Source organism: Callospermophilus lateralis, chromosome 9, assembly GCF_048772815.1.
Source record: "Callospermophilus lateralis isolate mCalLat2 chromosome 9, mCalLat2.hap1, whole genome shotgun sequence".
NCBI classification, from domain to species: Eukaryota; Metazoa; Chordata; class Mammalia; order Rodentia; family Sciuridae; genus Callospermophilus; species Callospermophilus lateralis.
In genome coordinates this window covers 123,167,139-123,239,227 of record NC_135313.1, presented here as the reverse complement: position 1 = coordinate 123,239,227, position 72,089 = coordinate 123,167,139, and positions in this window count along the sequence as shown.

The following is a 72,089-nucleotide window of genomic DNA, read 5'->3' as shown; positions in this document are numbered from 1 at the left end:
GCTTTAGCTTCCTTTGTGGTGAGACCATCAAAGCTGGGTCTGCATCTATGTGACCTGGAAGACATGGTTTCTTATATTCCAATGACCATGAGGCAGAAGTGCTGAATTCTCTCTTTGTAGTTAAATTGTGGCCACTGTAGGCTAAGTGTCTCCCGGTGGGGACTGTGAAGAAATTTGGTCGTCCTCCAATTTTCATGGTGTTTCTTGCTGCTGCACTGGGAATTTGGTATTTGCTTCAACAAATACAAGAAGTTCAACTGGGATACAGTGCTGGCGGGAGTTCTGTCACGTGTGGTGGGTCAGAGTCTGCAGGAGAATGCACCAACCAGGCTTCTATCCCACATAGCTTGCCCCAACAACCATAGCAACCTGATTCTGAACATTGCCCTGAAACCTCTCCTTATAACAAGATGCCTTTACATATAAGGGTCTGATGTCTGTACTATGTCAGACACAAACCATTTGGAAGCCAATGGCAGATTCACATTGCCCCACCATGATGTTTTATCACACACCTGCCCACCACTGCTCTAGGCCCACTACTCAGCAGGCTCCAAATTACTGGCATCTCTGTTCTACACCATTTTCATGAAACCCAGTCAAACAAGGCACTGTCTGGTATACACATGATCAGCAACAGGATATCCAAAGTTTCTCCAGTGCCACCTGGTAATGAGAATTTCAAAACTTTCATGGTATTTATCTAGCAATTTTTCAAGGATGAAGTTGGAGGCACTGTGGGTTTCAATTCAAAACACTCCCACAGTGTCCTCATCTTCTTTCATATAGACACTCATCATAACTCTGGCTGGAGGTTTCTGTGAGTGGTGCAGCACAAGAAAGTGTCCAAAATAAGTTCACTTCCCGCTCATTTGCCTAAAAACATGGTGGCCTGGAAACTCTTCCTGTGAACCAGGAGTGATCAAATATTCCTGCTGTAAAAGTGTTCCGCTTCTCCAATTTGAGGCCTACTGGCTGTCAAGTATAGATTCTTTATGTGAGTTGGAGTCATGAGAAAACCCAAGGATATATGGGCTAGCCTCTGCAGGAATTTGAAGAACTCATTTGACCCAATGGATCCCAATTCTCACTTGATGGAAGTCAGGAACCTCAAACAAGAAGGAAAAAAATTAATCCAAAATGAATGTTCTATGGACATTTTGGTTTTGGAAGCACATGGGATCTTTCTTTAGATCCATCATGTGCTGAGAATCTAAGCCACAAACTTACAAAAGGACAAGAGGCTGATTCAGACACATCCCATTCCAAAGCAATTTAGCAAAGAGCCACAGGTGAAACCCATTAATTTCCATATGAAAACAGTTTTCTTCAGGCTTCACAAAGGGGTGTCCTGAGGCAAAGACCTTCCTGACATTCAGGGTAATAGAAATCTAAGTAAGCAAATGGCCCAAAGCAGGGTTTCTCCACTGAGACATTATTGGTCACACTGATATCTGAGTTTTCTGAGATGCTCCCATTCCCTTCAGCTATCCAGTACATGGGCATGTCACAGAGCCTTGTGGTGTTACATATCTGGGACACAAAACTATGAGCCTATTGTGGAGAGTGGCCAGTATTCACGAAGAAAACAGGAACTTAAGAAGATAGTAGGTGTTGCCCATCCAAAAGGCAAACTGCAGTCCATTCATCAATTGGGCAGTATGATTGTGGGGAAGCTTTATACTAGAGACAACACATCTATTGATGCATTCTCTTTTCTAAAATCTACAACCACTGATACAGTGGAATACACAGACATAGAATCACTCACCATGTCAAACGACTTACTAAAAACAGTCCACTCCAAACCAAACAAACCGCCTTTCCTACCTATTCTCAGAACATGAGAAAAAACCACAAACTCACACCCACAACGGCAAACGCACCTCCTTCCCCCAAGTAGGTCTGTGACTATCCGGAGTGTCTTCTGACTGGTGGGCCATATTATGTTCCCCCAAAATGGCCTGTCCTCTCTCAGTTCTGGTCTCCTTGGCCAACTCTGTGAAATTGTCAGGAGCCAGCACTGAGCCACTACCTGCTTTCTCAGGAAAGGCCCTTCTTCAAAGCTCTGCTGGCATTTGACCAACCTCAAATCAGTAGGTGCCAAAAAGACTGACTCTGTCTTTGGGAAAAGCAAACAAGTTTGACCACTTGGACTTGGACACTGGAACTGGCTCTGGATGCCTGGCTTACTGGACGCCACGTTCAGAGAGTTCCATCACCAAGGAAGTGAGTCGAGTTCACTTCCTTCAGGAACTGAATGAGGTCACTACCTTTGAAACCACTTAGTCCTAACAGTTTCTTCCAAGGGTCCCATGAGATGGAGGCTGCACCTACTTGCTCTGACATTTTCACAAGTTAGAATGGTGTATCAACCATAGGAACCCGGGAACAGCTCTCCACACAGGCCTGGTTTGGTCCATCTTCTCTTCATTAAGAAGAGAGAGGCTTATTCCGACATAACCCTTCATCATGACCAGTTTGTTTACCATGGGAGATAACTTTTGCTCAATCAGGTCCTTCATATCTGCCTACATCTTCTCCAGGGATCATTTCTGCATGGACCTTTGAGGTTCTCAGCAAGTGGAAGATCCTCTACATTCCTGTATTGTAAGACCAACTCCATCTCTTCTCTTCTGTAAAGTTACATAGAGGGAAGAGTGTATGGTTAGGGTTAATAACATGTTCGACTTGTGTTTCGAATCATTCGGCTGGATGAATTATGGTATTGGGAACCTGCGATATTTATAAGATTATATAGGTGAAATATATGTATGAAAACAGAAATCTAGGATTTTAAGCCCAGAAGGGCATTGGGCCCTTGAATAGGATAATTAGTGTTGAATTACTTACTGCACAGATTTCTCAGATAAATCCATACACAATGGCATAGGACCTTGTACATTGGATGATTGAATGAGGAAGAGAACATCCAGTCAAAAGGGATACTCGGTAGGATTAAGAAGATATTTGGTAGGATTAGGAAGAAGAGTGAGTATAGGATTTGGACCAAAAGATCTTTAGCAATAGGGTTTCAGTTAGAGAGTGAATGTAAATGTCAGCACATATGAAGATTCAGTCACAATGATGAACTTTGAAAAATATGTAGGAAAGCAGATAATAATAGAGACATTGCAAAATCAGGCAAAGTATAAAGTGACTGATAGGATTAGACATTTTGAACAGGGTTGAGTTTGAATATACACTCTTAGGAAGAAACAAATATGTAGTCACCAAAAGGACTGACATTTGAGAGCATTAGGCAACCTGGACATGGATGCTTTACTAATCCATGTTCACTTTCCTTTTAGGCTTTGGGACAATCCAAAGCCTATTTGTCCAGAATATTACTGTGATAGAATGTATGCATAGATCAGGTGACATGAGTATTTTTTCCAGCATTTCTGGGAGCAATGTTTTGAAGTCCTATAAATTCGTATTGGGGGTATAAAGAGGTGTACCCTGTGAGTATGAATATAGAGATAATGAATGAATAGATTACATTTTGAATAAATAATATAACTGGTCCCAATTTAAATAATGGATTGAATTGATATCTCAAATCTTATGAGAAATCTTATATTGATATACCATCATTAATTCCAACCAGCAATACATCTAAAGGTAATATTAGGGTTACGGTATATCATGAAAGCTGTGTGAGTTTTAATTCAAAAGTGATCATGGAAATTGAAAATAAAGTGTGTGGAATGAAGTCTCCTGAAAAAAGCAGTCAAAAACATGGAGGAATACATGTGTTGTGAAGAAGAAAGTAATTGAAAGTGAAACAAATGCCTATAAATTTGCTAACATGTGGATGAAATATATATCCTATGATGTGCATAAACTGAAGAAATAGTAATGTTCCAGTGTTGGAAAAAAATGAACGTCAAAATACACATCATGTCCCATAGGAATCTACTTGCATTGCTGTTAAGCTGGGTTAGTTACTCTAGAAATATTAGGATTTGTATGCACCATTCACTGAAGTTAGTTTTCAGTACTAGGAAACAAATATAATTTTAAGGTGAATGAATATTTTTGAGAATAATCTTGTGAAAATTTGATTATAAATCCACATACTTGAATATGAAAGAGTTTAGGGAGAGTATAATAAGACAAATATTTCATATTTTGAAGAATCTGGAGAGTATATATATATACACACTCTCAAACAAACACACACACAGATATTAAAAATAGCATAATATATGCCTATTAAAATTCACCATGAAATGTATATCATCCACAGATCCAAAAGTATTTATTTAATTGAACATGGATTTATGTATAATGTTGTTCAACTAGGAAGTTCACTCAGAGGTTGAATTTTCAGTTTCAACAGCGTTTAGGAGGAGTGATCTCTTACAATTTGTATCTGCCGAGTCAGCCAACTCACAAGAATGTACGTGTGGTATCAGGTAAGATTCTAAAATTGCATATAAAAATACATGTGCTGAATAGGCTACAGAGAAAGGGAGACAGGAATTCACATATTTGTTAACTTTAATACACATGGAGAACTATTTCAACAAATTATTGACTAGATTCATAACTCCTACCCTATATAATGCAAAAGGCAATTCCAACTATACACCATGCCTCCTCTGAACTGCTTGTATTTCTATTCTTTTGACTTATTTTACTCCATCTTATTAGGATTAGTAGTCAGAGTCTAGTAGGGTAGGTGTTAGATTCAGGTATTCAGTATTTTGAATAAAAAATTGGAAAATAAATCCAATGTGTATATAAATACGTGGTACAAAATAATCTTTCCACTCTCATCCAGAACAATGCCTTGACATTACAATCACCCAGAGTAAGACAAAATTAGAGGAGAAGAGTTAGAAAATTTGTGAATAAATATCTGGAAAGGAAAATGCTCAGGAGTTCACAACATTGGAGGTGGTAGAGGAAATTCCAAAAGTAAGGGACAGGTTAAACACTCCAGAAACATGGAGCTCTGCTGGCCTAAAGACTTCTTGAGAATCTGCCTCTGACGTTGGGCACTTGAAATATATGTTGTTGTCAGGAATTTTAGCTTTCATTGTAGTGAGACCATCAAATCTGGGTCTGCATCTATGTGACTTGGAGGTCATGGTTTCTTATTTTCCAATGAACATGAGGCAGCAATGTTGAATTTTCTCTTTTAGGGTAAACTGTGGCCATGGGGGGCTAAGTGTATCCACATGTGGACTGTGTAGCCATTTGGGCATCCTTCACTTTTTGTGGTGTTTCTTGCTGCTGAAATGGAATTTTTGTATTTGCTGCACGAAATACAAAGAATTCAACTGTTACCCAGTGCGTGAGGGAGATCTGTCACCTGTGGTAGGTCAGGGTCTGCAGGAGAATGCATCAACCAGGCTTATATTCCACATAGCTTGCCCCCATGACCATAGCAACCTGATTCTAAACATTGCCCTGAAACCTCTCCATATAACAAGATGCCTTTACATAGAAGGGATTGCTGGCTGCACCATGTCAGTCACAAGCCATTTGAAAGCCAATGGGAGATCCACATGGCCCCACCACAGATGTTTTATCACACACCTGCCCACCACTGCTCTATGCCCACTCCTCAGCAGGCTTCAACTTCCTGGCATCTCTGTTCGGCACCATCTTCATGAAAACCAGTCAATCAAGGCACTGACTGGTATACTCATGATGATCCTCAAGATATCCAAACATTCTCCAGTGCCACCTGGTCATGAGAATTTTAAAAATTTCATGGTATTTATCTAGCCATTTTTCAAGGAGGAAGTTGGAGGCACTGTGGGTTTCAATTTATTCTGAAACCATTAAATGGTGAGGAAGCTCATTTCAATGAAATCTCTGGAGAACCCTCACAGGAAGGTTCCCAAACAGTGGCAAAAAGGTCACATGAATCCAGGCCTATTGAGGTCTACAATGTGATGTCCATGTGTGTTTTGACTCTCAACTATGGCTGCCAAGTTTTTCAGAATAAAATCATGTGATATCCTGGCTGAGATTCCAAGTGCTCTGGGAAAAGCCACCCTGGGCCTAGATCTCAGTTTCCAAGGGCGACTCTCATGCATGGCCTCGTAAAATCCCAAGACAATTTATGGCAATACTTCTCTGAGGTCAGTTCCAGAACTCATTCTCTAAGGGGAATCACACCAGAGTTCAAGTCCAGGTGGACCCAGGCATCTGTTCCAACCGCCACACAAATGACCACAATTTAAACCAAAACACTCCCACATGGCCCTCATCTTCGTCCATACAGACACTCATCATAACCTCTGGCTGGAGTTTTCCATGAGGGGTGCAGCCCAAGACAGTGTCCAAAATAACCTCCCTTGCCCCTCATTTGCATAAAGACATGGTGGCCTGGACACCCGTCTTGGGAACCAGGAATGATCAAATAGGCCTGCTGTTAATACTGCTCTGCTTCTCCAATATGAGGCCTACTGACTGTCAGGTATAGATTCTTTTTTTTTTTTTTTTTTAGAAAGAGTGAGAGAGAGTGAGAAAGACAGAGAGAGAGAGAGAGAATTTTAATACATTTCTTTTTTTAGTATTTGGCGGACACAACATCTTTGTCTGTATGTGGTGCTGAGGATCGAACCCGGGCTGCACGCATGCCAGGCGAGCGCGCTACGGCGTGAGCCACATCCCCAGCACCAGGTATAGATTCTTCATGTGATTTGGATTCAGTTGAAAACCCAAGCACCTATGGGCTAGCTTCTGCAGGGCTTTGAAGATCTTATTTGAACCAAAGGTTCGTATTCTTACTTAATGGAGGTCAGGAACCTTACAGAGAAAAGCGAGAGAATTCTTCCACAGTGAATGCTCTTTTAGCCAATGTAGTTTATGATGCACACATGGGATCTTTCTTTAAATCCATCAGGTGCTGAGAATCTAAGCCACAGCCTCACAGAGGACCTATAGCCTGATTCAGACACATTTTTTTCCGAAGCAATTAAGCAAAGAGCCACATGTGATGCCCATTCATTTTCTTTTGAAAACTGTTTTCTTTATGCTTCCCAATGGGTGGCCTGAGGCAAAAATCATCCTGACATTCAGCGCAACAGAAAAATAGGTAAGCAAAAGGCCCAAAGCAGTGTTTCTCCACTGAGACTTTCCTGATCACACAGATATCTGAGTTTTCTGGGATGCTCGCCATTCCCTTCAGCTATCAAGTACATAGCCATGTCACTGAGTTTGGAGGTGGTACATATCTTGGACACAATACCATGAGCCAATTCTGGAGAGTGGCCAGAATTCAGAAAAAAAAAAAAACAGAACCTTAGTAAGATATCAGGGGTTGCTCATTGATAAGGCAAGCCACAGTCCATTCATAAATTGGGAAGTATGAATGCTGGGAAGCTTTCTACTAGACAGGACACATCAATTGAAGCTTTCTGTTTTCTAATGTCTACAACCACGGACACGGTGGGATACACAGACCTAGAAACACATGCCGTGTCAAACAACTTACTAGAATCAGTTCACTCCAAAGCAAACAAACCGCCTTTCTTACCTATTCTCGGAACATGAGACAAAACCACAAACCCACACCCACACCCACAAAGGCACCTCCTTCCCCCAGGTAGGTCTGTGACTATCCGGAGTGTCCTCTGACTTTTGGGCCATACTATGTTCCCCAAAATGGCCTGTCCTTTCTCAGATCTGGTCTCCTTGGCCAACTCTGTGAAGTTGTCAGGAGCCAGCGGGGAGCCACTTCTTGCTTTCCCAGGAATAGCCCCGCTTCAGAGCTTTCTTGCATTTGGCCTTCCTCACATCTGTAGGTACCAAGAAAGATTGACTCATACAGGAACATGAATGAATTTAGGGAATGTATAGTAAGACACACTTATTTCATATTTTGGAAAATCTGGAGAGTATATATATATATATATATATATATATATATATACACACACACACACACACACACACACACACACACACAGACATTAATATTTAGCAATATATATGCCAATCGAAATTCATCACGAAATATAATTCATCCACATATCCAAAAATATGCATTTTACTGAACATGGATTTATGTATAATGTTTTTCACTAGGAAGCTCATCCATAGGTTGAATTTTCAGTTCCATCAGTATTTAGGGGAAGTAATCTCTTCTCACAATTTTTATATTCAAAGTCATTGAGCTCACAAAATATACGTGTGTTACCAGGTAGGATACTATATATGCGTAAAAAAATATATGTACTCAATAGGCTACAGAGAAAGAGAGACAGAAATTTACATATGTGTTAACTTTAAAAGCTCATGGAGAAATACTACAATGAAAATTGACTAGATTTATAACACATACTCTTGATAAAGCAGAAGGCAAATACAAGCATAGACCATGCTTCCTATGAAAGGCCTGTATTTCTATTTAGTTAGGTTTCTTTTTCTCCATTATATTAGGATTAGTAGTCAGAGTCTAGTAGGATATGGGTTAGTGTCAGGGATTCAGTATTTCAAACGGAAAATAGGAAAATGAATCTAATGTGTATGCAAACATGTGCTACACAAAAATCTTCCCACTCTCATCCAGAACGAAGCCTTGACATAACCATTGCTCCAAGTAAGACACAATTAGTTGAGAGGAATTAGAAAATATGTGAATACATATGTGGAATGGAAAATGCTCAGGAGTTCACAACACTGGAGGTGGTAGAACAGTTTCCAAAAGTAAGGGAAAGAGTAAACACTCCACAAACATGGAGCTGTGCTGGCCTAATGACTTCTTGAGAAACTTCCTCTGAGGTTGGGCACATGAAATATATGTAATTGTTACGAGAATTAGCTTCGTTTGTAGTGACCCCATCAAATCTGGGTCTGAATTTATGTGACCTGGATGACATGGTTCCTTATTTTCTAATGAACATGAGACAGCAGTTCTGAATTCTCTCTTTGTCGGTAAACTGTGGCCACTGGGAGCTAAGTGTCTCCCCGTGTTGTCTGTGATGTCAGTTAGTCATCCACCACTTTTCGTGGTGTTTCTTACTGCTGCACTGGGAGTTTGGTATTGGCTTCACGAAATACAAGGAGTTGAACTGGGACAAAATGCTGGAGGGAGTTCTGTCACGTGTGGTTTGTCAAGGTCTCCAAGAGAATGTACAAACCATGCTTCTATTCCAAATAGTTTTCCCCTTGACTATAGCAACCTGATTCTGAAAATTGCCCTGAAACCTCTCCATATAACAAGATGCCTTTACATATAAGGATCTGCTGCCTGAACCATGTAAGTCACATGTCTTTGGAAGCCAATGGCAGATCCAGGTGGTCCTACCAAAAATATTTATTCACACACCTACAGTCCACTACCCTACACTCACTACTCAGCAGGCTCCAACTTATTGGTATCTCTATTCTACAACATTATCACGAAACCCAGTCAATCAGGGCCCTGTCTGGTACACTCATGATCAGCAACCGGACATCCACAGGTTCTCCAGTGCCACCTGGTCATGGGAATTTCAAAAGTTTCATGGTATTTATATCGCCATTTTTCAAGGATGAAGTTCGAGGCACTGTGGGTTTCAATTCATTCAGGAAACATTAAATGGTGAGGAAGCTCATTTTAATGAAAGCTCTGGAGAACTCTCACAGGCAAGCCTTTCCAAAGAGTGGCCAAAAGGTCACATGAATCCAGGACCATTGAGGTCAAAATGTGAGGTCCATGAGTGTTTGGAATCTCAACTATGGCTGCAAAGTCTTTAAGAATAAAATATTGGGATATCGTGGCTTAGATTTCCCAAGCTCTGTGGAAAGCCATCCTGGGAATAAATCTCATTTTCCAAGGGCGATTCTCATGCATGGCCTCCTAAAATCGCAACACTATTTATTGCAATACTTCTCTGAGGTCAGTTCTAAAACTCAGTCTCTAAGTTGAATCATACCAGAGTTCAAGCCCAGGTGGACCCAGTCATCTCTTCCAACCACCACACAAATGACCACAATTAAAACCAAAACACTCCCATATGGCCCTCATCTTCTTTTATATAGACACTCATCATAACCTCTCGCTGGAGGTTTCCATGAGGGGTGCAGACCAAGACAGTGTCCAAAATATGCTCCCTTTCCTCTCATTTGCCTAAAGTCAGGGTGGCCTGGACACTTGCTGTGAACCTGGAGTAATCAAATACTCCTGTCATTAATTCAGGTCCACTTCTCCAATTTGAGGCCGACTGACCATGGCGTTTAGAATCTTTATTTGAATTGGAGTAATGAGAAAACCCAAGCACCTATAGCCTAGCCTCTGTAAGTTTGAAGAACTCATTTCACCCAAAGAATCCCTATTCTCACTTGATGGAGGTCAGGAACTTTACAGAGGAAGGCGAGAGACTTCATCCCAAAGACTGCTCTTTTGGCCATTTTGATTTGGGATGCACACATGGAAATTTCTTTAAATCCATCAGGTGTTGAGAATCTAAGCCACAGCCTCACACAGGGCCAAGGTGCTGATTCAGACAATCCCTTTCCAAAGCAATTAAGCAAAGAGCCACAGGTATACCCATTCATTTCCATTTGAAAACTGTTTTCTTCAGGCTTCACAAAGGGGTGTCCTGAGGCAAAGACCTTCCTGACATTCAGGTCAACAGAACAATAGGTAAGCAAAAGGCCCAAAGCAGGGTTTCTCCACTGAGACTTTCCTGGTCACACTGATATCTGAGTTTTCTGAGATGCTCGCCATTCACTTCAGCTATCCAGTTCATGGCCATGTTACAGAGTTTGGAGGGGGTACATATCTTGGACACAAAACCATGGGCTTATTCTAGAGAGTGGCCAGAATTCAGGAAGAAAACAGGAACTTAGAAAGATAGTAGGTGTTGCCCATCCATAAGGCAAGCTACAGTTCATTCATCAATTTGGGTGGATAAATGCTGTGAAGCTTTCTACTAGATAGGACACATCCATTGATGCATTTTTTTAATGTCTACAAACACGGACACAATGGGATACACAGACATAGAAACACTCGCCTTGTCAAACGACTTACTAGAAACAGTCCACTCCAAACCAAACAAACCGACTTTTCTACCTATTCTAAGAACATGACACAAGACCACAAACCCATAACCACAAACAAAAACGCACCTCCTTCGCCCAGGTAGGTCTGTGACTATCCGGAGTGTCCTCTGACTTGTGGGCCAATAATGTTCCCCCGAAATGGCCTGTCCTGTCTTAGATTTGGTCTCCTTGGCCAACTCTGTGAAGTTGTCAGGAGCCAGCGATGAGCCTCTACTTGCTTTCTCAGGAAAAGCTCCGCTTCAGAGCTTTCTTGCATTTGGCCTTCGTCACATCTGTAGGTACCAAGAAAAACTGACTCTGTCCTTGGTAAATCCAAACAAGTGAGACCACTGGGACTGGGACTGGGACGGGCTATTGGTGCCTGGCATCCTGGATCCCAAGTTCAGAGAGTTCCATCATCAAGGAAGTGAGGTGAAGTCACTTCCTTCAGGAACTGAATGAGGTCACTGTCTTGGCAACCACTTTGTCCAAACTGTTGCTTCCAAGGTTCCCATGAGATGGAGGCTGGCCCTACTTCCTGTGACACTTTAACAAGTTTGAATCTTATATCAACCATAATCTCCCAGGAACAGATCTACACACAGGCCTGGTTTGGCTCATCATCTCTGCTTTAAGAATACAAGCTGATTCAGACACAACCCTTTATCCTGACCAAGTTGTTTGCCATGGAAGATGACTTTTGCTCTCTCAGGTCCTTCATAGCTGCCTACATATTCTCCAGGGATCATTTCGCCATGGACATTTGAGGTTATCACCATGTGGAAGATCCATTACATTCCAGTATTATAAGACCAACTCTTTCCCTGCTCTTCTGTAAAGTAAGATTGAGGGAACACTGTATGGTTAGGGTTAATAACAGGTTCGATTTGGGTTACGAATCATTTTGCTGGATGAATAATGGTATTGGGAACCTGCGATATTTATAAGAATATAGAGGTGAAATGTATGCATGAAAACAGAAATCTAAGAATGATTTGAAGCCCAGAAGGGCATTGGGCCCTTGATTGGGATACTTAGCATTGAATTAACTTCTGAACAGATGTCTCAGATAAATTGATATACAATGGCATATGACCTTGTACCTTGGATGATTGAATGTAGAAAAGAACATCCAGTCAAAAAGGGATAGTCGGTAGGATTAGAAAGATAGTAGTTAGGTTTAGGAAGAAGAGTGCGTGTAGAATTTGCAACAAAAGTTCTTTAGCAATAGGTTTTCAGTTAGAGAATGAATTTAAATGTCAGCACATGTGAAGAGTCAGTCACAATGATGAAATTGGGAAAAAATGTAGGAAAGCAGATATAAATAGAGACATTAGGTAATCAGGCAAAGTATATAGTGAGTGATAGGATTAGACATTTTCAACAGGGTTGAGGTTGAATATATTATCTTAGGAAGAAACAAATATGTAGTAACCAATAGGATTGACATTTGAGAGCATTAGGCAACCTGGACATGATATTTTTAGTAATCCATGTTCACTTTCCATTTAGGCTTTGGTACAATCATAAATGTGAACTTTGAATTTTGTGTCCAGAATATTTCTGTGATTAAATATATATATGTAGATCAGGTGACATGAGTATTTCTCCACCATTTTGGGGAGCAATATTGACTGACTACTACTGACTGATAGGTATAGATTCTTTATGTGATTTGGCGTCATGAGAAAACCCAAGCAACTCTTCATGGCTTGAAGAACTCATTTGAAGCAAAGAGCCACAAGTGATGCTCATTCATTTCCGTTTGAAAACAGTTTTCTTCCGGCTTCACAAAGGGGTGACCTGAGGCAAAGAACTTCCTGACATTCTGGGCAACAGAAAAATAGGTAAGCAAATGGCCCAAAGCAGGGTTTCTCCACTGAGACTTTCCTTATCACACTCTCCCTGCTCACGTGTAAAGTTAGATTGAGGGAAAAGTCTATGGTTAGGGTTAATAACATATTCGATTTCGGTTAGGAATCATTCTGAAGATTGAATAAAGGCATTGGGAGACTGGGATATTTACAAGAATATATAGGTGAAATACAAGTATGAAAACAGAAATCTAGGTACAATTTGAAGCCCAGAAGGGCATTGGGCCCTTGAGAGGGTTACTTAGCTTTGAGTTATGTTCTGCCCAGATGTCTCAGATAAATCGATATTCAATGGCATATGACCTTGTACCTTGGATGATTGAATGTTGAAGAGAACATCCAATTAAAAAAAGAAAGTCCGTAGGATTAGGAAGATAGTTGCTAGGTTTAGAAACAAGAGTGAGTATAGGATTTGGACCAAAAGATCTCTAGCAATAGGTTTTCAAGTAAAGAGTGAATGTAAATATCAGCACATTGAAGAGTCAGTCACAATGAGAACTGGGGAAAATATGTAGGAAAGCAGATGTCAATAGAGACTTTAAGAAATCAGGCAAAGTTTAAAGTGAGGGATAGGATGAGATATTTTCAACAGGCTTGAGATTGAATATATAATCTTAGGAAGAAACAAATATATAGTCAACAATAGGATTTACATTTGAGAGCATTAGGCAACCTGGACATGGATGTTTTTAGTAATGCATGCTCACTTTCCTATTAGGCTTTGGTACAATCATAAGAGTGACCTTTGTTTTCTGTGTCCAGAATGTTACTGTGATAAGATGTATATGTAGATCAGGTGACATGAGTATTTCTTCCACCATTACTGGGAGCAGTATTTTGAAGATGTATAAATTCGTATTGGGAGAACAAAGAGGTGTACCATGTGTCTATTAATATAGAAATAATGCATGAATAGACCAATCTGTGAACAAATAATATAACTGGTTGCAACTTTAAATAATTGATTTAATTAATATCTGAAAATGTAAAGGAAATCTTAAATTGATATACATACATTCATTATAACCAGTCATAAATCTAATGGTAATATTAGGGTTATGGTTTATCAAGAAGAGTGTGTGAGTTTTGCTTCAAAAGTGATTATGGAAATCGAAAATAATGTGTTTGAAAAGAAGTCTCATGAAAAGACCAGTGAAGAAACCTGGTGGAATACATGTGTTCTGAAGCAGGAAGTGATTGAAATTGAAACAAATGCCTATAAATTTGTGAAATTGTGGATGAAATATATATCCTATGATGTGCATAAACTGAGGAAATAGTAATGTACCACTGTTGAATAAAAATGAACCGGAAAATACACATCATGTCCCATAGGAAACTACTTGCATTGATATTAAACTGGGTATTACTGTAGAAATATTAGGATTTGTATGCACCATCCACTGAAGTTAGCTTTCAGTACTAGGTAACAAATATGAATTTCAGGTTGATGAATATTTCTGAGAATTATCTTGTGAAAAGTTGATCATAAATCCACATACATGAATATGAATGATTTTAAGGAGTGTATAATAAGACTCATATATTTCATATTTTGAAAAATTTGTAGAGTGTGTGTATATATATATATATATATATATATATATATATATATATATAGACATTAAAAACTAGCAATATGTATGCCAATCAAAATTCATCAAGAAATATATATGTCATCCACAGATGCAAAAATATTTATTTCACTGAAAATGGATTTATGTATAATGTTGTTCTACTAGGAAGCTCATCCATATTTTGAATTTTCAGTTCCAACAACGTTTAGGAGGAGTGATCTCTTCTCATAATTTGTATCTGCCAAGTCAGCCACCTCACAAAAATGTACATTTGATAACAGATAGGATACTATATGTGCATATAAAAATACATGTGCTGAATAGGCTACAGAGAAAGGAGACAGGAATTTGTTGAGAGCCACAGCTGAAGGGGCCCCAGCAAACTTCCAGCTGCCGGCTGATTATTGGCTCACAGAGACCCCAGCATCATCTAGCTGATTGGGTCCTCTGTGGTGATGCTCATTGGGCTGTTTCCCTGCCCTTTCAGACCATGGAGCTGCTCCTTGGGGGACTTTTTTGGCTCCACCCACATGACCCAGCCAATCGGCCTCAAGAGCAGTAGGATTGTGACAGGTGGAGAGGCTTGTGTGTATGAGAGAGACTTTATAAGGAAGTCAGTAGTGGCAGTTGGGCTCTGAGGGTTTTTCCTGAGGAGTTGTTTTGTTTGCCGTGTGTGGTTCTAAAAATAAAGTTCGTTTTTTTTTTTTCTTTTTTTGACAAGTGGCTCTTGAATCATGCCCAGCCAGACTGCAGCATTTGGTGGCTCGCATGGGGAACGACTGAGGGTAAGTGATAAGGTAAACTGCTTGCCCCTGTGGGCAAGGTAAAAAGGATGGGTAGCCATTTTAAGATTACTCCTTTGTTTTGCTTCACTTTTGTTTTAAGTTACCTGTCCCTTGAGATGAGTGGGATGGAAGAAAAACCACTCACATCTGAGAAAAAACTATTTACGTCTGAGGAACAGATAGATATAAAGGACGGATGCACATGTCAGGAGGATAGAAAGGCTATAATGACTTTTTGTTGTTCCCTTTTTAATTCATTCTGTCTCAGTTTTGTTTGGCGTGCTCTTGTTGGGTTGTATTATAATAAAAATACGGGATCAGAAATTAGTAAAAAACAAACTGAAAGAGTGTTAAATAAATTGTTAGAGAAAGGAGGCATCTCAGAAATATCAAGGACAGTCAGGGCATTTGTTGATACAATACAAAAATGTAGCCCATGGCTTTTGAAGGAGGAGTCATTAAATATATCACAATGGAACCATCATGGTGAAGATTTAAAAAGATTAGAAAAGAGCAGCCCAGGGACTATGCCAGTTGGAACATTGCCATTGTGGACGTTCATATCTGGTTTGCTTAGTCCAAAACCTTCAGTTCAGACAAAGATAGAGGAACCAAGTTTAGAGCAGAAAAAGCCATCAGGGGCAAAGTTAAAAAAGGAGACTGCTACTAACACCTTTCTGTCAGCAGAGGATGTAAATGTCCAACTAACAAGGCCACCTCCATGTGCTGAGAGGCCCCCAACCCCCACAGTTGATAGTTCTGATCCTGAGACAGGATCTCAAGTGTTAACATGCCCTGTATTTGAGGTAGGAGGTCAGCGAATTCACCATGCTTTAAATTTCAAAATAGTGAAGCAGCTAAAAGAGGCTGTAACAACCAATGGTCCTCAAGCACACTTCATTGTAAGCTTGGTCGAATCCATTAACACCTTGAACATGATGCCAGCAGATTGGGCTAATATGTGTAAAGCTGTGCTAAATGGAGTTCAGTACCTATTATGGAAGGTTGCCAATGAGGAATTTTGCAAAGAGACGGCTAGGCGAAATGCAGCAGCTGGTTATCCTCCGAGAAATCTAGATTTGTTGTTAGAAAAGAGACCTTACAAGGATCAGCAGCAACAAATTGCATATGATCCTGGCGTATACGCACAAATTGCTGTAGAGGCAGTTAGGGCATGGAAGACTTTACAAGGACATGGAGGTTTATAAGGTCAATTATCTAAGGTAATACAAGGAGCTAATGAATCTTATGCTGGATTTGTAAATAGGCTTATTGAAACAGCTACAGAATTTTTGGGAATACAGAACAAGCAATGCCATTATTAAAACAACTGGTTTATGACCAAGCGAATCATTGCTGCAGAGGTATCATTAGACCATGGAAACATGAAGATTTAAACACATTTATTAAATTTTGTAGAGACATTAATGAACAAGAGCAAGTCGTGGCAGCTGCAGTAAAACAGGCTTTAGATGCCAGAGACATTAATGAAAAAGCGCAAATTATGGCACCTTTAGTAAAACAGGCTTTAGATGCCAGGCCAAGAACATGCTCCAATTGTGAACAAACAGGACTTTTTAAAAGGAATTGTCCCATAGGAGGAGGGTTTAACAAAACTAGGTATCAAAGGACTAGAATACCGGGTATTTGGCCACAATGCCGTAGAGGGAGACATTGGGCTAATGAATACCGTTCTCAAACCACCATAGATGGTACTTCATTATCAAAAAACATACAAGCACCAGGTGTTTATCCACGATATCATGGAGAAAGGCATCCGGCTCCATTGACAAAAAATGGACAGGGGGGCCCAATGGTCTGGGGCCCGAAACCGCAAATATATCGAGCACTGGAGGAAACCAGCAACCCCATCAGTGTAGTGCGCACGACACATTGTTCATCAGATCCTTCATCAGACAAACCAGAGGGAGCGCAGGGGTTGGACATCTGTGCCTCCTCCAGATCAATACTAACTCCAGAGATGGGAGTTCAAATCATTCCCACAGGGGTGAAAGGACCTCTTCCCAAAAGAACAGTAGGCTTATTATTGGGATGCAGCTCTTCTACTCTAAAAGGACTTATGATGAGTCCTGGGGTTATTGATCCCGATTATGAAGGTGAAATAAAAATTATAGCCAGTTCTCCAAAGGGTATATCAGTAATTTCTCCAGGAGATAGAATAGCACATTACTAATAATTCCCAGCCCACATGATAAATTTTACAGTCATGCTGTAGAAAGAGGTTCCAAGGGATTAGGCTTCACAGGTGTAGATTGGGCTATGCTTTCTTTAATTTAGATTCTCGCCCCTGCTAAAACTAAATATTCAAGGACATGAATTTAATGGCCTACTGGATACAGGTGCAGACCTTAGCATCATCTGTCGTCAAGAATGGCCAAAACATTGGCCATTACAACAAGCCACTCAAACGCTTTGAGGCCTAGGAGTGGCGACTAATCCCCATAAAAGTGCAATGGTATTAGATTGGAAGGATCCTGAGGGATGTGAAGGAACTATACAGCCATATGTATTGGAACATGTTCCCTTAAATTTATGGGGATGAGATGTCCTAGATCAATTAGGTTTGACATTAACAAATAACATCAATCAAAATTCACCCACTATTATGCCTAGACAAGATTTTAGGAAAGGAAAAAGATTAGAAAAATAAGAACAAGGTATAGCAGCACCAATACAAAAAGATCAAGGAACAGATAGACATGGGTTGGATTTTCATAAAGGGCCACTGAGACAATTAAAATTACTTGGAAATCAGAAAGACCAGTATGGGTTCCTCAGTGGCCCCTGACTAAAGAAAAGATACAAGTAGCCCATGACCTGGTAAAACAACAATTAGCAGAAGGACATATACAACCTTCTGTGTCTCCCCATAATACTCTCATTTTTGTCCTTAAAAAGAAATCTGGTAAATGGAGATTATTTCAAGATTTAAGAGCCATTAATAATGAGATGGTTATTATGGGACCTGCTCAATCAGAGATTCCTCAATTGTGTGCTTTGCCAAAAACTTGGTATGTATTTGTTGTAGATATTAAAGATCGTTTTATTTTCAATTCCAATTTATCCTGAGGATAGTCCAAGTTTTGCATTTACTATATCTGCACTGAATCATGAAGGTCCTGACAAGAGATATGAGTGGAAAGTACTCCCTCAAGGGATGGCAAACAGCCCAACTATGTGTCAAATTCATGTTAACAAAGTAATCCAGCCACTTAGAAATCAAATTCCTGAAATACAAATTTTTCACTATATGGATGATGTATTATTAGCACACAAAGCTAAAAACCCATTGCTAGAATTGTATGCCACACTTACAAACGTATTAAAAAATTATATCCTAGAGATAGCAATAGGTAAAGTACAATTAAATTTTCCAATTAATTATTTAGTAGCTCTATTATCCTCAACCATGGTCAGTCAACCAAAAATTCAAATACGAGTAGATCAACTCAAATCAATTAATGACTTTCAAGAGTTATTAGGAGACATAAATTGGATAAGGCCTCATCTAGGTATACCAACAGGAGAGTTGGGACCTTTATTTAATATCCTAAAATGTCCATGAGATCCAAATTCACTCAGAATGTTAACGCCTGAAGCAAGAAAAGCAATAAAAATAATTGAAACATATATGGGAAATATGCATTTGGATAGAGTTGATATAATTTTGCTTTTATTATTTATTTTACTAACAACAACAAAAAAATATTCCTACAGGAGTATTTTGGGAAGAAGGTCCATTATTATGGATACATTTATCTTATTCTTCTAACACTATTATTACTAGCTATCCTGAGGCTGAGGGAGAATTAATACTCATAGGAATAAAAGCAGCAAAAAGAGTGTGTGTGCAATTTCACCCAATAAAATTATTACTCCATATACTATGAATCAAATTGATGAATTAGCTAATGAGTTAAATACTTGGGCAATAATCGTGTGTAAATCTAATGTTTCATTTGATAACCACTTACCATCTTATCTTTTATTGTCTTTTTGGTCATCGCATCCTGTAATTTTTCCAAAAATGACAAGAAAACACCTATCATGAATGCTCCAAATATATTCACCGATGGGTTAAATAATGGTACAACAGCAATAGTTACACCTGATGCAACTTTTATATTTTTAGTACCAAAACAATCAGCTCACAAGGTAGAGCTTAATACAGTATTACAAGCTTTTGTGATTTTTAAAGATTCTGTATTTAATTTATTTTCCGATAGTCAGTATATAGTTAATGCTATAGTATCCCTTGAAGATGCTGGTAGGATTTCCCCTTTCTCTACTGTTTTCTCTTTGCTTTCCACTATACAAAGTCTAATCTGGGACAGAAAAGATCCATTCTTTATAGGACATATCAGGGCACATACAGGATTGCCTAAAGCCCTTAGTTTGGGCAATGATTTAGCAGATAAAACTACACTTGACATACATACATATTTTCTCTACATTAGAAGAAGCAATAAATTCTCATAAAAAGTTCCATGTCAATGCTTATACTTTACAAAAGCATTTCAAAATAACTAAGGAACAAACTAGACAAATTATAAAACAATGTCAAAATTGTGTGAACTTTTTACCACAAGTTAATCTTGGAGTCAATTCTAGACCATTGATACCTAACAATATTTGGCAGAGGGACGTCACACACTTGCCAGAATTTGGAAAATTAAAATATTTGCATGTTACAGTTGATACTTCTTCTGGATTTTTGATGGGCTCCCTTCATGCTGGAGAAAAAACTAAAGATGTTATAGCTCATTGCTTACAAAATTTTGCCACTGTGGGCGTTCCAAAACAGTTAAAAACAGATAATGCCCCCGGTTACACTTCTAACTCTTTTAAACAATTTTGCTCATCATTTGGCATTACTCATATAACAGGAATCCCATACAATCCACAGGGACAAGGCATAGTTGAAAGAGCACATCAAACAATAAAAATGTACTTATTAAAGCAAAAAGACGGAATTGAGAAGGGGTATATATTCCCCAAAGATAAACTTAAATTAACGCTTTTTACTCTAAACTATTTAAACTTGGATTCATCAGGACTTAGTGCTATGGAAAGGCATATGTGTCCAAAAAATGTGCATAAGCCCAAGGTACTTTGGAAGGATATTCTAATACGACAATGGAAAAGTCTTGACCCAGTAATTGTCTGGAGTCTGGGGTCTGTTTGTGTGTTTCCACAGGAAGAACAGCAGCTGATTTGGATTTTGGAGAGATTAACTAAAGTCCTGACCCAGTGATTGTCTTTAGTCAGGGGTCTGTTTGTGTGTTTCCACAGGAAGAACAGCAGCCGATATGGATTCCAGAGAAATTAACTAAAGTGATTTCTATAGACCAAAAAGAAGATGATTTGGCTCAAATACATAACAGCTGATATCCAAAACTCCAGTTTGGCTATCCTTACATCTGCGACAGAACCAGGATGCTTTTTTCAATATCTATTTTATTATTGCCCTTTCCCACATCATGAAGTTCTATTTTGTATTTTTTTTGAGCTCATACAGACCTAGGTTAATGTTTTGCTGATCAGTTCTATTTTTTGACGATAGAGTTTTTAAACATTCCAATGGTGATTTCACCTGTAAAAAGTTATAAGGCCTTTACTATTATGTTATGTGTTGTATATATTATATTATTTGTGCACACTTGTGTTTTGTGTTGTATGTTTGAATGTACATATATCCATGTATCATATATGATGAGCGCTCATGAAAAAAAGGATCCAATTTTTTTTATTCACGTGATTTAAATAGTTTAATTTAAATTGGGTAAACCACTGTTGAGGATTGTTTTAATATGTGTACAAAAAAAGGAGTTTAGCAGAACTGTTTGTTTACTTTCACCTTTCCTTTTTATTATATTTAATAATTCTCTTCAAGATAATGTAAATTGTTAAGATAATTGGTTTTTTTAGTGCCTTCTGAAATGATAAGTAATTTTTTCATTAGCCATTATTGCCAGAATTCCAATCTTCATCCCAGTGCTGGTGAAGACAAAGATAAAACCAATCTACAGCTTCTGCAATAGCCATCACTGAACTGCTTGCAGAACTTGCCTGGAATATGTATCACTCGTATGCATTGTGAACTCACATATATGCATTGTGAACTATCTGTTGGTGCAGCGACTTGTGGTAGTGTTGGGGTATTTTTGCTGATGCTGTCATTGGTGGTACAATTTTTCCAAAAGGAGACATCAATTGGCTTGGTGTATCTTCCCTATTCTCACTTTATAGAGGTCAGGAACCTTACAGAGGAAGGCAAAAGACTTCATCTGCAATGACTGTACTTTCGGCCATTTTGGTTTTGGATGCACACATGGGATCTTTCTTTAGATCCATAAGAGGCTGAGAATTTAATCAACAGCCTCACACAGAGCTAAGAGGCTGATTCAGACACATCCCTTTCCAAAGCAATTAAGCAAAGAGCAGCAGGTGATGTCCATTCATTTCCATTTGAAAACTGTTTTATTCAGGTTTCACAAAGGGGTGGCCTAAGGCAAAGAACTTCCTGACATTCAGGGCAACAGAACAATATGTAAGCAAAAGTCCCAAAGCAGGGTTTATCCACTGAGACTTTTCTGGTCACAGTGATCTGAGTTTTCTGAGATGCTCGCCATTCACTTCAGCTATCCAGAACACAGCCATGTCACAGAGCTTGGAAGTGATTCATATCTTGGACACAAAACCATGAGCCTCTTCTTGAGAGTGGCCAGAATTCATGAAGAAAACAGCAAGTTAGGAAATTAGCAGGTGTTGCCCATCGATAAGGCAAGCCAAAGTCCATACATAAATTGGGCAGGATGAATGCTGGGAAGCTTTCTACCACACATCCATTGAATCATTCTCTTTTCTAATGTCTACAACCACGGACACAGTGTGATACACAGACATAGAAACAGTCGCCTTGTCAAATGACTTATTAAAAACAGTTCACTCCAAACCAAACAAACCACCTTTCCAACATATTCTCAGAATATGAGACAAACCAAAAAACCACACCCACACAACAAAGGCACCTCCTTCCCCCAAATGGGTCTGTGACTATCCGGAGTGTTCTCTGACTGGTGAGCCAAACTATGTTCCCCTGAGATCGCCTATCCTGTATGAGATTAGGTCTTCTTGGTCAACTCTCTGAACTTGTCAGAAGCCAGCGGTGAGCCCCTACCTGCTTGCTCAGAAAAGACCCCTCTTCAGAGCTTTCCTGTTATTTGGCCATTCCCACATCAGTAGGTATCAAGAAAGATTGACTCTATTTTTGGAAAATCAAAACAAGTGAGACCACTGCGACTGGGACTTGGACTGGCTCTGGGTGCCTGGCTTACTGGATCTAAGTTCAGAGAGTTTGATCACCACGGAAGTGATGTAAGTCACTTCCTTCAGGAACTGAATGAGTTCACTGCCTTGGCAACCACTTTGTCCTAAGAGTTGATTCCGAGGGTCCCATGCGATGGAGGCGGCCCCTGCTTCCTGTGACAGTTTCACAAGTTAGAATGGTATATCAACCATAGACACACAGGAACAGCTCTCCACACAGGCCTGGTTTGGTCCATCTTCTCTACATTAAGATTAGAGAGGCTGATTCATACATATCCCTACATCCTGACCAGGGTGTTTGCCATGGAAGCTGACTTTTGCTCTCTCAGGTCTTTCAAAGCTGCCTACAACTTATCCAGGTATCATTTATGTATGGACATTTGAGGTTCTCAACAGGTGGAAGATCGCCCACATTCCTGTATTGAAATACCAACTCCTTCCCTGCTCTTCTGTAAAGTTAGATTGAGGGAAGAGTGTATGATTAGGGTGAATAACAGGTTCGATTTGGGTGAGGAATCATTCTGAGGGTTGAATAATAGTATTGGGAACCTGCGATATTTACAAGAATATATAGGTGAAATATAAGTATGAAAACAGAAATCTAGGGAAGATTTGAAGCCGAGAAGGGCATGGGAACTTGATTGGGATACTTAGCATTGAGTTACGTTCTGAACAGATGTCTCAGATAAATCGATATACAATGGCATAGGACCATGTACCTTGAATGATTGAATGTAGAAGAGAACATCAAGTCAAAAAGGAATACTCGGTAGGAACAGGAGATAGTAGTTTTAGGAAGAAGAGTGAGTATAGGATCTGGACCAAAAGTTCTTTAGCAATATGGTTTCGGTTGAGAGTGAATGTAAATGTTAGCACATGTGAAGAGTCAATCACGATGATGAACTGGGGAAAATATGGAGGAAAGCATATATGAATAGAGACATTAGGAAATCAGGCAAAGTATAAACTGAGTCATAGGATTAGACATTTTCAACAGGGTTGAGTTTGGATATATAATGTTAGAAAGAAACAAATATGTAGTCACCAATATTATTGACATTTGAGAGCATTAGGCAACCTGGACATGGATGCATTTAGTAATCCATGCTCATTTTCCATTTAGGCTTTGGTACAATCATAAGAGTGACCTTTGTTTTATGTGTCCAGAATATTACTTTGATGAAATGTATATGTAGATCAGGTGACATGAGTATTTCTTCCACCGTTTCTGGGAGCAATATTTTGAAGAAATATAAATTAGTATTGGGGGTACAAAGGAGTATACCCTGTGTCATAGAATATATTGATAATGCATCAATTGACCATCATGTGAATAAATAATATAACTGTTTCCACTTTACATAATAGATTGAATTGATATCTGAAAATATATAAGAAATCTAATATTGATATACAGTCATTCATTCCAACGAGTTATACATCTAATGGTAATATTAGGGTTATGGTTTATCATGAAAGGTGTGTGAGTTTTGCTTCAAAAGTGATTATCGAAATAGAAAATAATGTGTTTGGAAAGAAGTCTCATGAAAATATCAGTCAAGAAACATAGAGAAATACATGTGTTCTGAAGCAGGAAGTGACTGAAAGTGAAACAAATGCCATCAATTTGCTAACTTGTGGATGAAATATGTATCCTATGATGTGCATAAACTGAAGAAATAGCAATGTACCAGTGTTCAATAAAAATTAACTTCAAAATACACATCATGTCCCATAGTAATCTACTTGAATTGATGTTAAACAGGGTCAGTTACTGTAGAAATGTTAGGATATGTATGCACCATTCAACGAAGTTAGTTTTCAGTACTAGGCGACAAGTATGTATTTCAGGTGGATAAGTATTTCTGAGAATAATCTTGTGAAAAGTTGATTATAAATCCACATACATGAATATTAATGAATTTAGGGAGTCTACAATAAGACACATGTTTCATATTTTGAAAAATCTAGAGAGAGTGTATATATATATACACACACACACACACACACACACACACACACAGACATTAAAAATAGCAATATATATGCCAATCGAAATTTATTGTGAAATATATATCATCATCAGATCCAAAAATATTATTTTCACTGAACATGGATTTTTGTATAAGGTTCTTCAAATAGGAAGCTCACCCATGGCTTGTAATTTTAGTTCCAACAGCGTTTACGAGGAGTGATCACTTCTCACAATTTGTATCTGCCAATCAGCCACCTCATGAGACTGTATGTGTGATAACCAGGTAGGATTCTATATGTGCATATAAAAACACATGTTCTGAATAAGCTAGAGAGAATGGGAGTCAGTAATTCACATATTTGTTAACTTTAAAAACACATGGAGAACTATTTCAATTAAAAATTGACTAGATTTATTACTCCTACCCTATATAAGACAAAAGGCAAGTCCAACTATACACCATGCCTCCTATGAAATGCTTGTATTTCTATTTTGTTTGGGTTATTTTTCTCCATCATATTAAAATTAGTAGTCTGAGTCTATTAGGATATGGGTTAATGTCAGGGATTCAGTATTTCATATAAATGCTGCACAAAAATTTTCGCACTCTCATCCAGAAAAATGCCTTGACATTACCCTCGCTGAAGTAATACACAATTAAAAGAGAAGAGTTAAAAATTCTGTGAATACATATCTGGAATGGAATACGCTCAGGGGTTCACAACCTTGGAGGTGGTAGAGGAGTTTCCAAAAGTAAGGGACAGGGTAAACACTCAACAAACATGGAGCTCTGCTGGCCTAAAGACTTCTTGAGAAACTGCCTCTGAGGTTGTGCACTTGAAATATAAGTATTTGTCAGGAGCTTCCTTTGTAGTGAGACCATCAAAGCTGGGTGTGCATCTATGTGACCTGGAGGACATAATTTCTTATTTTCCACTGAACATGAGGCAGCAGTGCTGATTTCTCTCTATGTAGTTTAACTGTGTCCACAGGGGGCTAAGTGTCTCTCTCTGTGGACTGTGAAGCCATTTGGTCATCCTCGACTTTTCGTGGTGTTTCTTACTGCTGCACTGGGAGTTTGTTATTTGCTTCACGAAATACAAGGAGTTCACCTGGTACAGTGCTGGAGGGAGTTCTGTCACCTGTGGTGGGTCAGGGTCTGCACGAGAATGCACCAACCATGCTTCTATCCCACATAGCTTTCCCCTTGACCATAGCATCCTGATTCTGAACATTACCCTGAAACCTCTCCAAATAACAAGATGCCTTTATATATAAGGGTCTGCTGGCTGCACCATGTCAGTCACATGCCATTTGGAAGACAATGGAAGATCCCCATGGCCCCACCACCGATGTTTTATCACACACCTGCCCTCCACTGCTCTAGGCCCACTACTCAGAAGGCTTCAACTTACTGGCATCTCTGTTCTACACCATTTGCATGAAACCCAGTCAATCAAGGCACTGTCTGTTATAATCATGATCAGAAACCGGACATCCAAACTTTCTCCAGTGGCACCTGGTCCTGGGAATTTCAAAAATTTCATGGTATTTATCTAGCCATTTTTCAAGGATGAATTTGGAGGCATTGTGGGTTTCAATTCATTCAGGAACCATTAAATTTTGAGAAAGCTGATTTCAATGAAATCTCTATAGAACTCTCACAGACAAGGCTTCTCAAAGAGTGGCCAAAAGGTCACATTAAACAAGGCCCATTGAGGTCTACAATGTGAGGTTCATGTGTGTTTTGACTCTCAACTATGGCTGCCAAGTCTTTCAAATAAAATCATATGATATCCTGGCTGAAATTTTCAATGCTCTGTGGAAAGCCACCTTGGGCCTAGATCTCAGTTTCCAAGGGCAAGTCTCATGTGTGGCCTCTTATAATCCCAACACAATTCATGACACCTCTTCTCTGAGTTCAGTTCCAGAACTCAGTGTCTAAGGGGAATCACACCAGAGTTCACGCCCAGGTGGACCCAGTCTGTTAGGGTAAAAGAAATTGAAGATAAAGTGTAAAATACCGGGTGTTGTAAAGTTTCTAAGCTGCAAAGCCTGAGTTAAAATGTAAAGGACCAGGTATTGTTAAGTTCCTATGCTAAACCTAAAACCTGAAATTCCTGTAGCTGTTAGGACAATTCCTGGGACTGCCCATTAAATATTCCCCCTGACCATTCAGTTGTTTAATAATCTAGGACCCTGTGCAGCTTGGCACCTAAGCATATCAGGGCCCAAACCAATAAGTTTGAATGTACCCCCCTCCTTAGGATCGACCTATCACCCCCGCCCGACCTGATGCCACCAATGAATGTGCTAATCAAGTCTGATAGTTGTTGTTCGATATTCCGGCTGATCAAGATGATTTCCTCTGATAGATATAAAGCCTCTGTCTACCCAAAAAGTGTACTGAAGCACTGCTTAACCTCTTCTCGGGGCTCTGGGCCGCTGTTGCTTGATGAGTGAGCACAGAGCCCCAGCGAACTGGATTGGATCCTCAATAAATCCCCATTGCTGATGCATGAGCCAATCTCTTGGTAGTCTCTTCGTCTGACGTCTGCTGGAATCTTACAAGTCATCTCTTCCAACTGCCACACAAATGACCACAATTAAAACCAAAACACTCCCACATGGCCCTCATATTCTTCCATATAGACACTCATCATATCCTCTGGCTAGAAGTTTCTATGAGGGGCGCAGCCGAAGACAGTGTCCAAAATAAGCTCCCTTGCCTCTGGTTTGCCTAAAGTCAGGGTGGCCTGGACAACCTTCCTGTGAACCAGGAGTGGTCAAATAGGCCTGCTGTTAATACTGCTCCGCTTCACCAATTTGAGGACTACTGAATGTGGGGTTTAGATTCTTTATGTAAATTGGAGTAATCAGAAAACCCAAGCACCTATGGGCTAGCCTCTGCAGGGCTTTTAAGAACTCATTGACACATGGGATCCCTATTCTCACTTGATGGAGGCCAGGAACCTTACAGAGGAAGGTGAGAGACTTCATCCACAATGACTGCTCTTTTGGCCACTTTGGTTTGAATGCAAACATGGGATCATTCTTTAGATCCATCAGGTGGTGATAATCTAAGCCACAGACTCACAAAGGGCAAAAAGGCTGAATCAGTCATATCTCCTTCCAAAGAAATTAAGAAAAGAGCCACAGGGGATGTCCATTCATTTCCATTTAAAACTGTTTTCTTCAGGCTTCACAAAGAGGTGGCCTGAGGCAAAGACCTTCCTGACATTCAGGTCAACAGAACAATAGGTAAGCAAAAGGCCCAAAGCAGGGTTTCTCCAATGAGACTTTAATGGTCACTCTGATATCTGAGATTTCTGAGATGCTCTCCATTCCCTTCAGCTATCCAGTACATGGCCATGTCACAGAGCTTGGAGGTGGTACATATCTTGGAGAGAAAACCATGAGCCTATTCCTGATATTGGCCAGAATTCAGGAAGAAAACAGGAACTTAGAAAGATAGCAGGTGTTGCCCATCGATAAGGAAAGCCTCAGTCCATTCATAAATTGGGCAGGATACATGCTGGGATGCGTTCTACTAGACAACACAAATCCATTGATCCATTCTCTTTTCAACTGTCTACAACCACGGACACAGTGGGATACACAGACATAGAAACACTCGCCTTGTCAAATGACTTACTAGAAACAGTTCACTCAAAACCAAACAAACCGCCACTACTACCTATTCTCAGAACATGAGACAAAACCAAAAACACACACACACATACAAAGGCACCTCCTTCCCCCAAGTAGGACTGTGACTATCCAGAGTGTCCTATGACTGGTGGGCCTTACTATGTTCCACTGAAATGGCCTGTCCTTTCTCAGATCTGGTCTCCTTGTCCAACTCTGTGAAGTTGTCAGGAGCCAGTGGTGAGCCACTACCTGCTTTCTCAGAAAAGGCCCCTCTTCAGAGCTTTCCGGCATTTGGCCATCCACACATCAGTAGTTACCAAGAAACTCTGACTCTCTCCTTGGTAAATCAAAACAAATGAGACCCCTGGAACTGGGACTGTGACTGGCTCTGAGTGCCTGGCTTCCTGGATCCCAAGTTCAGACAGTTCCATCACCAAAGAAGTGTGATGAGGTAACTTCCTTCAGGAACTGAATTAGGTCACTACCTTGGCAACCACTTTGTCCTCACAGTTGCTTTCAAAGGTCCCATGATATGGAGGCTGCCCGTACTTCCTGTGATACTTTCACAGGTTAGAATGGTATATCAACCATAGGCACCTAGGAACAGCTCTACACATAGGCCTGGTTTGGTCCATCTTATCTATATGAAAAAAAGAGAGGCTGATTCAGACACAACCCTTCATCCTGACCAGGTTGTTCACCATGGAAGATGTCTTTTGCTCTCTCAGTTCCTTCATAGCTGCCTACATCTTCTCCATGGATCATTTCTGCATGGGCCTTTTAGGTTCTCAGCAGGTGGAAAATCCCCTACATGCCTGTATTTTGAGACCAACTCTGTCCCTGCTCTTCTGAAAAGTTAGATTGAGGGATCAATGTATGGTTAAGGTTAATAACATGTTTGATTAGGGTTAGGAATCATTCTGCTCAATTAATAATGGTATTGGGAACCTGTGACATTTTTAAGAATATATAGGTGAAATATAAGTATGAAAACAGAAATCTAGGTAAGATTTGAAGCCCAGAAGGGCATTGGGCCCTTGATTGGAATACTTAGCATTGAATTACGTTATGCACAGATGTCTCAGATAAATCGATATACAATGAAATAGGACCTTGTACCTTGGATGATTGAATGTAGAAGAGAACATCCAATCAAACAGGGATAGTCTGTAGGATCAGGAAGATAGTCGGTAGGTGTTGAAATAAGAGCGAGTATAGACTTTGGACCAAAAGTTCTTTAAAAATAGGGTTTCGGTTAGAGAGTGAATGTCAATATCAGCACATGTGTATGGTCACTCACAATGATGAACTGGGGAAAATATGTAGCAAAGCAGATATCAATAGAGACATTAGGAAATCAGGTATAGTACAAAGTGAGTGATAGTATTAGACATTTTCAACAGGATTGAACTTGACTGTATAATCTTAGAAAAAAATAAATATGGAGTCACAAATAGATTGACATTTGAGAGCATTAGGCAATTTGGACATTGATGTTTTAGTAATCCATGGTCAATTTCCATTTAGGCTTTGGTACAATCATAAAGGTGAACTTTGCATTTTGTGTCCAGATTATTACAGTGATAAAATGTAAATGTAGATCAGGTGGAGTATTTCTTCCACTGTTTCTGGGAGCAATATTTTGAAGATGCATAAATAACTATTGGGGGTACAAATGGGTGTACCATGTGTTTATGAATATTGAGATAATGCATGAAGAGACCATACTGAGAATTAATAATATAACTGGTTCCAACTTTAAATAATAGAATGAATTGATATCTGAAAATATACATGAAATCTTATATTGATATACATACATTCATTACAACCATTTATACATCTAATGGAAATATTAGGGTTATGGATAATCATGAAAATTGTGTGTATTTTGCTTCAAAAGTCATTATGAAAATCAAAAATAATGTGTTTGGAAAGAGGTTTCATGAAAAGAGCAGTAAAGAAACCTGCAGGAATATGTGTGTTCTGAAGCAGGAAGTGATTGAAAATGAAACAAATGCCTGTAAATTTGTTAACTTTTGGATTAAATATATATCCTATGATGTGCAAAAACAGAAGAAATAGTAATTTACCAGTGTTGAATAGAAATAAACGTCAAAATACATAACATGTCCCATAGGAATCAACTTACTTTGATATTAAACTGGGTCAGTTACTATAGAAATATTAGGATTTGTGTGCACTGTTCACTGAAGTTAGCTTTCAGTACTAGGTAACAAATATGAATTTCAGGTGGATGAATATTTCTGGAATAATCTTGTGAAAACTTGATAATAAATCCAAGTACATGAAAATGAATAAATTTATGGAGTGTATAAAAGACACATATATTTCATGTTTTAAAGAATCTGGAGAATATATATATATATATATATATACACACACACACAAAACACACATAGAGACATTAAAAACTGGCAATATATATGCCAATAGAAATTCATCATGAAATATATATCATCCATTGAAGCAAAAACATTTATTTTATTAAACATGGATTTAAGTAAAATGTTGTTCAAATAGGAAGCTCACACATAGGTTGAATTTTCAGTTCCAACAGGGTTTAGGAGGAGTGATCTCTTCTCACAATTTGTATCTGCCATGTCATCCACCTCACAAAAATATAAGTGTGATACCAGGTAGAATTCAATATGTGCATGTAAAAATACATGTTCTGAATAGGCTTCAGAGAAATGGAGACAGGAATTCACATATTTGTTAACTTTAAAAACAAATGGAGAACTTTTTCATTTAAAAATTGACTAGATTTGTAACACCTACCCTTTATCTTGCAAAAGGCAAGTCCAACTATACAACAGGCCTCCTCTGAACTGGTTGTATTTCTATTTTGTTTGGGTTATTTTTCTCCATCATATTAGGATTAGTAGTGAGAGTCTAGTAGGGTATGGGTAAGTGTCAGGGATTCAGAATTTCGAATGGAAAAAAGGAAAATTAATCTCATGTGTATTCAAATATGTGCTACACAAAAATCTCCCCACTCTGATCCAGAACAATGCCTTGACATTTCCTTCACCACAAGTAAGACACAATTAGAGGAGAAGAGATAGAAAATTTGTGAATACATATCCGGAATGGAAAATGCTCAGGAGTTCACAACCTTGGAGTTGGGAGAGGAGTATCCAAAAGTAAGGGACAGGGTAAACACTCCACAAACATGAAGTTCTGTCGGCCTAAAGACTTCTTGACAAACTGCCTCTGAGTTTGGGCACTTAAAGTATATGTTGTTGTCAGGAGATTTAGCCTCCTTTGTAGTGAGACCATCAAATCTGGAATGGCATCTATGTGACCTGGAGGACATGGTTTCTTGTTTTCCAATGAACATTAGGCAGCAGTGATGAATTCTATCTTTGTCGGCAAACTTTGGCCACCTGGGTCTAAGTGTCTGCCCGCGTGGACTGTGAAGTCATTTGGTCATCCTCCACTTTTCGTGGTGTTTCTGGCTGCTGCACTCGTAGTTTGGTGTTGCTTCAAAAAATATAAGGAGTTCATCAGGGACACAGTGCTGGAGGGAGTTCTATCAGGTGTGGTTGGTCAGGGTATACAGGAGAGTGCACCAACCAGGCTTCTATCCCACATAGCTTGCCCACTTGACAAGAGCAACCTGATTCTGAACATTGCCCTGAAACCCCTCCATATAATAAGATGCCTTTACATATAAGGGTCTGCTGGCAGCAGCATGTCAGTCACAAGCCATTTGGAAGCCAAAGACAGATCCACATAGCCCAACCACAGATGTTTATCACACACCTTTACACCACTGCTCTAGGCCCACTACTCAGCAGGCTCCAACTTACTGGCATCTCTGTTCTACTCCATTTTCATGAAACCCAGTCAATCAAGGCATTGTCTGGTACACTCATGATCAGGTACCAGATATCCAAAGGTTCTCCAGTGCCACCTGGTCATGGGAATTTCAAAACTTGCATGGTATTTATCTAGTCGTTTTTCAAAAATGAATTTGAGACACTGTGGGTTTCAATTAATTCAGGAACCATTAAGTGGTGAGGAAGCTCATTTCAATGAAAGCTCTTGCGAACTCTCATAGGCAAGGCTACCAAAACAGAGGCCAAATGGTAACATTAAGCCAGGCCCATTGAGGTCTACAATGTGAGGTCCATGTGTGTTTTGACTCTCAACTATGGCTGCCAAGTCTTTCAGAATTAAATCATGTGATATCATTGCTGAGATTCCCAGTTTTCTGTGCAAAGCCACCCTGGGCCTAGATCACAGATACCAAGAGCGAATCTCATGTGTGGCCTCCTAAAATCCCAAAACAATTCATGGCAATACTTCACTGAGGTCAGTTCCAGAAAGCAGTCTCTAAGTGGAATCACACCAGAGTTCAAGCCCAGGTGAACACACTTATCTCTTCCAACTGACACACAAATGATCACAATTAAAACCAAAACACTTCGACATGGCCCTCATTTTCTTCCATATAGACACTCATCATAACCTCTGGCTGGAGGTTTTCATGAGGAGCGCAGTCCAAGACAGTGTCCAAAATAAGCTCCCTTGCCACTCATTTGCTAAAGTCAGGGTGGCCTGGACATACTTTCTGTGAACCAGGCGTGATGAAATAGGCATGCTGTGAAGACTGCACCGCTTCTCTAATTTGAGGCCAACTGACTCAGAGGTTAACATTCTTTATGTGAATTGGAGTCATGAGAAAACCCAAGCACCTCTGCAGGGCTTTGGAGAACTCCTTTGACCCAAAGGATCCCTATTGATGGAAGTCAGGAACCTCACAGAGGAAGGCAAGACGTCATTCACAAGAATGGCTCTTTTGGCCATTTTGGATTTGGATGCACACATGGAATCTTTCTTTAGATCAATCAGGTGCTGAGAATCTAAGCCACAGCCTCACACAGGGCCAAGAGGCTGAATCACACACATCCCTTTCCAAAGCAATAAAGCAAAGGGCCACAGGTGATGCCCATTCATTTCCATTTGAAAACTGTTTTCCTCAGGCTTCACAAAGGGGTGGCCTGAGGCAAAGAACTTCTTGAAATTAAGGGCAACAGAAAATTATGTAAGTAAAAGGCCCAAAGCAGGATTTCTCCACTGAGACTTTCCTGGTCACACTGATATCTGAGTTTTCTGAGATAGTTTTCAGCTATCCAGTACATGGCCATGTCACAGAGCTTGGAGGTGGTACATATCTTGGACAAAAAACCATGAGCCAGTTCTGGAGATTGAAAAGAATTCAGGAAGAAAATTGGAAATTAGGAAGATAGTAGGTGTTGCCCATCCTTAAGGAAAGCCGCAACCCATTCATAAATTGGGCAGGATGAATGCTGGGAAGCTTTCTACTAGACAGGACAAATACATTGATCCATTCTCTTTTCTAATGTATACAACCACGGACACAGTGGAATACACAGACATAGAAACACTCGCCTTGTCAAACGACTTACTAGAAACAGTACACTCCAAAAAAAAAAAAAAAAAAAAACTAACTGTCTTTTCTATCTATTCTCAGAAGATGAGACAAAATCATAAACCCACAACCACACTCACAAAGGCACCTCCTTCCCCCAAGTAGGTCTGTGACTCTACGGAGTGTCCTCTGACTGGTGGGCCATACAATGTTCCCCTGAAATGTCCTGTCCTGTCTTAGATCTGGTCTCCTTGGCCAACTCTTTTAAGTTGTCAGAAGCCAGTTTTGAGCCACTACCTGCTTTCTCAGGAAAGGCCCCTCTTCAGAGCTCTCCTTGCTTTTGGCATCATAATATCAGTAGGAATAAAGAAAGACTGACTCTGTCTTTGGTAAATCCAAGCAAGTAAGCCCACTGGGACTGGGACTGGGACTGTCTGTGTGTGCCTGGCTTCCAGGATCCCAAGTTCAGAGAGATCCGTCATCAAGGAAGTGAGGTGAGGTCACTTCCTTCAGGAACTGAATGAATTCACTGTCTGATAAACCATTTTGTCCTAATAGTTGCTTCCAAGGGTCCCATTAGATGGAGGTTTCCCCTACTTCCTCTGAAATGTTCACAAGTTAGAATGGTATTTCAACCTTAGGAACCCGGGAATAGCTATCCACACAGGCCTGGTTTGGTCCTTCTCCTCTACATTAAGAAGAGAGAGGCTGATTCAGACACATCCCTTCATCCTGACCAGGGTGTTTGCCATGGAAGATGACTTTTTCTCTCTCAGGTCCTTCATTGCTGACTATATCTTCTCCAGGGTACATTTCTACATGGACCTTTGAAGTTCTCAGCAGGTGGAAGATCCCCTACATTCCTGTATTGTAAGACCAACTCTGTCCCTGCTTTTCATTAAATTTAGATTGAGGGAACAGTGTATTCTTAGGGTTAATAAAATGTTTGAATTGGGTTAGAAATCATTCTGCGGGATGAATAATGGTATTGGGAACCTGCGATATTTATAAAAATATAGAGGTTAAATATATGAATAAAAACAGAAATCTAGATAATTTTGAAGCCTAGAGGGCATTGGGCCCTTGATTGGGATACTTAACTTTGATTTACGTTGTGCACAGATGTCTCAGAAAAATAGATATATAATGGCATAAGACCTTGTACCTTGGATGATTGAATGTTGAAGAGAACATCCAGTCAAAAACGGATAGTTGGTAGGATTAGGTAGATAGTAGGTTTAGGAAGAAGTGTTAGTATAGGATTTGGAATATATGTTCTATTGCAATAGTGTTTTGGTTAGAGAGTTAAAGTAAACATAACTTCATGTGAAGGGTCAGTCACAATGATGAACTGGGAAAAATATGTAGGAAACCACATAACAATAGAGACATAATGAAATCAGGCAAAGTATAAAGTGAATGATATGATTAGGCATTTTCAACAGGGTAGAGTTTGAATATATAATCTTTGGAAGAAACAAATATGTAGTAACCAATAGGATTGATAATTGAGAGGATTAGGCAACATGGACAGTAATGTTTTTAGTAATCCATGTTCACTTTCCATTCAGACTTCGGTACAATCATAAGTGTGACATTTACTTTTTGTTTCCCGAATATTACTGTGATAAAATGTGTATGTAGATCTGGTGACATGAGAATTTCTTAGACCATTTCTGGCAGTAATATTTAGAAGACATATACATAAGTATTGGTTGTACAAAGAGGTTTGCCCTGTGTCTATGAATATAGAGATAATGCATGAATTGACCACACTGTGAATAAATAATATAGCTGGTTCCACTTTAAATAATAGATGGATTTGATATCTGAAAATATTTAACATATCTTATATTGATATAAAATCATTCATTCCAACCAGTTATACATCTATTGTTAATATTAGTGTTATTGTTTATCATGAACGGTGTCTGAGTTTCGCTTCAAAAATGATTATGAAAATTGAAAATAATGTGTTTTGTATAGAAGTCTCATGAAAAGACCAGTCAAGAAACATGGATGAATACATGTGTTCTGAAGAAGAAATTGATTGAAAGTGAAACAAATGCGTATAAATTTGTGAAACTGTGGATGAAAAATATATCCTATGATGTGTATAAACTGAAGAAATCGTAATGTACCAGTGTTGAATATAAGTGAACGTCAAAACACACAGCATGTCCCATTGGAATCTACTCGCATTGATTTTAAACTGGGTCAGTTACTTTAGAAATATTAGGATTTGTATGCACCATTCACTGAAGTTAGTTTTCACTAGTAGGAAAAAAATATGTATTTCAGGTGGATGAATATTTCTGAGAATAATCATGTGAAAATTTGATAATAAATCCACATACATGAATATGAATGAATTTAGGGAGTGTGTAATAAGACACATATATTTCATATTTTAAAAAATCTGGAGACTATATATATATATATATATATATATATATATATATATATATATATATACACAGACATTAAAAAGTAGCAATATATATGCCAATCGAAATTCACCATGAAATATAAATCATCCACAGATGCAAAAATATTCATTTTACTGAACATGGATTTATGTATAATGTTGTTCATTTGGAAGCTCACCCATAGGTTTAATTTTCTGTTCCAACAGTGTTTAGGAGCTGTGATGTCTTCTCACAATTTGTATCTGCCAAGTAAGCCACCTCACAAGAATGTACGAGTGGTACCAGGTAGGATTCTGTATGTGCATATAAAAATACATGTGCTAAATATGCTACAGAGAAAGGTAGACACGAATTCATACATTTGTTTACTTTAAAAACACATGGAGAACTCTTTCAATAAAAAAATTAACTAGATTTATACCTTCTACCCAATATAATGCAAAAGACAATTCCAACTACACACCATGCCTTCTCTGAACTGCTTGTATTTCTATTCCGTTTGGGTTATTTTACTCCACCATATTAGGATTGGTAGTCAGAGTCTAATAGGGTATATGTTAGTCTCAGGGATTTAGTATTCTGAATGGAAAATTGGAAAATGAATCCAATGTGTATGCAAATATGTGCTACACAAAATTTATCCCACTCTCATCCAGAACAATGCCTTGACAATACTTTCACCCCAAGTAAGACACAACTAGGGAAAAAGAGTTAGGAATTCTGAGAATACAAATCTGGAATGGAATATGATCAGGAGTTCACAAACTTGGAGGTGGTAGAGGAGTTTCCAAAAGTAAGGGACAGGGTCAAAACTCTCCATATAACAAGATGCCTTTACATATAAGTGTCTGCTGGCTGCATCCCGTCAGTCACAAGGCATTTGGAAGCCAATGGCAGATCTAAATGGCCCCAGCGCATATTTTGTGTCACACACCTGCCCACCACTGCTCTAGGCCCGCTGCTCAGCAGGCTCCAACTTCCTGGCATATCTGTTCTACACCATTTTCATGAAACCCAGTCAATCAAGGCACCGTCTGGTATACTCATGATCAGCAACAGGACATCCAAAGTTTCTCCAGTGCCACCTGGTCATGGGAATTTCAAAAATGTCATGGTATTTATCTAGCCACTTTTCAAGGATGAAGTTGGAGGCACTATGGGTTTCAATTCATTCAGGAACCATTAAATGGTGAGGGAGCTCATTTCAATGAATGCTCTGGAGATCTCTCACAGGTAAGTCTTCCCAAAGAGTGGCCAAAATGTCACATGAAGCCAAACCCATTGAGGTCTACAATGTAAGTTCCATGTGTGTTTTGACTCTCAACTAGGGGTTCCAAGTGTTTCAGAATAAAATCATGTTATATCCTGGCTGAGATTCCCAGTGCTCTGTGGAAAGCCACACTGGCCTTAAATCTCAGTTTCCAAGGGTGACTCTCATGCGTGGCCTAATAAATTCGCAACAAAATTCATGGCAATACTGCTCTGAAGTTAGTTCCAGAACTCAGTCTATAAGGGGAGTCACACCAGAGTTCAAGCCCAGGTGGACCCAGTCATCTCTTCCAACCACGATACAAATATCCACAATTAAAACCAAAACACTCCCACATGGCCCTTATCACACTCATCATTACCTCTGGCAGGAGGTTTTCATGAGGGGCACAGCACACAACAGTGTCCAAAATAAGCTGCCTTTTCCTTCATTTGCCTAAAGTTTGTGTGGCCTAGACACCCTTCCTGTTAACCAGGAGTGATCACACAGGCATCCCGTTAATGCTGCTTTGCTTCTCCAATTTGAGGCCTAATTACTGTGCGGTTTAGATTCTTTATGTGAATTGGAATCATGAGAAAACCCATGCACCTATAGGCTAGCCTCTGCAGGGCTTTAAATATCTCATTTGACCCAAAGTATCACTATTCTCACTTAATGGAGGTCAGGAACTTTACATAAGAAGGCGAGAGACTTCATCTACAATATCTGCTCTCTTAGCCATTTTGGTATTGGATGCACACATGAGATGTTTCTTTGGATCCATCTAGTGCTGAGAATCTAAGCCACAGCCTCACACAGTGCCAAGAGGCTAATTCAGACACATCCCATTCCAAAGCAATTAAGCAAAGAGCCACAGGTGATGCCCATTCATTTCAATTTGAGAACTCTTTTCTTCAGGCTTCACAAAGGGGAGGCCTGAGGCAGAGACCTTCCTGACATTCAGGGCAATAAAACAATAGGTAAGCAAAAGGCACAAAGCAGGCTTTCTCCACTGAGACTTTACTGGTCATACTGATATCTGAGTTTTCTAAGAAGCTCGTCATTCCCTTCAGGTATCCAGTACATGTCCATGTCACAGAGCTTAGAGGTGGTACATATCTTGGACACAAAAGCATGAGCCTATTCTTTAGAGAGGCCAGAATTCAGGAAGAAAACGGGAACTTTGGAGGATAGCAGATGTTGCCCATCCATAAGTCAAGCAGCAGTCCATTCATAAATTGGGCAGGATGAAGGCTGGCAAGCTTTCTACTAGACAGGACACATCCATTGATGCATTCTCTCTTCTTATGTCTACAACCATGAACACCGTTTTATATACAGATATAAAAACACTTGCCTTGTCAAAGTACTTACCAGAAAGAGTTCACTCAATACAAACAAACCGCCTTTGATACCTATTCTCAGAACAAGTGAAAACCACAAAGCTACACCTACACCCACAAAGGCACCTCCTTTCCCTAATTAATTCTGAGACTATTTGGAGTGTCCTCTGACTAGTGGGCCACAGTATGTTCCCTTTAAATGGCATGTCCTCTCTCAGATCTGTCCTCCTTAGCCAACTCTGTAAAGTTGTCAGGAGCCAGCAGTGAGCAACTACCTTTTTCTCAGGAAAGGCCCCTCTTCAGAGTTCTCTTGGCATTTTGCCATCCTCACATCAGTAGGTACCAAGAAAGACTGACTCTGTCCTTGGTAAATCCAAACAAGTGAGACCACTGGGACTGGGACTGGGACTGGCTCTGTGTGCCTGGCTTCCTGGATCCCAAGTTCAGATAGTTCCATCAACAAGGAAGTGAGGTGAGGTCAATTCCTTCAGGAACTGAATGAGGTCACTGCCTTGGCAACCACTTTGTCCTAACATTTGCTTCCAAGGGTCCCATGAGATGCAGGCTGACCCTACTACCTGTTACAGTTTCACAAGTTAGAATGGTATATCAACCATTGGCACCCGGGAACAACTCTCCAAACAGGCCTGGTTTGGTCCATCTTCTCTACATTAAAATTTGAGAGCCTGATTCAGACACAATCCTTCATACTGACCAGGTTGTTTTCCATGGAAGATGACTTTTGCTCTCTCAGGTCCTTCATAGCTGCCTACATCTTCTCCAGGGATCATATCTGCATGGATCTTTGAGGTTCTCAGCAGATGAAAAATCCCCTACATTCCTGTATTGTAATACCAACTCTGTGTCTGCTCTTCTGTAAAGTTAGATTGAGGGAAGAGTGTATGGTTATGCTTAATAACATGTTTGATATGGGTTAGGAATTATTCTGTTGGATGAATAATGGTATTGGGAACCTGAGATATTTATAAGAATATAGAGTTGGAATATTGTAATGATCCGGCAGGCATAGGAGGAAGAGACCACCAAGAGACTGTCTCATGCAACAACAAAGGGTTTATTGAGGGTCCAGCATGCTGGGGCTCAGAGCTCACTTGAATAGAGCAGAGAGTCCTGAGAACAGCTTAAACAGAAATTTTCTTGGAGAGGGCAGGGAGGGAAATTTATTGATGCGTCAGGGAGAGTGGTCGGTTTGCTTTCAACGGGATGATGGAGTACATTCTGCAGTTTGGCAGTTGGGGACAGCACATTCTGGGAACAAGATTAGCAAACAGTTCTCAAGATTTCAACAGTGTTTTATTAAGCATACAGAAAAATAGGAAGTGACAAGTACCTATTTTATTAACTTTTTATTCCCCAATTCTTCTTCTGGTTACTTTTAATCATGAAAGTGATCATTGAAGGGTGTCACATTTTATGTCTCCTAGTGGGGTATATTGTTGTCTGATTACCATAAGTTTAACTTGTCCAATTTGAGCTTCGAGAAAGGAAACTACATGGTTGAGCCAACAGGGTCCTACAGTTGGCAATAATATGAGGATTATTAATGGACAGGCCTGGGTTGATGAAAGCATAGTTAACCAGTGGGACTGTGTGAACCAAGACTCAAACCACCCTTTTTGGGCCTCTCTCTCTCGTTGACACTCTTAAAGGCATTTTCTTAATATACTCATAGGTTCTTATACAACTCCAGTATGGTCGGCATAAAAACAACCTTCTTCCCTCAATGCAGCACAAAGTCCCCCTTCTCTCATGAAGAGAAGGTTTAACCCTCGCCTGTTCTGTAAAACAACTTCAGAGAGAGAGGTTAAACATTCCTGTAAAGCTGTGATGGAGGTTTTATTATATTTAATTTTTGGTCTATTGCTGCTTCTAATTGGGTCATTTGTTGTGTCCCATGGACAAGGGTTTCTGTGCTCACTCCTGCAGCAACTCCTATTCCTAATAGGATGGCTAAAGTGAGAGATACAGGTTCCCGGTGGAACCAGGTTGTATGCCCTCCGATTTGATCTTTAAATGAACATGCATCATCCTAGAACACTCTGGGAAACATCTGGACCATTACATAATTAATCACATCTGTTGACCATTTCATGAAAACATAAACAATGTTTAAGTATATAGAATTATACTGTTGTAGGTACGGAAAAGGAAAGGAATCTAAGATAGCACCGAAGACAGGGAAACAGCCCTATTTGGTTGCAAACGGATTTAGTGGGCATTGCTTCTGTTGTAATCAATTAATCTTCTGAACCCCAAGTTTAGGTAGTTTCAGAATTTGTACCCAACATGTAAGGGAAGGGGCTCAGAAGTTCACAGTCTGTAGAAGTTCACAAAAAGCAGTTTTTGTTTCTGTAATTTTTTCCTCTGTTCTGGGCAAGTTAACTTTTCAAAGACACTTGGGACAGGGAGAGCTTTTTTTTCTCTTTTTTTCTCCCTTCCAGCTGTTACCATGGAGCCTAGTTGGTAACTTCTTTACTTAGAATTGTAGCCATCTCTGTGAATCCCCAGCTCAAGGCCAGAAGCCTTGTTCACTTATTTTGTGAAAAACTCGTAAGGGGGTGTCTAGCTTAGGGGTGCTGATTTTTCCAGCCACTGGCCAAGTAGAACAGGGCGACATGAAAACAGGGAGTTTATCTACATTGAACTCTTTTATAGGGACTCTTTTGCTGAAAGTCCTAAAGTCAGCCATGGTGAAGACTTAAGGAGAAGGTCATATAAGACTTTTCTGTGTGCCTGGTAAAGAGGGGCAAGACGTGGAAAGCAAGGCTGAGAGCAGCTCCATTTATCTGAGAATTAGGAAGGAGAGATGTAAAAGAATATTGAGAAAGGGGTTTGTGATTTTCCTGGCAACAAAAACTTGAGCAGTAGAACAGGAAGAGCAGAGGGGACGACAGGAGTCAGGATCCTAAAAAGCCTGTGAGGGACTTTAAATTCTTAGTCACCTGTTTTCAGTGATGACAAAGCAAATTTAAAGGCCATTTTCATTAAATCTTGGATAGTGGTCTGAGGGATCTCCTCAACTGGTTTGAGCTTTGGGTTAGCTGGTAAGAGGACCTGATGGGACCTGCTCTGGTCACTGACTGGAGAAAAGAGGACTGAGTGGGTGGAGGGGTACCTCAGTACCTGATACCTTAGCAAGGGGGCAATGGTCTGAGAACCGGCAGAGGTTTGGTTTTTTGATCTAGTAAATGGAGGGGTGAAATCAGGTTGCTAAGGTGGGAGTGACAGCAGAGAGTCTGGAGCAGAAGGCTGAGGGTTAGGATCTATTGGAGAAGCATAGTTCAGGACGTGAGCGAAGGAGGGAAAAGGTCTTCACATAGGAGAATCTCCTTCCACCCTTTTGAGCACTTGTAGAAGTTAAAAATGTCACGCAGAATTTGAGGATCTAGAGAGCCTTCTGGGGTCCATCGGTTTTGGTTTTTTAATTGGTAATATGGCCAATGCTGTGTACTGAATTTGATGGGGAGTTTGGGTTCCACCAGGCAGTCCCTGTATGCTAACATCCCCATGACTTACAGAAGAAGTTGGCTTTTCTCCCTCACAGCCGTGGCTGTTTGTGGCTTTGATAGTCTGCCATGCAAACATAGTAATCTGGGCTAGCCAACCTGCATCTTGCTCGCGTGTACCTACATCCATAATGTTTGTTTCCATTATCTATGATACAGAAGGGATTTAATAGAATTTTAGTGGGATCCACTTTATCAGATATATCCCAATAGGAAAAACCTATAGCCAGCTGACAAATGTCTGGGTGGAGAGATGGCCACCAGGTCCCTATGGGGGCTGTATGCGAGATAGACCATACTTCTTCTCTAGTAGGATTTGTGATCAGCCATCGCTGCTGAACCACCTGATGATGTTTAGGACTACTGGTGGCCAAGGGGAGAGTCTATAGCCTTATTCATATGGTGAATACACAATTTGAAAGGGTTACTAGTCATTTCCGGTTTCCAGCAAGAGTCTGGACAGAGCGCAGGCTTGAGATGAGAGGCATGGATCCAGGAAATGATTCTGTATACATTTACTGATGTAGGTGTTATAAGTATTACCTGGTATGTTCCTTTCCAGCGGGGTTCCAGGAATGAAACCTGATGTCTTCTTATGTAGATGAAGTCTGTTACATTATATTGAAGTGGAGTCCCCTTGTCCCCAGTTTGGTAGGCCGTGGCCAGCTGTTTGAACAGATATCACTGAGTTTTTTCAAGAGCTTTAAGTCTGTAAAGCTAGGGGGTGTGGAAGGGATCCTTAGGTCTTAGAGTTGGGGTTAGGTCCCTTACTGGAGGAAGGGCACCATAGAGAATTTCACAGAGGGTGAGGTTACACAAAGAAACAGAGGGAGTATTTCTTGCATGAAACAGTGCATAAGGCAGCAGCATAGTCCAATCTTTTATGCAGGTCTCTAAGCTTAATTTCATAAAGGTCTATTTAATGGTTCTATTTATTTTTTCTACCTGTCCTGAGTTCTGGGGTCTATAAGCATAATGTAACTACCAATTAATAACCAGGGTACTGGTTAACCTATTCTCAGAACATGAGACAAAACCAGAATCCCACACCCACAAAGGCACCTGCTTCCCCCATGTACATCTGTGACTATCTGGAGTATTCTCTGACTGGTGGGTCATACTATGTTCCCCCAAAATAGCCTGTCTTGTCTCAGATCTGGTCTTCTTGGCCAACTCTGCGAAGATTTCAGGAGCCAGCATGAGCCACTACCTGCTTTCTCAGGAAAGGCCCCTCTTCAGAGCTCTTCTGGCTTTTGGCCATCCCCACATCAGTAGGTACCATGAAAGACTGACTCTGTCCCTGGTAAATCCAAAGAAGTGAGCCCACTAGGAGTAGGACTGGGACTGGCAATGGGTGCCTGGTTTCCTGGATCCCAAGTTCAGAGAGTTCCAACACCAAGGAAGTGACGTGGGTTCACTTCCTTCAGAAACTGAATGAGGTCACTCCCTTGGCAACCACTTTGACCTAACAGTTGCTTCCAATGGTCCCTTGAAATGGAGGATGCCCCTACTTCCTGTGACACTTTCACAAGTTAGAATGGTATATAAACCATAGGCACTCAGGAACAGCTCTCCACACAGGCCTGGTTTGGTCCATCTTCTCTACATTAATAAGATAGAGGCTGATTCAGACACAAACCTTTATCCTGACCAGGTTGTTTGCCATGGAAGATGACTTTTGCTCTCTCAAGTCCTTCATAGCTGCCTACATCTTCTCCAGGAATGATTTCTGCATGGACCTTTGAGTTTCTAAGCAGGTGGAAGATCCCCTACATTCCTGTATTGTAAGACCAATACTGTCCCCGCTGTTCTGTAAAGTTAGATTGAGGGAACAGTGTATGTTAGGGTTAATAACATGTTCGGGTTAGGAATCATTCTTCGGAATGAATAAAACTATTGGGAAACTCTCTCAGATGTGGTCTCCTTGGCCAACTCTGTGAAGTTTTCAGGAGCCAGTGGTGTGACACTGCCTGCTTTCTCATGAAATGGCCCTCTTCAGAGCTCTCCTGGCATTTGGCCATCCTCACATCAGTAGGTACCAAGAAAGTCTGACTCTGTCCTTGGTAAATACAAACATGTGAGCCCACTGGGACTGGGACTGGGACTGACTCTGGGTGCCTGGCTTCTTGAAACCCCAATTCAGAGAATTCCATCACCAAAGAAGTGAGGTAAGTCACTTCATTCAGAAACTGAATGAGGTCACTGCCTTGGCAAACACTTTGTCCTAAGAGTTGCTTCCTAGGTTCCCATGAGATGGAGCCTGCCCCTACTTACTGTGACACTTCAAGCTAAGAATTGTATATCAAAAATAGGCACCCGGGAACAGCTCTCCACACATGCCTGATTTGGTCCAACTTCTCTACATTAAGAAGACAGAGGCTGATTCAGACACATCCCTTCATTTTGACCTGGTTGTTTTCCATGGAAAATGATTTTTTCTCTCTCAAGTCCTTCATAGCTGTCAACATCCTCTCCAGGGATCATTTCTGTAAGGACCTTTGAGGTTCTCAGCAGGTGGAAGATCCCCTATATTCCTGTATTGTAAGACAAACTGTGTCCCTAATCTTTTGTAAAGTTAGATTGATGGAAGAGTGTATGGTTAGGATTAATAACATATTCGATTTGTTTTAGGAATCATTCTGCAGGATGAATAATGGTATTGGGAACCTGCGATATTTACAAGAATATATAGGTGAAATGTAAGTATGAAAACAGAAATCTAGGTAAGATTTGAAGCCCAGAAGGGAATTGGGCCTTTGATTGTGACACTTAGCTTTGAATTATGTTCTGCACAGATATCTCAGATAAATCGATATAAAATGGCATAGGACCTTGTCCCTTGGATGATTGAATGTCGAAGAGAACATCCAGTCAAAAGGGGACAGTAGGTAGGATTAGGAAGATAGTAAGTAAGTTTAGAAAAAAGAGTGAGTATAGGAATTGGACCAAAAGTTCTTTAGCAATAGGGTTTCGGTTAGTGAGTGAATGTCAATGTCAGCACATATGAAGAATGAGTCACAATGATGAACTGGGGAAAATATGTAGGAAAGCAGATATCAATAGAGACATTACGAAATCAGACAAAGTATAAAGTGAGTGATAGTATTAGATATTTTCAACAGGGTTGAGTTTGAATATATAATCTTAGGAAGAAACAAATATGTAGTCATTAATTGGATTGACATTTGAGAGCATTAGACAAATTGGACACGGATTTTTTTAGTAATTCATGTTTACATTCCATTTAGTCTTTGGTACAATCATAAGTGTGAACTTTGCATTTTGTGTCCAGAATATTACTGTGATAAAATGTATATGTAGATCAGTTGACATGAGTATTTCTTCCACCATTTCTGGGAGCAATATTTTGAAGACATATAAATTAGTATTGGGGGTACAAAGAGGTGTACCCTGTGTCTATGTATGTAGAGATAATGCATGAAGAAACCATACTGTGAATAAATAATATAACTGATTACATTTTAAATAATCGATTGAATTGATATCTGAAAATATGCAGAAAATCTTATATTGATATACAATCATTAATTCCAACCAATTATACATATAATGGTAATATTACTCTTATGGTTTATCATGATGGGTGTGTGAGATTTGCTTCACAGTGATAATGGAAATTGAAAATAATGTGTGTGGAAAGGAATCTCATGAAACGAGTAGTCAAGAAACATGAAGGAATACATGTGTTCTGAATCAGGATGTGATTGAAAGTGAAACAAATGCCTATCAATTTGATAAATTGTGGATGAAATATTTATCCTATGATGTGCATAAACTGAAGAAATAGTAATGTACCAGAGTTGAATAAAAATGAATGTCAAAATACACTTCATGTCACATAGGAATCTATACACATTGATATTAAACTGGGTCAGTTACTGTAGAAATATTAGGATTTGTATGCACCATTCACTGAAGTTTGTTTTCAGTACTAGGAAACAAATATGTATTTCAGGTGGATGAATATTTCTGATAATAATCTTGTGAAAAGTTGATCATAAATCCACATATATGAATATGAATGAATTTAGGGAGTGTATAATAAGACACATATATTTCATATTTTGAAAAATCTGGAGAGTATATATATATATATATATATATATATATATATATATATATATATATAAACACACACACACAGACATTAAAAAGTAGCAATATATATGGCAATCTAAATTCATCATGAAATATATATCATCCACAGATCCAAAAATATTCATTTTACTGAACATGGGTTTATGTATAATGTTGTTCAACTAGGAAGCTCACCCATAGGTTGAATTTTCAGTTCCATCAGTGTTTAGAATGAGTGATCTATTCTCACAAATTGTATCTGCCAATTCATCTACCTCACAAGAATGTACGTGTGGTACCAGGTAGGATTTGATATGTGCATATAAAAATGCATGTGCTGAAAAGGCTACAGAGAAAGGGAGACAGGAATTCAAATATTTGTTAACTTTCAAAACACATGGAGAACTATTTCAATTGAAAATTTGCTAGATTTATAACTCCTACACTATATAATGCAAAAGGCAAGTCCAGCTATGCACCATGCCTCCTCTGAACTGCTTGTATTTCTATTTTGTTGGGGTAATTTATCTCCATCATATTAGCATTAGTAGTCAGAGTCTAGTAGGGTAGGGTTTAGTGTCAGGGATTTAGTATTTCGAATTGAAAATTAGATAATGAATCCAATGTGTATGCAAGAAATCTTCCCATTCTCATCCAGAACAATGCCTTGACATTACATTCGCCCCAAGTAATACACAATTAGAAAAGAAGGGTTTGAAAATCTGTGAATACATATCTGGAATGGAAAATGTTCATGAGTTCACAACCTTGGATGTGAAAGAGGAGTTTCCAAAAGTAAGGGCAGGGTTGATAGACCCAACCTGATCATTTATTTAAATTGGGAGCCCACTTGCCAGAAAGCCATGAAAAGATAATTTTGGCTTTATTATAAATTACTGCAAATTCTGAACCTTCTTGGAATGTTTGCCCATGGCTTAAACTCACCCATGCCTGGCTCTCTGACCAGATGGCAGCCCTCTCTGAAACTTTAGTGACACCTCATAAATATTTTCTTTCCCTGGCCAGACAACGAGTCTCTGAGGCTCTAATGGTCCTCATAATTTCTGATGTTGGGGTGAGCAAAAAAAAAAAAAAAAGTAAACTACCGTTAGTGTGATGCTTGTTAAAGTTCTGTTATCTGTAACCCCCTTTTTGTGTATCTTTCTGGGCTATATAGCTGGGCTATAGGAAAGGTGGGTTTGCTGTCTTGTTTCCGCCATTTTGGGAGGGAGAGGTAGCCTTTCCCTTTGAAATAATAAGCTTGCCTTAATTTGATTTTACTAGGATCAGTGGTCTTTACATGCGTTCCTGGTCTAATATTTTGGAGTTTCCCAGTGAGAAGACCCTGCCGGACCAGATCACAAGACCAGACTGCTGTAAATTCTGAAGCTGGCCTTCCTTCCAGAGCTCCAACCTTGAGAGCAACTCTAGGGTTTGTGCAACTTGAGATGTTCCAAGGCCTTGGAGTTAGCCTTCAGTTCAGGGAGCACTGCAGTGAACCACCGCATTAAAACTATTAGCAAGCACCTGGTGGAGGAGGCATCCATAGGTAATTGGTGCCTTAATAACATCTGATATCCAGTTAAGGGAGATCTCTTCTGATGACAGAGAGATGGACTGAGGAGGCTCACATATACTCCTGTCTGGGACAGTAACAAGAATCATTCTGTCATCTGTTCTGTTCTCTAGGGAATTCATCTGGAAGGGTAGAGAGGTGCCAACGGGCACGCATGCGCTCCTACCGGGAGCTTTAGGAAGACATTGCATTGCTCCTCTGTTTTTCTGTTTCGGGGCCGGATTTCTGGTTTTTTGTTTTCTTTTTTTTGTTGTTGTTGTTGTTGTTGTTGTTTTGTTCTGTGTTCTATATGTATTTTGTTTGCTTGTTTTTGTGAATTTTGTTGTGTAATTTCTGTGGTGAAAACTTAAGGATATCGGACATGAAAATGGGTAATAAAGCAAGTAAGCCTGACACCCTTTGGACTGAGTTTAAAGGAACTGCAATGAACTTTACACCCGTTTGTTAAGCAGTATGAGAGAAGCCCCTAGCTGACTGCCTGGAGCACACTCACTGCAGAGGGCAGTGCCTGCGGTGGACCTAAGAACTGAGTATCTCCCAGGTTAACAAGTGAAACTCCTTTAAAATCCCTTGTCCCTCCAGATAAAGAGAGTCACAACCTTTTGGCAGAGTCCCTGTGTTTATCTTTGTTAGCAAAGCAATAAACCTTCCTTTTTCTTTTTCTCAAAACCCTGTCCTCATTTTTAAATTGGCATTAATTGGCTTCAAGTTCAGGAACCCAACTTTAAGTTACAAATTTTGATAACCCACCTGCACCCTGGAACTTTTTGAGAGCTGACTACCGAAATGCTAGGAGATGGAGCATGCTTGTGGTGGAACTGAACCACAGGAGCAAATCCTGTAAGTAAAAGGAGTTACTGAGGGACTCCCAGCAGCTGCTGAAGCCTTATTTTTTCAGAGAATTTCCTAGGTCTTTCCCTGCAATTTAACGATAATGTCACCTCTGTCTTCTTAAAAAAGAGGAAAAAAAAGGGGACACTAAATGCAGGAAAGTCACCATGGAGACCCTTGATTTTACATTTCAGGAAGCTCCTCTGTGAAAACATCTGGTCCCCTTGTGGGGACATCTGTGGTGCAACTGGTGTAGGAGATTTTTCTCTTATCTGCTCTGTTTTAAAGGCTTCTGTCTGTCAGTCATAGTCTGGAGCTCCTTTCTGTCAGTCGTGTGTCTTTGTTTCTGGCCCTTTAAGACATGTGCAATAATGTGTTGATATTATATATTGTTTCTTGGGAATGATTTTACCTGAATGTGTGTCTAAATGATGATGTTTTATTGTAACAATCTGGTAGCTCATTGGGTTTTTGAAGCATTGCAGAATCTTGCCGTTAAAAGTCAGGTTCAGATAATTGTTTAGTTTATGATTTCAGATAATTCATGCCAGAGAACTTAAATACTTAGGATGGAAAACTAAAGAACTCTACTTCCAAGTTGGCAAGAAATTTCCCAATCATTCAGTCTTTTTTTTTTCACCAATTTTTAATTGGGTATCCTGGGAAAATGTCACTGTGTGTACCAGTGCATTAATTTGGACAAGGATAGTAAATCATAGTATGGTATCTGTTGACAACACAAGAAGTAAAGATATAAAATTTTGTAAATTTTGTCTTAAACTTGTATCAAAATTTTCAACATCCTATCTGGAAAATTATGTTTAAAATGCGTTAGGCCTGAGGTGTCTGCTCAGAATAGCAGTTTTTTCTTGCTCCTTCCAGACCTCAGCCAGGACATAGATTGAAATGCAAATGAAAGAAGCCTGCAGGATCACTAGGAGACTGATATGAGGCTTAAGGAAAAACAAAAGTAAATATTATGGTATTTACTAATTACTGGTCAGTTATTTTTTCTAGGACTCTTATTTTTTTCCTTAGATCCTTTAATATTTTTAACTCATAATTTTGATCCTACAGACCTAGGTTAATGTTTTTCTGATCAGTTCTATCTTTGACCAACTGTGGAGTTTTTGAAACATGGCAATGGAGATTTCACCTGCTAAAAGCTACAAGGCCTTTACTATTATTATGTGTGCATACTTTTGTTATTTGTTATATATATATATATATATATATATATATATATATATATATATATATATATATATCCTTAATCATATATATGATACAGAATTTAACATATATAAGGAGCGCTCATAATAAAAAAAGCACTCATAAAAACAAATTTTAAGGGATGCCCTCTCTCACCACTTCTGTTCAACATAGTTCTCGAATCACTGGCCAGAGCAATTAGACAGACAAAAGAAATTAAAGGCATAAAAATAGGAAAAGAAGAACTCAAATTATCACTATTTGAGATGACATGATTCTATACCTAGCAGACCCAAAAGGGTCTACAAAGAAACTATTAGAGCTAATAAATGAATTCAGCAGTGGCAGGATATAAAATCAACAAGCATAAATCAAAGGCATTCCTGTATATCAGCCACAAATCCTCTGAAGTGGAAATGAGGACAACCACCCCATTCACAATATCCTCAAATAAAATAAAATACTTGGGAATCAACCTAACAAAAGAGGTGAAAGACTTATACAATGAAAACTGCATTACCCTAAAGAGAGAAATAGAAGAAGATCTTAGAAGATGGAAAAATATACCCTGTTCATGGATAGGTAGAACTAACATCATCAAAATGGCGATATTACCAAAAGTTCTCTATAGGTTTAATGCAATGCCAATCAAAATCCCAAAGGCATTTCTTGTAGAAAGAGAGAAAGCAATCATGAAATTCAAATGGAAAAATAAAAGACCCAGAATAGCAAAAACAATGCTAAGCAGGAAGTGTGAATCAGGCGGTATAGCTAAACCAGACTTCAAAGTATACTACAGAACAATACTAACAAAAACAGCATGGTACTGGTACCCAAACAGGCGGGTGGACCAATGGTACAGAATAGAGGACAAAGAAACCAATCCACAAAACTACAACTATCTTATATTCGATAAAGGAGCTAAAAGCATGGAATTGAAGAAGGGTAGCATCTTCAACAAATGGTGTTTGGAAAACAGGAAATCTATATGCAAGAAAATGAAACTGAATCCCTTTCTCTCGCCATGCACAAAAGTTAACTCAAAGTGGATCAAGGAAATTGATATCAAATCACAGACATGGCGTCTGATAGAAGAAAAAGTTGGCTATGATCTACATACTGTGGGGTCGGGCTCCAAATTCCTCAATAGGACACCCATAGCACAAGTGTTAATAACTAGAATCAACAAATGGGACTTACTCAAACTAAAAAGTTTTTTCTCAGCAAAAGAAAGAATAAGAGAGGTAAATAGGGAGCCTACATCCTGGGAACAAATCTTTACTCCTCACACTTCAGACAGAGCCCTAATATCCAGAATATACAAAGAACTCAAAAAATTAGACAATAAGATAACAAATAACCCAATCAACAAATGGGCCAAGGACCTGAACAGAAATTTCTCAGAGGAGGACATACAATCAATCAACAAGTATATGAAAAAATGCTCACCATCTCTAGCAGTCAGAGAAATGCAAATCAAAACCACCCTAAGATACCATCTCACTCCAGTAAGATTAGCAGCCATTAGGAAGTCAAACAACAACAAGTGCTGGTGAGGATGTGGGGAAAAGGGTACTCTTGTACATTGCTGGTGGGACTGCAAATTGGTGCGGCCAATTTGGAAAGCAGTATGGCGATTTCTTGGAAAGCTGGGAATGGAACCACCATTTGATCCACCTATTCCACTACTCGGTCTATTCCCTAAAGACCTAAAAAGAGCACACTATAGGGACACTGCTACATCCATGTTCATAGCAGCACAATTCACAATAGCAAGACTGTGGAACTAGATGCCCTTCAATAGACGAATGGATAAAAAAAAATGTGGCATTAATACACAATGGAGTATTACTCTGCATAAAGAAATGACAAAATCATAGAATTTGGAGGGAAATGGATGGCATTAGAGCAGATTATGCTAAGTGAAGCTAGCCAATCCCTCAAAAACAAATGCCAAATGTCTTCTTTGATATAAGGAGAGTAACTAAGAACAGAGTAGGGACAAAGAGCATGAGAAGAAGATTAACATTAAACAGAGATGAGAGGTGGGAGGGAAAGGGAGAGAGAAGGAAAATTGCCTGTAAATGGAAGGAGACCCTCAGGGGTATACAAAATTACATACAAGAGGAAGTGAGGGGAAAGGATGAAAAATATAAGGGGGGAGAAATGAATTACAGTAGAGGGGGTAGAGAGAGAAGAGGGGAGGGTATGGGGGAGGGGGGATAGTAGAGGATAGGAAAGGCAGCAGAATACAACAGACACCAGAATGGCAATATGTAAATCAATGGTTGTGCAACTGATGTGATTCTGCAATCTGTATATGGGGTAAAAACGGGAGTTCATATCCCACTTGAATCAAGTGTGAAATATAATATATCAAGAACTATGTAATGTTTTGAACAACCTGCAATAAAAATTAATTAGAAAAAAAAGTGTATCCAAAGATCTTTAATTCACGTTATTAAAATGGTTCAATTTAAATTCGATAAACAGATAAAAATAAATGTTTTTAAATTTAAGCTTACAAGTTTTTATAGGTGTTCAAAAATCTAATAAAATATTAATATCTACAAAATGTCTAAAATGCCTTGATTCTAGGACTTTTCCTTCAATATAAAAATGGTTTACACTGTTCAATACATTTGTCTAATATTTTAATAAATAAGTAAAGTAAATTTGATGTGGAATTTCTCATTCTTGAGTACTTTTGTTAGATACCCGATTGATTTACTAAGGTCTGTATCAGATTGTAAAAATCAGTCATGTGTTAAAGAGACAAAAATTTCTGAAAACATAAGTTTACCCATAACATTGTGTTTATTAAGTTGTATTTTTTCTAGAGCAAGCAACCATAAAAATTAAACAACTGGTTAAATAAGAACTGTTATTTTAGAGCACTGTACTGCCATTTCTTTAAAAGCTAAACTTGGTTAATCTAGAAATATCAATGTAATTTTGATGCTATTAATGAGCTCATATCTTCCAGGTATACAAGTCTGTAAGTTAGAAACATTTAAAGAGCATTATATCAATCTGGTATTCTGAAGTTGTATGGTCAAAAAAAATGTACTGGGGATTTATTTACCTGTTATCAATAAGATATGTAAAGTTTTATGTTATTTTTTCATTGTGGAACAATTTAAATGTATTTTTAAGTTAATCAGAGCCTAATATATGTAAAGGTTAAAATCTTTCAGCCTTTGTTTAATCCATGTTTTAAATGTGATGTCATATGGTGTTAGATAATGTTCATGTGACCTCAAACAATTTATGTAAACTTTGTAAAATGATATTTAAAAACAATGATCAGTTTTAGAACTAAAACACTTAATATTTATAAAGAGGCCCGACTTACCTGAGATAAGGCTCTGTGTCCCATCTTACTACATGTGAGAATGACTACAAAAGGAGTAGGTCAGATTTTATTTCATTTAAAGTTTTGTTCAAAAGTTATTTTGTTTTTCTGTGAAGATTACTAGGATCTCAAACAGGGCATATAATGTATAACTCAGCCAAAAAATTCAGGGTAGCTATTACACAAACTATGTATTTTTACTCTTGTTAAAAAATTTTATTTTTAATTTGCTTATAAGTGATCTAAAGATTCCCTGTTATTGTTTTACAGAAGTGTTGCTTTAATAACACAACATGGGTTAATTTAAGATAATAAGTCATCACCTACAAGACAGATAGAATAATACATATCCCAATTAATGAAAAGATAAATAATAATAAAGTTATAAATATTAAAGCCTAGTACTCTCAATATAAGGCTGTTAAAATTTATTTGCTGGATGTTTAATATTACGATTTAAAATTAAAGTTAAATGAATCAGCCAAGAAAACAAATATTAATATTTTAAGGTATACACTTTATGTTAGCCTCCAAAAATAAGTAAGACTGGAGGTTACAAAGAAGGATTCTCAGACAGGAATGCCTGATAACTATAAAAAGAGACTATTAAGAGGAACTGCCAGAGGCAGAAAATTTAGTTTAGGGCCTACAGATATTCCTATCCTACAGAGGTAGGCTTGGTGTTTGCTAGTACGATTATCCAGCCCTGAGTAACAGAAATAAAGGTTTCTCTATTAGACACAGAGGTCATACTAGAAAGGGGATTTTGCAAGATCAGATGACATTAAATTAATAAACTGTATCTTATGGGGAGGGACAACTGTAAAACAAAAAGTTAAATATTAAGTTGACAGTCCTGATAACTGAGGATATTAAAGAATGGTGAGGGAACTTCTATACAGTGAAATGTTCCAGCTGCTGCAACATTTATTCAGTACTCATGGTTTTTGTTACTCTCATAGAAGAACCCATTCCCAGATGACTTTACAACCTGTTCTTCCCAAACCAGACTTCAAACCAAGCTGAAATCTAAAAGGCAACTCATGTCCCTCAACTAAATTCTAAAAGGCAACTCATGTCCCTCACGCAATGCCCCCTTACATCACCCTCTCTCAGCTCAGAAGAATCCAAAATGCGTGAGGCCTCTCTTCTTACAACAATGGAGCCAAAAATAAACACACTATCAATATACATAATTAATTAAGTCAGGTAAAATCAGGGAGACCCGTTTTGGGTGAGTTTTAGAAATTTGGAGACTGTTACCTGAGGGATTAAAATTTCCTCAGTGCACTTTCCTTGATCTATCAAAGATTTGAAAGGAGCACATAAAAAAAGGGGGGAATGATAGGCCCAACCTGATCTTTTATTAAAATTGGGAGCCATCTTGCCACAAAGCCATGATAAGATAATTTTGGCTTTACTATAAATTACTGCAAATTCTGAACCTGCTTGGAATGCCTGCCCATGCCTTGAACTCACCCATGTCTGGCTCTCTGACCAGATAGCAGCACTCTGTGAAACATTAGTGACACATCATAAATATTGACCTTCCCTGGACAGACAATGACCCTCTCTGAGGATCTAATGGTCCTCACAAATTCTGATGCTGGGGCCAGCAAAAAAAAAAAAAAAAAAAAAAAAATATATATATATATATATATATATATATATATATATATATATATATATATATATATATATAAACTATCATTAGTGTGATGCTCGTCCAAGTTCTGTTATCTCTAACCCCCCTTTTGTGTAACTTTCTGGGCTTTAAAGCTGGGCTGTAGGAAAGTTGGGGTTGCTGTCTTGTTCCCGCCGTTTTGGGAGGGAGAGTTAGCCTGGCTGGTGAAAATAATAAGCTTTGTTTAATTTGATTTTAATTGGAGTCAGTGGTCTTTTCTTGCATCCTGGTCTAACAGGTAAACACTCCACAAACATGGAGCTCTGCTGGCATAACGACTTTTTGAGAAACTGCCTCTGAGGTTGGGTACTTGATATATATGTTGTTTTCAGGAGCTTTAGCTTCCTTTGTTGTGAGACCATCAAAGCTGGCTCTGCATCTATGTGACCTGAAGAAATTGGTTTCTTATTGTCCAATGAAAATGAGGCAAAGTGGTGAATTCTCTCTTTGTAGGTAAACTGTGGCCACTGAAGGCTAAGTGTCTCCCTGTGTGGACTGTGAACGAATTTGGTCATCCTCCACTATTCATGGTGTTTCTTGCTGCTGCACTGGGAGTTTGGTATTTGCTCCACGAAATACAAGGAGTTCAACTGGGACACAGTGCTGAAGGTAGTTCTGTCACGTGTGGTGGGTCAGAGTCTGCAGGAGAATGCACCAACCAGGTTTCTATCCCACATAGCTTGCCCACTTGAAGATAGAAACCTGACTCTGAACATTGCCCTGAAACCTCTCCATATAACAAGATGTCTTTACATATAAGGGTCTGCTGGCTGCACCATGTCAGTCACAAGCCATTTGGAAGTCAATGGTAGATCCACATGGCCCCAACACAAATGTTTTATCCCACACCTGCACATCACAGTTCTGGACCCACTACTCAGCAGGCTCCAACATACTGGCATCTCTGTTCTACACCATTTTCATGAAACCCAGTCAATCAAACCACTGTCTGGAACACTCCTGATCAGCAACAGGACATCCAAAGGTTCTCCTCTGCCACCTGGTTATGGGAATTTCAAAAATTTCTTGGTATTTATCTAGCCATTTTTCACGGATGAAGTTGGAGGCACTGTAGGTTTCAATTCTTTCAGGAACCATTAAATGGTGAGGAAGCTCATTTCAATGAAAGCTCTGGAGAATTCTCACAGTCAAGGCTTCCCAAAGAGTGGCCAAAAGATCACATGAACCCAGGCCCATTGAGGTCTACAGTGTGAGGTCCATGTTTGTTTTGAATCTCATCTATGGCTGCCAAGTCTTTCATAATAAAATCATGTGATATCCTGACTGAAATTCCCGATGCTCTGTGGAAAGCCACCCTGGGATTTGATCTCAGTTTCCAAGGGCGACTCTTATGCATGGCCTCCTAAAATCCCAAGAGAATTCATGGCAATATTTCTCTGAGGTCAGTTCCAGAACTCAGTCTGTAAGGGGAATCACACCAGACTTCAAGAACAGGTGGACCCAGTCATCTATTCCAACCACCACACAAATGACCACAATTAAAACCAAAACACTCCCACATGGCCCTCATCTTCTTCCATATAGACACTCATCATAACCTCTGGCTGGAGGTTTCCATTAGGGGCAAAGCTCACGACAGTGTCCAAAATAAGCTCCCTTACCCCTCATTTGCCTAAAATCAGGGTGGCCTGGACATCCTTCCTGTGAACCAGGAGTGATCAAATACGCCTGCCATTTGTACTGCCCAGCTTCTCCAATTTGAGGCCTACTGACTGTTTGGTATAGATTCTTTATGTGAATTGGAGTCATGAGAAAACCCAAGCAATTACGGGCTAGCCTCTTCAGGGTTTTGAAGAACTCATTTGACCCAATGGATCACTCTTCTCACATGATGTAGGTCAGAAACCTTACAGAGGAAGGCGAGAGACTTCAACCACAATGACTGCCCTTTTGGCCATTTTGGTTTTGGAAGCACAAAAGGAATCTTTCTTTAGATCCATAAGGTGCTGAGAATCTAAGCCACAGCCTCTCACAGGGCCAAGAGGCTGATTCAGACACATCCTTTTTGGAAGCAATTAAGCAAAGAGCCACAGGTGATGCCCATTCATTTCCATTTGAAAACTGTTTTCTTCAGGCTTCACAAAGGGTTGGCCTGAGGCAAAGACCTTTCTGACATTCAGGGCAACAGAACATTATGTAAGTAAAAGGCCCAAAGCAGGGTTTCTCCACTGAGACTTTACTGGTCACACTGATATCTTCGTTTTCTGAGCTGCTCGCCATTCCCTTCAGCTATCCAGTACATGGCCATGTCACAGAGCTTGGAGGTGGTACATATCTTGGACTCAAAACCATGAGCCTGTTCTGGAGAGTGGCCAGAATTCAGGAAGAGTACAGGAACTTAGGAATATTGTAGGTGTTGCCCATCCATAAGGCAAGGCACAGTCCTTTCATAAATTGGGCAGGATGCATGCTGTTAAGCTTTCTCCTGGAGAGGACAAATCCATTGATGCATTATCTTTTCTAATGTCTACAACCAGAGATACAGTGGAATACACAGATATAGAAACACTTGCCTTGTCAAACAACTTAGTAGAAACAGTCCACTCAAAACCAAACAAATCGCCTTTCTTACCTATCACGCCTTTCCTACTGTATCAACATACATTAGTTATTCATCACCCCCTGCCCCGGTTCCGGTTATTTTGTTGCAGTGGGACTACTGCAGATGGTGGCCCATACAGGGAGCCCTGGGACACTTGGGGGTAAGTGACGAATAAAAGCTGCCCATCCATAGATAGGATGGGAGCAAATCTGCTCGTCCCTAGGCAAATAGGGCGAGAGGAAAAACGGTCATTTCAAAAAAATGGAGAAGATTGATACAGTATGATTGTGTCTTGTTTTGTCTCAGTGTATTGTATTGTCTATGTGATGAAAATAAGGAAGGGGTGAGAAGTAAATTGATAATGGAAAGAGGCACCCCAGTGGAAACAAGAGCAATTAGGGCATGTGTTAATGAAGCCCAGGAAGTCTAATCAGAAAGAAAAAGAAAGTTAAGAAGAAGAAGGATTATCAGGAAAAAAGTTGCAGCAAAAGGCTATTACTGAATACTTTTCGTTTCCGGAGTGTGTGTGAATCGGCGCCGCGGCTGCCACATGCTCAATCCGGTCACTGCGCAGCAAGGGCTTTTCAAGCAGTGGCAGCCGGCAATTCCGCACCCCCAGCCTGGGGAGCGGGGCCCCGTGGCAGTGTGAGTCCGGGACACTCCCCAGGGCCATCTGTGGCTGCCCAGGATGCTACAGCCAGCAAAAGGTGCTACTGGCTCCCTGATGTTTGGTCATTTTCAAAGCCAATAACTAAGCTACAATGGTTCTCCCACCCCTGGAAGCTAAAAAATAATAAGCACTATTAAGGCTTATTTCAAATGTAAAAAACCTTGAGATAATGTACTAAATTGTTCAGAAGGTTGTTTTCTTAGCACCTGGTGAAATACTATAGGATTTTCTTTAGCCAGTGGTAGGAGTTCCTGCCTTCATCCCAGTGCCGGTGAGGACGAGGGTGGAAGAATTTCCAGTGTTGCTGAAAACTGGAGGAGACTACGGCTGAGAAACGGAGGAGACTTTGGATCAAGCTAGCTGCCTTCAGAACTTTCCTGGGCTGTGATTTAAGCTAGCTGCCTGCAGAACTTACCAGGACTGTGATTTAAGCTAGCTGCCTGCAGAACATACCTGGACTGTGGTTTACCTGAACTGTGAGTTAATCTATTGAGACACTGCTTTACCTGGACTGAGACAACAAACTGTAATCTATAACAAATTGTAACTCGGTGTCTTTGCTAACAGTGTCATTGCTGGTATTATTTCTCCAAGTGCTTCTTCCATGGAGCCATCAATTGGCTTGTATTGTGACATTTTGTATCCTCCCTTTCTGTTTGTAGCAGGTTATTTATGGTGTTTCTGTAAAAATCACTGTGGTCTTAATTTAAATTAAATAAAAGGGGGAAATGTTAGAGTCTGTAAACATGTCAAAATAACACCTGGCATTTTGCCAGGGGAATGTTAGAGTGTGTTAACAAGTCTGGATGATGCCTGGCAAAAGGCCAGAGGGAGTGGTTTGAGAAGTAACAAAAGCGAGCCATTAAATGTGGAGATTCCTGATTGGTTGACTGCAGTATCTAGTTTATGTTAATTAGATAAGCTGGGTGGAATGTATAAATACCTCTATTGTCCTACAATAAATGGCTTTCACTCCTGCTATATCAACGTACACATGTTATTCATAACCCCCACCCCCCGGTTATTTTGCTCCAACCGGACTGCGGCAGTATCTGCCAAGTCAGAAACCTCTCAAGTATGAACATGTGATACCAGGTAAGATTCTAGATGTGCATATAAAAATACATGTGCTGAATAGGCTACACAAAACGGGCGAGAAGAATTCACATATTTGTTAACTTTAAAAACACATGGAGAACTATTTTAATTAAAAATTGACTAGATTTATAACTCCTACCCTATATAATGCAAAAGGTAAGTCCAACTATACAACATGACTCCTCTGAACTGCTTGTATTTATATTTTGTTTGGGTTATTAATCTCCATCATATTAGGATTAGTAGTCAGAGTCTAGTAGGGTATGGGTTAGTGTCCAAAATAAGCTCCCTTGCCCCTCATTTGCCTAAAGTCATGGTGGCCTGGACACCCTGCATGTGAACCAGGAGTGATAAAATAGGACTGCAGTTAATACGGCTCTGCTTCTCCAATTTGATGCCTACTGACTGTCAGGTAACGATTCTTTATGTGATTTGGAGTCATGAGAAAACACAAGCACTTCTGCAGGGCATTGAAGAATTCATTTGAACCAAAGGATCCCTATTCTCACTTGATGTAGGTCAGGAACCTAACAAAGGAAGGCAAGAGACTTTATTCACCATAACTGATCTTTTTGCCATTTTGGTTATGGATGCACACATGGGATCTTTCTTTAGATCCATCAGGTGCTGAGAATCTAAGCCACAACCGCACACAGGGCCAAGAGGCTGATTCAGACACATCCCTTTCCAAATAAATTAAGCAAAGAGCCACAGGTGATGCCCTTTCATTTCCATTTGAAAACTGTTTGTTCAGGCTTAACAAAGGGGTGGGCTGAGGGAAAGAACTTCCTGACATTCAGGGCAACAGAAACATAGGTAAGAGGATGGCCCAAAGCAGGATTTCTCCACTGAGACTTTCCTGGTCACACTGATATCTGAGTTTTTTGTGATGCTCCCATTCCATTCAGCTGTCCAGTACATGGCCATGGCACAGAGCTTGGACGTGGTATATAACTTGGACACAAAACCATGAGCCTATTCTGGAGAGTGGCCAGAATTCAGGAAGAAAACAGGAACTTAGGAAGATAGTAGGTGTTCCCCATCCATAAGACACACCGCAGTCCATCCATCAGTTGAGAAGGATGAATGCTGGGAAGCTTTCTACTAGACAGGACACATCCATTGATGCATTCTGTTTTTTAATGTCCAAAACCACGTACACAGTGGGATACACCGAACTAGAATCACTCACCTTGTCATACGATTTACTAGAAACAGTCCATTCCAAACCAAACAAACCACCTTTCCTACCTATTTTCAGAACATGAGACAAAACCACAAACTCACACCCACACCCACAAAGGCATCTCCTTCCCCCAAGTAAGTCTCTGACTATCCAGAGTGTCCTCTGTCTGTTGGGCCATACTATGTTCCCCGAAATGGCCAGTCCTGTCTCAGATCTGGTTGCCTTGACCAACTCTGTGAAGTTGTCAGGAGCCAGTGGTGAGCCACTACCTGCTTTCTCAGGAAAGACCCCTCTTCAGATCTGTCCTGGCATTTGGCCATTCTCTCAGCAGTAGGTACCAAGAAAGACTGACTCTGTCCTTGGTAAATCCAAACAACTGAGCCCAGTGGGAGTGGGACTGGGACTGGCTCTGGGAGTCTGGCATCTTGGATCCCAATTTCAGAGAGTTCCAACACCAAGAAAGTGAAGTAGGTCACTTCCTTCAGGAACTGAATGAGGTCACTCCCTTGGCAACCACTTTGTCCTAACAGTTGCTTCCAAGGGTCCCATGAGGTAGAGGCTGCCCCTACTTCCTGTGACACTTTCACAAGTTAGAATGGTATATCAACCATAGGCACCCGGGAACATCTCTCAACAAAGGCCTGGTTTGGTCCACCTTCTCTACATTTAGAATAGAGAGACTGATTCAGACACGACCCTTCATCCTGACCAGGTGGTTTGCCATGCAAGGTGACTTTTGCTCTCTCAACTCCTTCATAGCTGCCTACATCTTCTCCAGGTATCATTTCTGCATGGACCTTTGAGGTTCTCAGCAGGTTTAAGATGCCCTACATTCCTGTATTGTAAAAACAACTCTGTCCCTGCTCTTCTGTAAAGTTAGATTGAGGGAAGAGTGTATGGTTAGGGTGAATAAAAGGTTCGATTTGGGTTAAGAATCATTCTGTGGAATGAATAATTGTATTGGGAAACTGTAATATTTACAAGAATGTAAAAGTGAAATATAAGAATGAAAACAGAAATCTGGTAAGATTTGAAGCCCAGAAGGGTATTGGGCCCTTGATTGGGATACTTAGCTTTGAATTATGTTCTGCAGAGATGTCTCAGATAAATCGATGTACAATGGCATAGGACCTTGTACCTTGGATGATGGAATGTCGAAGAGAACTTCTAGTCAAAAAGGGATACTCGGTATTATTTGAAAGATAGTCAGTAGGTTTAGAAAGAAGAGAGAGTATAGAATTTGGACCAAAAGTTCTTTAGCAATAGGGTTTCGGGTAGAGAGTGAATGTAAATGTGAGCACATGTGAAGAGTCAGTCACAATGATAAAATGTGGAAAATATGTAGAAAAGCAGATATTAATAGAGACATTAGGAAATCAGGCAAATGATAAAGTGATTGATAGGATTAGACATTTTCAACAGGATTGTGGGTAAATATATAATCTTTGGAAGAAACATATATGTAGTGACCAATAGGATTGACATTTGAGAGCGTTAGGCAACCTGGACATGGATGTTTTTAGTAATGCATACTCACTTTCCATTAAGGCTTTGGTAAAATCATAAGTGTGAACTTTGCTTTTTGTGTCCAGAAAATTACTGTGATAAAATGTATATGTAGATCAGATGACATAAGTATTTATTCCACAGTTTCTGGAAGCAATATTTTGAAGACATATAAATTAGTACTGGGGTTACAAATAGGTGTACCCTGTGTCTAGGAATATAGAGATAATGCATGAATAGACAATACTTTGATTAAACAATGTAACAAGTTCTAAATTTAAATAATGGATTGAATTGATATCTGAAAATATACAGGAAATCTTATATTGATATGCAAACATTCAATCCAACCAGTTATACGTCTAATTTTAATATTAGGCTTATGGATTATCATAAAGAGTGTGTGAGTTTTGTTTCAAAGGTGATTATGGATTTCGGAAACAATGTGTTTGGAAAGAAGTCTCATGAAGAGACCAGACAAGAAACCTGGAGGAATACATGAGTTTTGAATAAGGAAGTTATTGAAAGCGAAACAAATGCCTATAAATTTGTGAATTTGTGGATAAAATATATATCCTATGATGTGCATTAACTGATGAAATAATAATGTACCAGTTTTGTTAAAAAATGAACGTCAAAATACACATCATGTCCCATAGGAATCTACAAGCATTGATGTTAAACTGGGACAGTTACTGTAGAAATATTTGGATTTGTATGCACCATTCACTGAAGTTTGTTTTTAGTACTAGGAAACAAGTATGTATTTCAAGTGGATGAATATTTTTGAAAATAATCTTGTGAAAAGTTGATTATAAATCCACATACATGTACATGAATGAATTTAGGGAGAGTATAATAAGACACATATGTTTCATATTTTCAAAAATCTGGAGAGTGTATATATATATATCTATCTATATCTATCTATCTATCTATCTATACACACACACACACACACACACACTCAAACAGACATTAAAATGTAGCAATTTATATATATATATATATATATATTTATCATGAAATATATATAATCCACAGATCCAAAAATATTAATTTTACTTAACGTGGATTTATGTATAATGTTGTTCAACTAGGAAGTCACCCATAGTTTGAATTTTCACTTCCAACAGCATTCAGAGGAGTGATCTGTTCTGACAATTTGTATCTGCTAAGTCAGCAACCTCTCAAGAATGTACATGTGATACCAGGTAGGATTCTATATGTGCATATAAAAATACATGTTCTGAATAGGCTACAGAGAAAGGGAGAGAGGAATTCACATGGTTGTTAACTTTTAAAACACATGGAGAACTGTTTCAATTAAAAATTGACTAAATTTATAACTCCTACCCTATATAATGCAAAAGGCAAGTACAACTGTACAACATGACTCCTCAAAACTTCTTGTATTTCTATTCTGTTGGGGTTATTAGTCTCCATCATTTTAGGATTACTAGTCTGAGTCTAGTAGGGTATGGGTTAGTGTCCAAAATAAGCTCCCTTGCCCCTCATTTGCCTAAAGTCATGGTGGCCTGGACACCCTGCATGTGAACCAGGAGTGAAAAAATAAGACCGCAGTTAATACTGATCTGCTTCTCCAATTTGAGGCCTACTGACTGTCAGATATAGATTCTTTATGTGAATTGGAGTCATAAGAAAACCCAAGCACTTCTTCAGGGCTTTCAAAAATTTATTTGAACCAAATGATCCCTATTATCACTTGAAGTAGTTCAGGAACCTAACAAAGAAAGGCAAGAGACTTCATCCATCATAAGTGATCTTTTTGAAATTTTGGTTTTGGATGCACACATGGGATCTTTCTTTAGATCCATCAGGTGCTGAGAATCTAAGCCACAACCTCCCACAGGGCCAAGAGGCTGATTCAGACACATCCCTTTGCAAAGAAATTAAGCAAAGAGCCACAGGTGATGCCATTATTTCCATTTGAAAACTCTTTTTTTCAGGCTTCACAAGGGGGTGGCCTGAGGCAAAGAACTTCCTGACATTCAGGGCAACAGATACATAGTAAGAGAATGGCCCATAGCAGGGTTTCTCCACTGAGACTTTCCTGGTCACACTGATATCTGAGTTTTCTGAGATTCTCCCATTCCCTTCAGCTGTCCAGTACATGGCCATTTAACAGAGCTTGGAGGTGGTACATATCTTAGACACAAAACCATGTGCCTATTCTGGAGAGTGGCCAGAATTCAGGAAGAAAACAGGAACTTAGGCAGATAGTAGGTGTTGCCCATCCATGGGGCAAGCCGCAGTCCATTCATCAATTGGGCAGGATGAATGCTGCGAAGCTTTCCACTAGACAGAACACATCAACTGATGCATTCTCTTTTCTAATGTCGACAACCACGGACACAGTGGGATACACAGACATAGAAAGACTCGCCTTGTCAAACGACTAACTAGAAACAGTTCACTACAATCCAATCAAACCGGCTTTCTTTCCTATTCTCAGAACATGAGACAAAACCACAAACCCACACCCACACCCACAAAGGCACCTCCTTCCCCCAAGTAGGTCTAGTGTATCCGGAGTGTCCTCTGACTGGTGGGCCATACTATGTTCATCCAAAATGGCCTGTCCTGTCTCAGATCTGCTCTACTTTGCCAACTCTGTGAAGTAGTCAGGAGCCAGCGGTGATCCACTACCTGCTTTATCAGGATAGGACCCTCTTCAGAGGTTTCCTGGCATTTGGCCATCCTCAAATCAGTAGGTACGAAGAAAGATTGACTCTGTCCTTCGTAAATCCAAACAAGTTAGACCACTGGGACTTGGACGGGTTATGTCTCTGGGTGCCTGGCTTTCTGGATCCCAATTTCAGAGACTTCCATCACCAAGGAAGTGAGGTGAAGTCACTTCCTTGAGGAACTTAATGAGGTCACTGCCTTGGAAACCACGTTGTCCTAATATTTGACTCCAAGGTTCCCATGAGATGGAGGATGCCCCTACATCCTGTGACACTTTCACAAGTTTGAATCGTATATCAAACATAGGGACCTGGGAACAGCTCTCCACACAGGCCTGGTTTGGTCTATCTTCTCTATATTAAGAAGAATGAGGCTGATTCAGACACATTCCTTCATTCTACCAGGTTTTTTGCCATTGAGATGACTTTTGCTCTCTCAGGTCCTTCATCGCTGCCTACATCTTCTCCAGGGATCATTTCTGCATGTACCTTTGAGGTTCTCAGCAGGTGGAAGATCCCATACATTCCTGTATTGTAAGACAAACACTGTCACTGCTCTTCTGTAAAGTTAGATTGAGGGAACAGTGTATGGTTAGGGTAAATAACATTTTCATTTTCGGTTAGGAACCATTCTGCTGGATGAATAATGTTATTGGAACCTGTGATATTTATTAGAATACAGACGTGAAATATATGTACATAATCAGAAATCTAAGTAAGATTTGAAGCCCAGAAATCATTGGGCCCTTGATTGGGATACCTATCGTTGAATTACATTCTGCACAAATGTATCAGATAAATCGATATACAATGCCATAGGACCTTGTAACTGGATGATTGAATGTAGAAGAGAACATCCAGTCAAAAAGTGATAGTCGGTAGGATTAAGAAGATAGTAGGTAGGTTTTAAGAAGAAGAGTGAATATAGGATTTGGACCAAAAGTTCTTTAGCAATAGGATTTCGATTAGAGTGTGAATGTAAGTGTCAGCACATGTGAAGATTTAGTCACAATGATGAACTCTGGAAAAGCAGATACCAATAGAGACATTACAAAAACAGGCAAAGTATAAAGTGAGTGACAGGATTAGACATTTTCAACAGGGTTAAGTATGAATATATAATCTTTGGAAGAAACAAATTTGTAGTTACCAATAGGATTTTCATTTGAGAGCATTAGGCAACCTGGACATGGATGTTTTTAGTAATCCATGTTCACTTTTCATTTAGCTTTGATACAATCATAAGTGTGACCTTTGCTTTTTGTGTCAAGAATATTTCAGTGATAAAATGCATATGTAGATAAGGTGACATGGGTATTTCTTCCACCATTTCTGGGAGCAATATTTTGAAGACGTGTAAATTAGTGTTCGGGGTACAAAGAGGTGTACCCTTCTCTACGAATATCGAGATAATGCATGAAAAGGCCACATTGTAAATAAATAATATAACTGGTTCCTCTTTAAATAATGGATTGAATTGATATCTGAAACTAAGTAAGAAATCTTATATTGATATACAATCATTCATTCCAACCAGTTGTACATCTACTGGTAATATTAGGGTTATGGTTTATCATGAGGGGTGTGTGAGTTTTGCTTCAAATGTGATAATGGAAATCGAAAATAATGTGTTTGGAAAGAAGTTTCAAGAAAAGACCAGTCAGAAACATGGAGGAATACATGTTTTCTGAAGCAGGAAGTGATTGAAAGTGAAATAAATGCCTATAAATTTGTGAGCGTGTGGATGAAATATATATCCTATAATGTGCATAAACTCAAGAAATAGAAATGTACCAGTGTTGAATAAAAATAAACTTCAAAATACATATCATGTCCCATAGGAATCTACTTGCATTGATGTTAAACTATGTCAGTTACTTTAGAAATATTAGGATTTTTTTTTTTTGGTGTTATAGTATAATTTATTTTAGCACTAGAATGCCACAGAATGTAGAGGAAAGAGCAATGGATTTTTAGTTATAGCACTAATAATCTAACATTTAATGACTCTTTTGGGGAGTCTAGAAATTACATAAGGCTATGTAACATATATTTTTTTATTTAACATTCATAAAAGCTTGGGATTTTAGTAATATTTCTAGTTTTTTATTTTTTATTTTTTAAGTTGTTGATGGATCTTCATTTTGTTTATTTGTATGTGGTGCTAAGAATAGAACCCAGTTCCTCACACATACTAGGCAAACATGTTAACAATGAATCACAAACCCAGCCGCTCCACTTTTGTCTTAACATAGAACACGCCTCTCCCTCTTCTTTACTCAATTTTTTCCTCATTTTTCCCCTTCTCTCTCTTCCTTTTTCATTTTCCCTTCATATATATTTTTCTCTCATGGCGTTACAAACAGTTGTATGCTATGAAAATTAAATTTGAGACTGTTTTTTATAGTCACTCTTTTTTCTTGAGAAAATTTAATAATTATAATCACCTGATAGATATATTGCAATACATTTATTATACGTATGTGTCTATATTCATGCATATGCATTACATATTATATATATATATATATATATATATATATATATATATATATATATATATATATACATACATACACACATATATATTTAAAAGTACTTTGATTAGCCTGTTAGAAATAATATACACCAAGACTTTCTTAATTCAGAAGTCTTCCAGAATTAACATCTTACAATGAAAATCAAATAAACATATTTAAGAAAAAAGGTATCATTCTTTATTATCAATATTGATAATTTAAGGTTTTTTATCACATTAAGCTGTAATATGGTATATTATATCTTATGAATTAGAGAAATTGTTTTTGTACAACCTATTATTTAAGGACCATATGCACTGACATTTTAAATGGCTTTCTTGTGATTTCAATTTCTATCAATTATGTATTAATTGCCAAATACTTATTTTAGTACTTTTCATATTCATAATTGATATAAAGTGAATTGTTTAATTTTTCTGGTAAGTAGTTACTTATTACAGTAAGGAAATTATTAATAGTTCTAAATTTTTATAAGAAAATGGTACAAAGATATTTTCATGCAAAATTAAGAATAATTGCATGCTCTAAATGTTTGATTGTTGATACATAAAATACAGAGCTTTTGATGAGTCTCTTCCCAGTAAAACATAAAATGCAAAGATATAGTTGGGTATGTATGTCCAAATAAAGATAATGAAAAATACACATTATCAGCTAGAAACTATTAAATGAAAGATGAAAAGAACAATCCAACACATTGTACCTACTTATCAGATGAGGCAGTATTCTGAAAGAATAGCCTAAGACTAGACCTGGTCCATGACAAAATATTTACCAAAAAATGAAATATGAAAAATATAGGAAATGCTATGAATTTTTCATGAAGGTAGGTGGATTATCCTTTAATCTCAATTAAGTGCATTTTCAAAAGCCAGTTTTCTGGTAAAATAAATTTGTGATAGATACAACTACACAAAACAAAGTTTCTGCTTAGCTAAATGAATGCATCTCAACACTTTTTAAGCTGATTTCTTGCCACTCAATTTTAAACCTTTATTTATTTATTTATTTTTATTGATTGTTCAAAACACTACAAAGCTCATGATATATTATCTTTCATACATTTGACTCAATTGGGTTATGAACTCCCATTTTTCCCCAAATACGAATTGTAGAATCACATTGGTTACACATTCACATTTGTACATAATGGCATAATAGTGACTGTTGTATTCTGCTACCTTTTCTATCCCCTACTATCCCCCCTCCCCTCCCCTCCCATCTTCCCTCTCTACCTCATCTGCTATTGTTCAATTCTCTCCATTGTTTCCCCCCCATTTCCCCTCACAACGTCTTATATGTAATTTTGTGTAACATTGAGGGTCTCCTACCATTTCCATATGCTTTCCCTTCTCTCCCCCTTTCTCTCCCCCCACTCATCTTTGTTTAATGTTAATCTTTTCTTCATGCTCTTCCTCCCTGTTCTCTTCTTAGTTGCTCTCTTTATATCAAAGAAGACATTTGGCATTTTTTTTAAGGATTGGTTAGCTTCGCTTATCATAATCTGCTCTAATGCCATCCATTTCCCTGCAAAGTCTATGATTTTGCCATTTTTTAGTGCTGCATAATACTCCATTGTGTATAGATGCCACAGTTTTTTAACCATTCATCTATTGAAGGGCATCTAGGTTGGTTCCACAGTCTAGCTATTGTGAATTGTGGCGCTATGATCATTGATGTGGCAGTATCCCTATAGTACGTTCTGTTAAGATCCTCTAGTCTGAGAAGGGGATAGCTGGGTCAAATGGTGCATCCATTCCCAGCTTTCCAAGAAATCTCCATACTGCTTTAAAAATTGGCCTTATCAATTTTCAGTACCACCAGCAGTGTAAAAGTGTACACTTTTCTCCACATCCTCGCCAACACTTATTATTGTTTGACTTCATAATGGCTGCTAATCTTACTGGAGTGAGACGGTATCTTAGGGTGGTTTTGATTTGCATTTCTCTGACTGCTAGAGATGGTGAGCATTTTTTCATGTACTTGTTGATTGATTGTATGTCCTCCTCTCTGAAGTGTCTGTTCAGGTCCTTGGTCCATTTGTTGATTGGGTTATTTGTTATCTTGTTGTCTAATTTTTTGAGTTCTTTGTATATTCTGGATATTAGGGCTCTATCTGAAGTGTGAGGGGTAAAAAATTGTTCCCAGGATGTAGGCTCTCTATTTACCTCTCTTATTGTTTCTCTTGCTGAGAAAAAATTTTTTAGTTTAAGTAAGTCCCATTTGTTTATTGTTGTTATTAACTCTTGGGCTATGGGTGTCTTATTAATGAATTTGGAGCCAGACCCCACAGTATGTAGATCGTAGTCATCTTTTTCTTCTATCAGATGCAGTGTCTCTGATTTCATCACTAGCTCCTTGATCCATTTGAGTTAACTTTTGTGCATGGTGAGAGAAAGGGGTTCAGTTTCATTTTGGTGCATATGGATTTCCAATTTTCCCAGCACCATTTGTTGAAGATGCTATCCTTCTTCCAATATACTTTTAGCCTCTTTATCATATATAAGAAAGTTGTAATTTTGTGGATTGATTTCTGTGTCCTCTATTCTCTACCACGGATCCCCGTGCTGGTTTTGGTACAAGTACCTCGCTGTTTTTATAACTATTGCTTTGTAGTACAGTTTGAACTCTGGTATCACTATACTTCCAGATTCAAATTCCTGCTTAGAATTGCTTTTGCTATTCTGGGTCTTTTGTTTTTTCATATGAATTTCATGATTGCTTTATCATTTCTACAAGAAATGCTGTTGGGATTTTGATTGGCATCCATTTTAACCTGTAGAGAACTTTGGGTAATATCACCATTTTGTTGATGTTAGTTCTGCCTATCCATGAACAGGGTACATTTTTCCATCTTCTAAGATATTCTTCTATCTCTCTCTTTAGGGTTCTGTAGTTTTCATTATATAAATCTTTCACCTCTTTTGTTAGGTTGATTCCCAAGTATCTTATTTTCTTTGAGGATATTGTGAATGGAGTGGTTTTCCTCCTTTCCATTTCAGAAGTTTTGCTCCTGATATACATAAATGCCTTTGATTTATGTGCGTTGATTTTATATCCTGCCACTTTGCTGAATTCATTTATTATCTCTAGCAGTTTCTTAGTAGACCCTTTTGGGACTGTTATATATATTATGATGTCATCCACAAATAGCGATAATTTAAGTTCTTGTTTTCCTATTTTTATGCCTTTAATTTCTATTGTCTAATTGCTTTGGCTAGAATTTCAAAAACTAAATTGAATAGAAGAGGTGATAGAGGGCATCCCTGTCTTGTTCCAGATTTTAGAGGGAATGCCTTCAGTTTTTCTCCATTTAGGATGATGCTAGCCTGAGGTTTAGCATATATAGCTTTTACAATGTTGAGGTAAGTTCCTGTTATCCCTAGTTTTTCTAGTGTTTTGTACATAAAGGGATGCTGTACTTTGTCAAATGTTTTTTTCTGCATCTATCGAGATGATCATATGCTTCTTGTCTTTAAGTCTATTAATGTGGTGAATAGTATTTATTGATTTCCGTATATTGAACCAGCCTTGCATCCCAGGGGTGAATCCTACTTGATCATGGTGCACATTTTTTTTTTTGATGTGCTTTTGTATTCGATTCATCAGGATTTTATTGAGAATTTTTGTATCCAAGTTCATTAGAGATATTGGTCTGTAGTTTTGTTTCTTTGAAGTGTCCTAGTCTGATTTCAAGATTAGGGTGATTTTGGCCTCATAGAATGAATTTGAAAGAGCTCCTTCTTTTTCTATTTCTTGAAATAGCTTGAAAGGGATCGGTATTAATTCTTCTTTGAAGGTTTTGTAGAACTCCACTGTTTACCCATCCGGTCCAGGGCTTTTTTCGTTGGTAGTCTTTTGATGGCTTCTTCTATTTCTTCCTTTGTTATTGGTCTGTTTAAATTGTGTGTGTCTTCCTGACTCAATCTGGGCAGATCGTATGACTTAAAAAATTCATTGATATCTTCACTATCTTCTATTTCATTGGAATGTAGGGTTTCAAAATACTTTCTAATTATCTTCTATATTTCTGTAGTGTCTGTTGTGATATTGCATTTTTCACCCCGTATGTTAATAATTTGAGTTCTCTCTCTTCTTCTCTTCGTTATCATGGCTAAGGGCCTGTCAATCTTATTTATTTTTTCTAAGAACCAACTTTTAGTTTAGCAACTTTTTCAATGATTTTTTGTTTCAATTTCTTTGATTTCTGCTCTTATTTTAATGTCGTCTACTACATTTGCTGTTGTTTTGCTCTTCCTTTTCTAGGTTTTTGAGGTGTAGTGTGAGTTCATTTATTTGTTGTTTTTTTCTTTTTTTGAGGAAAGAACTCCAAGAAATGAATTTTCCTCTTTAAACTGCGTTCGTTGTGTCCCATAGATTACAGTATGTTGTGTCTGTATGGTCATTTGTCTCTAAGAATTTTTTTGTCTCCTCCTTAATGTCTTCTGTAACCCATTGATCATTCAGTAGAATATTGTTCATTTTCCATGTGATGTAGGGTATTCCCTTCCTTCTTTTATCATTGATTTCCAGTTTCATTTCATAATGATCAGATATGGTGCATGGTATTATCTCCACGCATTTATATTTACTAAGAGTTGCCCTATGACCTAATATATGGTCTATATTTGAGTAGGATCCATCTGCTGCTGAGAAGAAGGTGTATCCACTTGATGATGGTTGATATATTCTATATATGTCGGTTAAGTCTAGGTTATTGATTGTCCTGTTGAGTTCGATAGTTTCTTTATTCAGTTTTTGTCTAGAGGATCTGTCTAATGGCGAGAGTGGTCTGTTGACGTCACCTATAATTATTGTGTTGTAGTCTATTTGACTCTTGAACTTGAGAAGAGTTTGTTTTATGAGCGTGGCAGCTCATTTGTTT